Source organism: Sorex araneus, chromosome 3 (genome assembly GCF_027595985.1).
Source record: "Sorex araneus isolate mSorAra2 chromosome 3, mSorAra2.pri, whole genome shotgun sequence".
Lineage (NCBI taxonomy): Eukaryota > Metazoa > Chordata > Mammalia > Eulipotyphla > Soricidae > Sorex > Sorex araneus.
Genome location: NC_073304.1, coordinates 152,751,393 through 152,819,841, shown reverse-complemented (window position 1 = coordinate 152,819,841; position 68,449 = coordinate 152,751,393). Strand labels below are relative to the sequence as shown.

Below are 68,449 nucleotides of genomic sequence, written 5' to 3'. Positions count from 1 at the left end.
AAGGGGCTGCAGAAAGGGAATCGGGGCTGATTTCCATCCCTCATCTCCCAGTCTCCTGAGATGCCAACCCAAAGAAACGCCCCTAGAGAGGGCCAGAGACTGAGCCCGGAGCCAGGATGGAGAGGCCGGCGGGCGGCCCAGCTGGATCTTACCTGAAGTGAGGAAGTAGTAGGGCGAGTCTCCGTGGATCCCGACCACACCTGGGCCAAGTGCATCAGCCAAAATATTGATAACAGAGAAGACACCACTGATGATACCGAAGGAAAGACCAGACACTGGGGGGAAGGAGGGTCCCATCAATGCCACAGTTCTCACTGGCCTGACCACCAGGGAGCCCTGCCCATGCTCCCTACCCGCCCAGCCTGCTGCCCTCCGGGAGTCAGGTGCGAAGGAGGTGAGAAGCCCCTCAGACACCGCCCGGGAGAGGGGCGTCCAGACCTCCGGCGGCCTCCCTCGCTCACCATAGGCCATCTGGCGGATGGAGATGGGCGACCGGCCGTCCTCGCTCAGCGACGCTAAGCCCTCATCTGCCTTCCTGAGGGGCGTGGGGCGGGCGGTGAGGGCGGGCCGCAGCCCGAGGGTCCCCACTGCGCTCCAGCAGCGGCTCTCCCACCCCCCTGCACCCTTGCTCCTTACTTCAGCAGCTTATAGTAGGCAAAGCGGAACAGCTCCTGGAGCAGGACGGACACTGCAGCACCGAAGATCAGGAGGCCGTACTGGAGCCGCGCATCGGAGCGATCGGTCACGTGCACCAGGATGAACCAGACCACCGAGGCCAGCAGCAGGGACACCAGCCAGAAGAAGGCCCTGGGTGACATGGGCTGGACTGAGCAAGCAGGGGCGCCCACCGCGCGCAGACTGCAAAGTGCCAGTGCGATGGGGGCCCCGTCGGAGTCGCCCGAGCGGGCGGTGCCCGGAGTGGACGGACGCGGGGGTGGGGCGGGGGGGGGGCCGCGACGCAGGGGCCCGGGGTCACCGACAGCACCGACCGCTCCGGCCGGATCCGCGGCCTCCTCGGCCTGCTCAGGAGGAGGGCAGGAAGGGTCTGGGCGACCCTGGAGGGTGAAACCGGCCGCGGGTCCGTGGGTGGCCGGACCCTGAGGCGCCCCGGACCCGCCCTTGCCGACCACGGCCTGCGACGCGTCCCCCAACTCCGGCTACGGGCCCCTCCCGCGCCACCGGGCCCCCACTCACCCCGCGACCAGAATGATGACGCGAAGCGGATCCCCGGCCACCGTGATCAGGAAAAGCGCAAAGGCCGGGCCAAAGGCGACGAAAGTGCAGCCGAAAAACACCGCGGCGCCCATGGCGGGCAGGTGCGGTGAGGCGGCGAGGCGGGCGCGAGCGACGCGCTCAGAGTCGGCTGGGGCGGCGACGCGACCCCGCGAGGGGCGCGGTGCAATGTCACCCCCGGACCCCGGGAAGGGGAAGGGGGGGGCCGAAATCCCAGAAACAGGTCCGCGCGACTTCCTCTACGGGAGCCGAGGAGGGAGCAGGCCAGGACCGCAGCCCGGCGGCCACCTCCCCTCTAATTCCCGCCCCCGAGGTTCGGCCAATCAGGAGCCGGGGGCGGGGCTCCGCCTCAAGAGCTGCTGGGAAATGTAGTCTCCGGCCCTGTGTTCCTTTCACTTCGTCCCTGGAGTGGCTGCAGCGGGTTACAGAGGGTGCTTTGAGACAGGCCCAGAGCAGGGAACGGGTTCCGAGGTCCAGTCAGTCTCGGCCATGTTTCCATGTGTTGTCTGGCGGGGAAGAACAATAGTAGTCGTACTCCTTGAAAGGCTATTAGAAGCAGAGAAGATCATGTTGGAACCTAAGGGATAAATATAGAGCCACAGGATAGAGGGCGCAGGGAGGGGGGCCGGTATTGTTCTCACTTGAATGAGAGGAAGCAGGCTTGAGCTACTGTCTAAGAGATGAAAGTTAGACTTTAGTGTGGGCGCTCTTTGAACTGGCTGCAAGGATCCTGGTATACTGTGAATAACTCATAAAGCCTTCAGCTGTAGATAAGGCTAAAAGACTAGAGAGAAATAGGGGAGCCTGAAAAAGGAATATTAGGAAGAACTTCATAAGGGAAAGCCCCTATAAGAAATTTATAGGAGGACCGGAGCAGTAGTACAGCAGGTAAGGCGTTTGTCTTGCACGTGGCCGATCAGGGTTCAATCCCCGGCATCCCATATGGTTCCCCAAGCACTGCCAGGAATAATTCTTGAGTGCAGAGCCAGGAGTAATCCCTGAAAATTGCTGGATGTGACCCAAAAAAGAAAACAAAAAGAAAAGAAATTTATAGGGTAGGGCAGGAGCCATAGTAAGCCTGTAAGGCACTTACTTGCTTTGTACGGCCAACCTAGGTTCAATCCCCAGGACCCCATATGGTCTCCCAAACTCCGCCAGGTGCAAAGCCAGGAGTAAGCCCAGACCATCCCTGGGTGTGTCCAAAAAAGAAAAGTTTGAATGTATAGGGGAATCCTTAGGAAATTCAAGCCCTATAAAAAATGTATAGGGGAGTCACTGTAAAGAGTTAAAATTGTGTGTTAAAAGACAATAAAAAAAAAGACAATAAAAAGAATGATGGAATTGCAGGAAAATGAGAGCACAACCACTTTTTTTCTGCTCTGTCACTCGGTTCCTTTTATGTCACACATCCTCTGTTTACTCTCTGAAAATGGAAAAGTGTCTCTTCCTTAGGCTGTGGGTAGGAGTTGTACATTACTAGGGTAAAAGAAGATTAGAATGGGAGGGAGGTGTCTTGTCACCTCATCCAGACCTGGAGCGGGTGGGTTATGCTGGAGGAAGAGGTTTAGGCAAAAAGCCCCTGATGCAGATGGAGAGGTAGTACACTGGGTAAGGCACTTGAGTGTAATATGGCCAACCCAGATTTGACTCATCGGGGGAGCCAAAAGTAACCTCTGAGCATCACCAGGTGTGGCCCAACTACCCCCACCCTGCCCCCAAATAAGAGTTGCTGAGTGGGAAAGTGAGGGGAGCTGAAATAGATTTTTGAAAGTATTCAAAACCATCAAACACCTATAGAAATTAAAAAAAAAAAGGTTTTCTTTCCTTTCCGGAAGTGGTTCGATTTCACACATTTTTGTGCACCCAGGTTAAGTGTCATACATTTTTTCTATGAAATACAATTTTTCTATGAAATAATATAGATTTACAAAAAGAAAGTTACCAGTAAATCCTCCCCCAGTAAGGCTGAGAGACGCAAATGCCTGCCTTTCTTGCTTTCTTGCTGCTGAGCCTAGAGTGGGTCGGGGAGGAAATTAGAATGGAAAACTTCCCAGGCCCAGAGGGATAGTACAGCGGGAAGGGCATTTGCCTTGCACATGGCTGATCTGGGTTCCATTCCCAGCACCTCATATGGTCCCCCAAACACCACCAGGAGTAATTCCTAAGCACAGAGCTAGAACTAAGCCCTGGGCATTACCAGATACGGTTCAAAAATAAAACCAAAAAGAAAAGAAAAAAATTCTTCCTAGTTCCCCTTTGAGCTGTGGGCACAGCATCCTAGGGTGGAATGGGGCATGAAGCAAGCGCTGACTGATAAGCCACTTAATCTGATCAATGTGGCTCCACAGGACTTGCCTAGGGCGTGGATGATGCCTTGATACTTATTAACTTCTTTTCCTAGGGGACTGGGGCCGACACCCTGAGGTGTTCAAGATTTCTTCTTAGCTCTGCTCTCAAGAATAACTCCTGGCAGGCTCTAGGGACCATATGCAGTGCTGGGGATTAAAGCTGGGTCAGCTGTGTGCAAGGCAAATGCCCTCCCTGCTCTACTATCTGTTCAGATCTAACTCCTTAAAAAAAAATGTATTTGAGTCTTAAATATGTGAGGCTCTGGATTCTATTAACAAGACCCAAATCCAAACAAGCAAACTTTTGGGGCAAAGGCGAGATCTCAAAGGTCTGGAGCACATGCCTGGATGCTTGAAGCAGCAGGTTTGCTCCTCAGCACTGCCTGGATCCCCAAACTTGGTTGGGTGATACCCTGGTGACCTCCTAGCACCTCTGAGGATACCAAAATCAGCACCTGGGCTCAAGCATATAAAGCATACACACCAGCTCTTTGAGCTATTTCTCTGGCCCCCAAATCGTATATTATTTTGGGGAGGGGCCCACATCCGGAAGTGCTCAGTGTTCACTCCTGACTCTGCATTCAAGAATCACTTCTAGCGGTCCTCAAGAGACCATGTGATTCCAGGGATCAAAACCAGGTCATCCACATGCAAGGCAAGCACCTTACCCACTGTACCATGGCTCTGGCCCTAAATTCTGCATTATTTGTTTATTTATTTTGCTTTTTGGGCCACACCAGTGATACTCAGCAGCTACTCCTGACTCTGCACTCAGGAATCACTCCTGGCAGTCTTGGGGGAACAATATTCAATGCAAATGCCCTATCTGCTGTACTCTCACTCTGTCCCCACCAAATTCTATATTCTTTTTTTTTTCTTTTTGGGTCACATCCAGCGATTATCAGGTGTTACTCCTGGCTCTGCACTCAGGAATTACTCCTGGTGGTACTGGGAGAACCATATGGGATGCGGGGATTGAACCGAGTCTGCCACGTGCAAGGCAAACGCCCTACCTGCTGTACTATATCTCTGGCCCCAAATCCTATATTCTTAAGCCTAAATATGCAGCTATGTGTCACAGGCACAAGATCTGGGTTCTATTCCCTCATTACAAAAAATGTAATTACATTCTTTTTACCCTGGCCCATGAAGCCTGCATTGCACCACATTCTCCCTGGAACAGAGCTATAAGTGTTCTTGAATGGAATGAAAATGGATAAAAATAAAGGTAGAGAGAAAGGCAAGTGAACTTGACCCCCTAGGGCTGGAGTGAAGGACAGACATCCAGAGACTGAAGAAGTGGGCTAAGTGGGGGTAGCGTTCATAGCAGGGGGAGAAACTATTTCCTCTCTTCGTCCAGGCTGTGTCCAGAAAGCTGAGAGAGGGGTGAGGTAAGGTCAATATTTACCAGAGAGGAAGGAGGTTGGAGAGATCTTTATCACAGCAAGCAGCAGGTGCTTTGAAATCAGACAATGATGTTGATGTTGTTCCAGACTTCCGAGTCCAAGAGAACCAGTGTCAGGGACTATTTACAATCTGGGAAAATGTCCATCCCTTAGGACATTGCCTGTGAAGAAAGTCACGGTGGATAAGACTCAGAGAGAACCTTGGGCCTGCGATGGTGACCGTGAGTTGAGTGTGCGGCTTGGTAAGATGGAAGGAAACACGGCAAGGAAACCGAGGGACGTGTCCTCGGTAAGGGAAGTGGGTGTTTTTTGTGGAGAATGCTCACCCCTTCCCTGCCCCAGTGTCCACTCCTGGCCACACACATCTCTGCTGTGAGGGCCTGAGGGGTAATTTCTGGCCACAAGGCACAGCAGTGCACCCCGTGGAAGGCAATGGGGGAAGTTTTGGCTGAGTGCTCCCAGCCTTTGGTGTCCTCACCTTGACCCCAGAGTCCCGTTTTTTTGTTTGTTTGTGGAGAGTGGTAGCTTAAGTACTGCATGGACTTCTCCAGGCCTGGGGGCTCAGTGAGTCTGGGGGCTCCGGCCAGGACCTCCTGGCAAGTTACTGATGAGTAGTGAGTGGGCGGGGACTGCCGGGAGGAGGGCAGAGGCGGGGTAAGTTTGATGGGAAGCAGTAATTTCCTTTTCTAACATTCAATCGTGCACAATTCACAATGGATGTCTTCTTGGTAGCCATCCTTATTGTGCCGCTCATCCTGGGTAAGTTTCTCTTTTTTCCATTAAGTTCTTGGGCTAGATCTCCTCCCACGGAGGGGGTAGAAAAGAAGGAAATGAGGGGAGAGCGTGTGCGGGTCAGTGTGGTCACCGTCCTGGGTACCAGGGATCCTGTGCTGCAGGTCGCAGGGGTCTGGAGGGTGGGCCGGGAAAGTTCCGGCAAAGGAGAGGTTGGTGGAGGGGAGCCCCCAAACAGGGGCCGGCTCTAAGGAGACTGAACTCCATCACCACCAAGCTGAGGAGAGGAAGGAAGATCAGGAGAAGGGAGTTGCAGCATTAGGGTTTCCCGCTTCGTTCTGAGCGCACTGGACTGAAATCCTCTCATTTAGGACCCCCCACATTTGCGCTGTAGTGGGAGAGGCGCTCCTTGAAGCAACGCAGTCCGAGGCCTGCGGCAGCCAAGGAAGCATTCTGAGTGGGAGGAAGCCTTGTCTGGTAAGGCCAGAGAGAGGGGTAGCAGAGAATGCTGCCCCTCGGGACACCTCCCCCGAGGAGCGAGGTTCCTTCCCTTCTTTGTTCCGCAGCCAGGTGCACTATTGTTTTCCCTTTCCTCCAGACTCTTGGTCATCCTTCAGCCAGAGAGCACTGAGGGAGCCAGAGGGAGTATGCAGCAGGCGCCTGGAGTTCTTGATCTAACCTGGTCACAGCCAGGCTTTTTTGAGTCTTGGAAAGGAAGTGAATGTATGCAGGCAGGAGGTAGCTCAGTGGTCAGTGCTTGCCTTGCACATGTGAGGCACTGGGTTCAATTCCAGTCCTGCAAAAGAGGAGGGGGGGGCGAAATGAGCCTAATGCAGACAAATTATGTCATTCAACTATTCCTCTTTAATAAAGTGAATATTGGGGCTTGGAATTATAGTACTACAGGGAGGGCACTTGCCTTGAACTCGACTGACCTGGGTTTGATCTATCCCTGGCACCCCATATGGTTCCCTGAGGCCCCCCTCCCGTCCCCGGAATGATTCCTGGGCACAGCGACAGGAGTAAACCCTGAGCACTGCCAGGTGTGACCCCCCCAAAAGAAAAGTGATGAGTAAATTGCTCCTTCAGTGTTGTTTCCCTAGCTAGCATAAAACAGAAACTAAAACCTAAATCCAAAAACATAAGGGTGTATATGTGTTAGTTATATGTGCAAGCCAATAATATGGTAGAGTTTTCAAAAATAGAGTACAGGGGCCAGAGACAGGAAATAGCACAGAATAAAAAAGGACAGGCCAGAGCCATAGTATAGCAGGTAGGGCGTTTGCCTTACGTGAGGCCGACCTGAGTTCAATCATAAGGTCCCCCAAGCACCGCCAGGAGTAACCTCTGAGCATTGCTGGGTGTGACCCAAAAGCAAAAAAAAAAAAAAAGGGCAATGACCTTGCATATAACCAACCAAGGTCTGACCCCTGGCACCACATATCCTGAGAACCTCCAGGAGTGATCCTTGAGCACAGAGCTAGGAGTATTCCCTGAGCACCACCAGATGTGGCCCACCCCATCCCCCAAAAAATACTGTGTGAGATATGGTGTCTAGTAGATTTAAAGTTGTTTTTATTCCCCAGTTTTGGCTCATACCAGGCTTTGCTCAGGGATCATTTCTAGCAGTGCTTAGGGGGCCAAGTGAGGGATCAGGGATCAAACGTGGGCCAGCTGTGTGCCAAGCAAGCGCCTAACCTGCTGCTCAGTGTCTCTCCATCCCCAGCGCGGGAGGTCTTGATCTCTGCTCTCTCTGCTTCCCACTTGCTTTCAGTTTTCCTTTGACATGAGGGGAGAGGGTGCAGTGCCACCAGCAGGTCAACCTGTTCATACAGGGTGCATCAGCAGCCTGATGATGTCTTCAGACTTCCTGATACCCCAAAATTACTACTGTGCCTCTGACTGGACCCCAACAATTCGGGACCAAGTTTCCCAAGAAATTAAATGGCTAAAAGTTAGGTATGGAAAAGCCACGCCTACAAACCACCTCCCTGCTCAGTTTTACAAGCTTATTTATCAGCCTTGCTTCAGAGACCCATTAATAAATCTCAAAAGAGATTTTAAAAAAACCCTGTAGTTTAATCTTGGACTTGTGCAAGGCTGAACAGACCAGGGTAAATTGGAGTGGGGTAGGTCAGCCTGGTACCCACCCAAGCAAAGCCTCTCCCAGCCACTTGCTCCCATAACCCAAAGTCATCACCATGTCCCTGGTCAGAGTCCACTGTTTCAGGATAGACCTCACCGAGATATAATCTGCTGAAAATTCAGGTATGCAAGTTTTGTGACTGAAATCTCCAGGCTTTTCTAAAGTTGGGATGGGCTCCTTCCCCATACCTCCCTATTACTTCTAGAAGCCTCAGCAGTCACATCCACACCCCAAAGCTGCCAACCAGTTAAAAAATCTACTTCAGCCTTATATTCCCAATAAAAATACTGAACGCCCTGAAAAAACATGATGACTTCTTAGTACCTCTAATACACAGAAGAAGAGAGAAAGAGGGAGGAGGGGTGCCTGACATAGGGGCAGTCTGGGGGAAGAGGCAGTTTCAGGGATGGTGGGAGGGACATATCAGTGGTGGGGGAGGTGTGCCCTGGGGGAGGGGTGGGTGTTGGATCATTGTGTGACTGAAACCCAATCATGAGCAGCTTTTTTTTTTTTTTTTTTTTGGTTTTTGGGTCACACCTGGCGACGCACAGGGGTTACTCCTGGCTCATGAACTCAGGAATTACTCCTGGCGGTGCTCGGGGGACCATATGGGATGCTGGGAATCGAACCCGGGTCGGCTGCGTGCAAGGCAAACGCTTTACCAGCTGTGCTATCGTTCCGGCCCATCTCATAGATATTCAATTAAAAATTTTAAAATAAAATAAAATACAAAATCATTGCAAACCAATAGAAAAAAGAAAGAGTGAGGGGAATCAGTTTCCTATTCTGGGACTTGTAAAAGCATAGAGTCATAGGCCTCATTACCGTATGGAGCCCCGAAAACTGAGAAAGATTTAGAGGTACAGAGGCAGGGAGATAGTCTCACACTGACAGCCCAGGCCGAGAGAGAAAACTGACAAGGTGGATCAATTGGCTGTCTTTCTGCTGCTCAGGATTTTCCGGTGTCCCTGACTTTAGCTCTGGTCTCCACAGGACAAGAATACACGGATGAAGATGTGCTGGCCGAGGAGGAGTATTACCAGATCATTTACTACTATACCATCACCCCCGTCTATGGTGAGTGAGTATAAGGAAGCCAGTTCTCAGATAGGATTTTTTAATTTTTGCTTTTTTTTTTTTCTGGGTCACACCCAGTGATGCGCAGGGATTATTCCTGGCTCAAGCTCTCCGAAATTACTCCTGGCGGTGCTCAGGGGACCATATGGGATGCTGGGAATCGAACCCGGGTCGGCAGCGTGCAAGGCAAACGCCCTACCCTCTGTGCTATTGCTCCAGCCCCCTCAGGATTTTTCAAACTAGCAGTTTTCAGTTCTTTGGGAACTAGTTGAAACAATTTGAAACAGTTTCAAATTTGTGATTTAGAAACCACAGAGACAGGATATCAGGTAAAGTTCTTGCCCCCATACAGGAGACCTGGGTTTGATCCATGCACCACAGATGGTCCCCTGAGCACAAAGCCAGGAGCAATTCCTGAACATGGCTGGGTGTGGCCCCCCCCAGAATTTAATAAAAACAAGTAAGTAATAATTACCAGAGAGGGCTTGGGCCAGGATGATAGCACAGCGAGAAGGGCATTTGCACACAGTGCATCCCACATGATACCCTGAGCACCACGAGGAGTCATTCTAAGTGCAGACTCAGAAGTAAGCCCTGAGCACCACTAAGTGTGGCCCCCAAATGAACAAGACAGAGAAGCAGGGCTGAGTGCATGTTTTGCATGCAGAAGCGCCAGGTTTAATCAACCTCTGAGCACTGAGACAGGCGTAGGTCCTGAGCTCAGCTTGGTGTGGCTCCCAAACAAAAACTCACAGTTACCATTAGATTAGATCTCTATGTTTCACCTGCAGTCAGCTCAAGTGTTTTGGGAACTGTCTTCCTCATTTCATTTCCAGGCCTAAGTGCTACCTCTCTCCTTTCTCCTCTCCAGATGACTTTGGAAATTTCACTGTTGATTATTCCATGTTTGATTCAGAAGACAGGCAGGTGAGTGACCGTCTCCTGACATTTGGGAGGAGGAATCTGCAGTGCTGGAGCAAGTCAGGGAGAAGCTGGATGGGGAGGCTGGGGGATAACTCAAAGGGATAGAGTACATGCTTTGCAGAGGGACAACTTAGGTTGAACCCCTGAGCACCCCTAAGTGTGACTCCCCCACCTCCCAAAAAACCTGGGCATTTTAAAAAGTAACTAATAGACAGAAATAAAAATGAGGTAGATGAGGGAGGGAGGAAAGGTAGTATATCGAGGAGGGCGCTTCCCTTGCAGACCCAGATTCAATCCCCAGTATCCTCTGTGGCCCCCCAAGCCTGACAGAAGTGATTCCTGAATGCAGAGTCAGAGATTCCTGAGCATAGCCTGGTGTGGTCCCCAAACAAACAAACAAACAAAGGTAGTTGAAGAGAACGTAGGTGATGAACTTAAAAGATTTAAGAGATTATCAGCCAGCTGAGAAGGCGAATGAAACAAAAGCCAGGTTGGGGTGGGAATAAGAGACAGTGGGGGAGGGGGCAGAGGCAGATAGGGAGGGCGCTTGCCTTGCACATGGCTGACCTGAGTTCGGTTCCCAGCATTGCATGTGGTCTTCTCCGCACCGCCAAGAGTGATCACTGAGTGCGGAGCCAAGAGTATGAACCTCAGGGTATAGCCAGAAGAAAATAAGAAGCACGCAGGTTTGCTGAGATGCGGAGCCAGAGTGACAGTCCTTGGTTCAAGGGAAGCAATGAGGACAGGGCTGTGGCTCAGCAGTACAGCACTTACCTTGCATGTGTGAGACCTTGGGTTCAGTTCCATACAACACACACACCACACACACACACACACACACACACACACACACACACGAAGAATGGGTGAATAGGATGGGAATTTGATCCTTGCAAACATAAGGTAGGGACACTCACTGAGTTTGTCTGTAGGGGCAGGGATTGACAGAGGTGGAAAGGGTGAGAACTCTAGAGGATCTTGGAGGAACGTTAAGAAGAGATGGCAATAAGTCTGCTTTCTAATCATTCTCTGGAGGACAGAACCAGTTGGAGAAGGCAGTCACGGAAGCAGTGGAGACAACCATTAGTCACGGAACAGAACAAGGAGAACATCACAAGGCTGTAACAGTGAAGCCCATGACAGTGGGACCAGTGAGTTGATTTGGAATGAGTGGGAAGGGGTGGAAACACGTTTGACTCTTAATAGTGCCCAAGGCTGGTACGGAGTAGAGGGAAAGCCCCAGACCAGTGAATGGGGTACCACATAGTAGGCCCGAAATGCAATTGTTCATCTCAGTTTACCTATTCTCTCTTACATGGAGGCTTCATACCAACCCCATAGACAGAACTCGGGGAAGATTCTCTGCAGTTACTGTTCACTTTAGTACTTATCTATGCCTAAAGCTGCTAAGGAATCTAATGATGGGAAAATAAATGTATGATTTTTTTGTATTTATAAAACTCTAGACTGGGGCCAGAGCAACAGTACAGTGGGTCAGGCACTTGCCTTGCATGTGGCTGGCCAGGCTTTGATCCCCAATATTTCATGTAGTCCCCTAATGGAGTATATTCTTGAGAATAGAGTCAGGAGTAACCCCAAAGTGGCACCAAGTGTGGGACCAAAACAAATAAAAACAAATCAAACTCTATACTTACACTTATGAAACATCAAGAACAAAACAAAAAGGTTTAAAACAAAATTAAGTTATATATAAAAGATTGTGGAATTTTGAAGCCACAGACTGGCTCCTCAAGTTGGCCTGCAATTACTTAATTCTTTCTAAATAAAAGCTTTCTTAGCCTTCAAAAATTAAAAATATGTTTAAATATGAGAGCACTGGGAGAAGGAGGGTGAACATTTACTAGGCCCCTAATACATGTTCAGTAATTTCATATATGAAAAATAGGGCCAAAAGAGTCTGAACTGCCAGGCTGGAATTTGAACTTCAAGCAAAAAGGAGTAAGTTCTCCAGCATTGTTTTTTGAAGAAAAAAAATACAGAAGGCTGGAGAGATGGTACAGCAGGTAGGTGCTTGTCTTGCAAGTGGCTGACCCAGGATGGATCCCCAGTACCCCTAGGGCTCCCCAGGCCCACCAGGAGTGACTCCTGAGCGCAGAGCCAGGAGAAAGCCTGGAGTAACACGGGGTAGCCCCAGACAACAATAACAAACAGGGACCAAAGAGATAGTCCAGGACTTTGGGCACTTGCCTTGCCTCTGAACCCCCCAGGGAATGGCCTCCGAACACAGAGCCAGAGTAAGTGCTCAGGGCACCTGGCTTCAGCCAAGCACTTTCCTCTCCCCAAAAAATTAACAATATTTTTTTTTAAAAAAAAAGGGTTTGATTTTGAGGGGGTACACACTAGATGTGTTCAGGGATCACTCCTGGTGGGGCTTAGGGGACACTATGTGGTGCTAGGAATTGAACCTGGGTTAGCCTATCAAGGCAAACACCTTACCCTCTGTATTACTTGCTCTTCTGATCTCCCCTTAAAAGATTATTTTTATAGTTGTACACAGGATGTAATGGAATGAGGAGAACATCATGGCATTTTCTTTATTCTATTAATGATCTGGACTAGGGAAGTGGCAACTTGAATAAAGAGAAGGAAATATGATTTTTTTAAAATAAAATGCGTCATTTTATAACTGAAGAGAGAGCATAAAGGATTGGACACTTGCCTTGCACACGGCCAACCCGGGTTGGATCCCCAGCACCCCATATGGTCCCCTGAAACATCATCGGGAGTGATCCCTGAGTGCAGAGCCAGGATTAACCTCTGAGTATTGCCAGGTGTGTCCAAAAAAAATACCAAAAGAAAATGCCTTATTTTAGTGATAATCCCGCTAAATGCTCAATGACTGAGAATGCTACAATAACTTCAAAATTCAAAGTTGGATATCTCTGAGGAGATGGTGGGTCCATAATGATGAACTACAGGAGGTCAGGTGGGTTAAAAATGAAGCTGAACAGAGGTATTGACCAGGCTGGACCAATTGGGACCATCTGAAGGGTTTGAAGTAGGTCAAGGTAACAGTTAAAAAAGGAGCTTCATTCAAAAGAACCAGGGGACAAGTGGGCCAAAGTCCAAGGGCATACCTGCAGTAAGCAGGAGAGGGCGCGTCTAGCACAGATCTGATGGAGAGATGGGCCATCAAGTTTGTATCATGGGATGGGTCTAGGAAAGAAAGTTGAATGTGATCAGTCAAAAGCTACAGAAGCCAGTGAGTCATCGGCAACTCCAAAGAATGCCGTTTTAATTGTGTTGTTGAAGCAGAAGCTAGACTGTTGTGAAATAAGAGGAGTGAGAGGATCACTTGAGATTTCTCTATCATTTGAGAAACTGAGAGATAAGGTAATAGATAAAAGAGACAGAAACCTCTAGAAAGAGCAAGCACACCAAAGTCGAGGCTGGATGAACACAGCTGTATCTACAGGTAGAAGTCAGTAGATGGAAAACTGAAGGTTTACGATAGAGACAGACATATTTTAAACTCCACAGTAGTCTGCCTTTCCTGTGGCATCCAGGTCACTAGACAACAACAAACACACATTGCTGCATTGAATCAGAGTGATGGAGGAAGGCTAGAGCTTCCTCTACACCAGAGAGAAAAGAGTCAGAAGTTGGTGTAGTAGATGGCTCTTTCCAGGAAGGGGCAGTGGACATGGGACAGTAGGGAGGATGACACTGTCGCACAATGGGGCATATCTGTATTTCAGCAGAGTCCAGATCTGACGGATGCTGTATCGGGTCTTCAGAATCCGGTTCCTCTCCTCCTGTCCTGGGCCCTCGTGCAGGGGATGATGTATTTCACGTAGAAGGTGAGAGCAGCAGGGGCTGCTGAGAGCATCAGATACTGTCTCTGCTAGTGTTTCCCTCTTGGTCAATCTCCAGTGACTAAAGACAGAGGGCACTGCCTTTATTATTAGCTTCCAGAGAGAGTTCTGAGCTATGGAGGCCAGGCTAACAAGGTTTTGTAACCATGTTTTTGTAACAATTTCTATTTTTTCTAGATTGGGAGGTCTTGAGGAGTAGGTAGAATGGAAAGGTAACATGTCCAAGTTTCCAAGTTGGCCCATGGAATCAGAGTTGTTTCCAGCCTGGCTATGGCTGAGACATGGCAGGTGCCAGAGAGCAAAATGGGTGGTGGCATGAAAGCAAGCAGAGTCCAGAGACAAAGTTCAGGGGCAGGACAGGTTGTAGCTTCTAATGTCAGGGAGAAAGGGTGGGGAAAGAAGGGAGAGAAATCCTTCTGAGAGGAAAGGATTTTCATTGAGATCTCAAACTATGGAGCATGGAGGGATTTAGTGGGAGGAGGAGGGGAGAGGGCAGCTCTCTGAGAGGAGGAACGTGGTGACTCGTGTGGAACCCAGGGCCTTCTTCAGTCCTGACTCTCATTTTTGTTCATTTCCTTTCTTTGCTTCCCTCCCACCCTGCCCCTTTTTCAGGAGACAAGGCTGCTACCACTTTTTAGGTGGAAAGAAGAGATTGGAAGAGAAAATAATGTTTAGAATTTGGAGAAATAGGCGCTTACCTTGCAGGGGGCCAATCTGGGTTCAAATCCCCAAAACTACCTATGGTCCTTTGTGCATCACTAAGAGTGATCCCTGAGCACAAAGCCGAGAATAAGCCCTAATCACCACCAGATGTGCCCCCAGAACCCCAAAAGTAAATAAATGTTTACTCTCTACTCCTTCATTTGTGTCTGTTTTAAAGACATGACATCATCACTGTATGACATCACTGTCATCCCCTTGCTCATCGATTTGTTCGAGTGGGCACCAGTAACATCTCTCATTGATAGACTTCTTGTTACTGTTTTTGGCATATCCAATATGCATGGGTAGCTTGCCAGGCTCTGCCTCTCGGGCTCAATACTCTCCGTAGCTTGCCGGGCTCTCCGAGAGGGGTGGAGGAATCAAACTCGGGTCGGTCGCGTGAAAGGTGAAAGCCTAACCGCTGTGCTATTGCTCCAGCCCCGCTGTACTGTCGCTCCAGCCAATTTTCTTGGATTTTTTAAATCCAATTTCCTTGGATTTTTTAATCCAGTTTTCTTGGATATTTTCTTGGATGTTTTAAAGACATCCAAGAAAATACGAAAACTGTGGGAATGGGAAGGACAAATCAGAATAGGTACTAATGGTATCAGAGGGAATGAAAAAGATGCAAATCAATCCCTAAGCATCACCAGGTGTCCTAACGCCCCACTCACACACACACACAATACACACACACACACACAAAACCTAAGATGCAAATCAACAGAAACTTTGGAAAGCATAGCAAATACCCATCAAAACAAATTTATTCACAGTTTATGATTCCCTCTATTTCAATCTTTTTTGTTGTGGGTAGGGCACCCTCAGCAGCACCCAAGGCTCACTCCTAGGGCTGTGTGTGTATGTGTGTATAATTTGACAGCACATTTGGAGAGAGTTGAGGTTCATGTGTATTCTTTCTCTTTTCTTCTTTCTTTCTTTCTTTCTTTCTTTCTTTCTTTCTTTCTTTCTTTCTTTCTTTCTTTCTTTCTTTCTTTCTTTCTTTCTCTCTTTCTTTCTTTTTTTCTTTTTTCTTTTTTTCTTTCTTTTCTCTCTCTTTTTGTGAGGGAGAGGGGGTAGTCTATACCAGGTGGTGCTCAGGGCTTACTCCTGGCTCTGTGTTCAGGTAGGGCTATATGAGGTGCAGGGGATCTAACCAGTTGAATTCATGCAAATCAAGCACCCTCCCAGCTGTACTATGTCTCTGGCCCCACCCCTTTTTCTTTTTATAAAAATAGGCCCTCGCCCATCTGGATAGGTCAAAGGGCTGAGCTCATGGTTTACATTCTGGGAGCCAGGTGTTGATCCCTGGCAGCTTGGGGTGTAGAGCTCTAGCCCGCCGCCCCTGCTCTAGCAGCTCCTTAGCACCACCACCTAGTGTGGAAAAAATTTAAAAGTAGGGGACTGGAGTGAAAGCAAAGCGAGTAGGGCATTTGCCTGCTTGCAGCTGACCTGGGTTCGATTCCCAGCATCCCATATAGTCCCCCGAGCACCTCCAGGAGTAATTCTTGAGTGAAGAGCCAGGAGTAACCCCTGAACATCGCTTGGTGTGAGCAAAAAAAAGCAAAAAATAAAAAGTTAAAAATAAATAGCACTGCAGTTCTCGTTGTTCATTGATTTGTTCGAGTGGGCACCAGTAACGTCTCCACTCCAAAAAACAGACGTTGTTACTGTTTTTTTTCTTGTTGTTGTTACTGTTTTTGGCATATCGAATATGCCACGGTAGCTTGCCAGGCTCTGCCCTGTGGGTGGGATATTCTCGGTAGCTTGCCAGACTCTCCGAGAGGGACGGAAGAATCCAACCTGGGTCGCCCACGTGCAAGGCAAATGCCCTACCCGCTGTGCTATCGCTCCAGTCCAAATAAAAACAAAACTAAACATTTTTTTTGGGGGGACACACCTGGAAGTGCCAAGGAGTTACTTCTGGCTCTGTAATCAGGAATTACTTGGGGAGCCATATGGGACACCGGGGATCCAACCCAGTCTGCCACGTTCAAGGCCAGCGCCCTACTCGCTGGTACTATCGCTCTGGCCGGAAAATAAATACATTCTTAAATATCTGTAAAACATATTTTGGAAATTTAGGCTAGACTTTAAATTCTATACCCTCCTTTCCCCTCCCCCGCCCTAACAACGTCCTTTTTTCAATAGTAATTGAGACCCTATGACCAGGGCTGGGCCGCCCTCCGGCGGTCTCTAGATGCCAGCGCTTCAGTTGGCCGCAGTCCCCGTTCTCCTTCAGTTACTGCCCTGAGGCTGAATCTGCCACCCTACCTCCTTCAAAGTTTTGAATCTTTTCCAGTGAACATATTAATAAACTGAAGCTGGACCGAGGCTTCACCTCGGGAGATCAGGGCCCCGCCCGCATGTGCTCTCGCCGCCAGGGGCTCGCTGTAGTCCCGGCCCAGCGACGGGGACCTGTGCAGTGGGGGTGGGGGCCGGCTGGTTGTGGAAGTCAGGGCGGAGGAGCGCAGGCAGGACGCGGTGTTCCCGCGGCCGTCCCCACCCGTGGCACCCAGTACGGCAGGAGGCACGCAAGCAGTGGACGCTGGAGAGGGAAAAGTGAGAGGGCGCGGCGGCCGGCGGTGACAGGATACTCCCAGCGCTGCCCAGGGCGCTGGTAACCAAGCAGAGGGCAGCCTCGAGTTGTGACGCGTTTCAGGGTGCGGGCTCCGCGCCCTCCAGCTTTCCATGCTCCCCTTCCGGTGCTCCGGGCCAGGCGGCGTAGGGGCGGGAAGGTCGCGGCTCTACCAGGCCCGCTGTACCTGACTGCTTCTCTGTTGGCTGAGTCCTGTACGCCGTGGCCAATAGGATGCGCCCGTCGGTGACAAGCGTCACGTGCTGCAGACCCGACGGGCACCGAGGGTGCGTACGCGCGTGGGGCGCTGCACCTGTCGGAGCGGGGACAGCGTGGGCCGGCTGGAAGCGCGGCGCGGGCCCGCGGTTGCGGCCCCGGGAGTCCACGGTAGCAGAGGGCCGGACCCTACGCAGGTGGGTGACGCGGCGCGGGCGGCAGAGGGGGCTTGAGGCAACCGTACGCGGGCCTGGGCTCTGGCGGGATCGCACCCAGTGACTGCAGACCCCGAACTTGGGCTGCTGGTGGGCGTTGGTGACCCGGAGCTGCTGTGCCGGCGGGGCGCGGCGGGACTGGTCGGGGTCGGGGAGCCGCGAGGCGGCGGGGCCGGGGCCCGTACAGGCTTCACGGATCCCCTCGACGTGTGAGCGAGGACGCGGCTGGGAGCAGAGCTGGGGAAGGGGGGTCGCGGGTCCGAGCCGGGGTCCAGTTCAATGCAGTGGCAGGCGGGAACCGGCAGCGGTGGGCGGAGGGGGGAGATACCGCTACAACGACCCGGGTCCTAGGCCGCGCCCACCCTGCGGGGGCCAGATCACACCCTCGCCTGGCTCTGCAATTCCGGGGCCCGAGCTCGGACCCCGCTCCCGCCCTTGCCGCAGCCGGTGGATTATGTGCGCAGAGGGTGACCCCGCCCTCCCGCCCGCCGCCCCGCTGCCCACCTCCCGCGGGACCGCGGCCGGCGACCTACAGCCCTCCAGCGAGGACGATGCCTCAAGTGTCCAGGGCCACAGGGAGCCCCGCCCGGCCCGGGTGCCACCCGCTCCAGGAACCCCCTCGGAGGAGACACGAGTGGGAGCGCACCCCTGCAGCTGCACCCCGGGAGCACCCCGGGAGAGGTGCTCTTTGCTCGGAAGGTGAGAGGAAGGAAAAGGCAGCGCCCCACTGAGCCCTGGGCATTTCTCCAGTGTAGGGAGCTCCGGGTCACAAACCTTCTGAACCGGTTGAAGACAGGGGCTTCCAGAGAGGTGAGAGTATAGTGGGCTGCGTTCAGTGGGCTGCCGTGCTCTTTCCCATATTCTAAGTTCTAGATGTGTATTGCACTTAAGTCTTTGGATCTTAATTATTCCTTCTTTGCTTCTGTGACTTAATTTCTTCAGGTGAATCACTTGCAACGCTCTCCACCTTCCCCCCCTCCTGGTTACGTTTTGGGGTCTTAGTCTTGGCTCTTCTCTCGCTCGCATCCTCGGCTTGAGCAGTTTTCAGCAGAGTGTGGCAATGGACAGGATCCAGCGCATTGTAGATGTTTTGCAGAAGCCACGGATGGGGTAAATAACTTGGTTCTTTACTCAGTGCTTCATTAAAAAAAAAAAAAAAAAGTAGGGACTGGAGAGATAGCACAGCAGGTAGGGCGTTTGCCTTGCACTTGGCCGACTGGGGTTCGATTCCCAGCATCCCATATGGTCCCCTGAGCACCGCCAGGAGTAACTCCTGAGTGCAGAGCCAGGAGTAACCCCTGTGCATCGCTAGGTGTGACCCCCCCACAAAAAAAAAAAGTAGCTATCGCCAGTCCTGTTTTACTGCTTTCTGTACACTTCTGTACTTTTTTTGATTTCTTTAAAAGAAGTTATTGGGTGGTGGGGTGGAGCTGGAGAGATAGTACAGTAGGTAGGGTACTTGCTTTGCAGGTGGCCAACCCAGATTCAATCCCTGGCATCCCATATGGTCCTCTGTGAACCACCCAGACTAATTCCTGAGTAACCCCTGGGTGTGGCCCCTGCAAAATTATTAGGGACTAGAGATTAAAATCACAATTTAAAAATTATTACCTTCCCCTGTCACTGCCAGGAGTAATTCCTGCGTGCAGAGCCAGGAATAATGGCTGGTCACATCACCCGGATGTATCCCCAAAACTACAAACAAAATATTACTGGGGCTAGAGCGGTAGTACAGAGGGTAAGGCACTTGCCTTTCATCTGCGTTCCACTGACCCTGGTTTGAATCCATGGTACCACTTATCTCTTGAGCACCCCAGGGGTCACCCCTGAGCATAGAGTCAAGGAACAGCACCTGACCACCACTGAGTGTGGCCCCCCAAAAGACAATATTATCAGACCATAGACATAATACAACAGAGAGGGCACTGGTCTTGCTCAGTGCCCAGATTTGATTCCTGGCACCCCATGTAGTCCCCTGAGCCCACCAGGAGTGATTTCTTGAGTGCAGAGCCAGGAGTGAGCCCTGAGCACTGCCAGGTGTAGCCCAAAACAAAACAAAAATTATGATTTCTTGGGGGGCCTTGAGGGGCCATGCAGTGCCTGGCATACACATCACCCAACTTGCCCGCTGAGCTATCTTCCCAACCCTAAGTAGCCCTTTTTAAAAAATGTCTTTTTCCCCCCACAGGGAATGTTATCTAGGAACTCTGCTGCAGGTTGAAGGGATGTTAAAGATGTGTTTTCCTCAGAGAGCTGCCAAGAAGTCCCCATTGAGTAATGGAAGGCATCAAACTGGGGTTGGAGAGAGAGGAACGAGGTAATGTGTGTCAGAGAAGGTGAGATGGGCACTGTGCTGACATGGGCTTTCTCTTTCATTCACTCTGGCTTTTCTGACCAAGTCTCTTTTTTATCCTCTTTTTTCCTTTTACCACACCCAGCAGTGCTCAGGGCTTGCTCCTGGCTCTGTGGTCAGGGATTATTCCTGGTGGGCTCAGGGGACTGTATGGGGTGCTGGGGATCAACCTTGGGTCAGCTGCATGTAAGGCAAGCACCCTGCCTGTACTAGCACTCCAGCCCCTCGCCAACACTATCTGAGAATGGCTAAACTCCTCCTTTACTTTCTTGAGTCTGTATTATGGTTTTCTTTTAACTTAGATCACTGTGAAGAGTTGCATGAGGTTCAAACTTGTCTCACACATGGCAGTGGATCTGCTCTGTATCTGTGCAGATGGCTTTTACCTGGCTAGGTATTTTCTGCAGGAAGCAGCCTCAACTCTCTCTGCAAATCTTTGGCTCCTCTTTGGCTGCTCAGGACACTCTCCTTCCCGCTTTTTTCATTATGACTGAGCATTCCTTGTAGCAGCCCTGCTAGAAGTGTGTTTTAGGGGCTGGTTGGAAGTCCAGAGCTGGGAGAGAGAAGGCAGCCCGGAGACAGCCACATAAGCACTTCTGGGAGCGGGCAGATCCTTTCCTTTCCTTGGCAATGCCCAGAACTGAACCAGTGGCTCATGTATGCATGGCACATGCTTTACCAATGAGCCACATCCCCAGGCCTATATGTATGTTTTTTTATTTTGTTTCGGTTTGGGGGCCACACCTGACTATACTTAGGGATCACTCTTGGTGGGATTCAGCGGACCATAGAGGTTTCAGGAATCACCCTATGGTGACCACCCTATTCCTGCACTATCTGTCACACTCTAGACCCAAAATTGTTTTGATTTGTTTTAGTTTTTTAGTTTTTTTGGGTCACATCCGGCAATGCTTAGGGGTTACTCCTGGCTCTGCGCTCAGGAATTACTCCTAGAGGTGCTTGGGGGACCATATGGGGTGCCAAGTATCAAACCCAGGTCAGCTACATACAAGGCAAACACCCTACTTGCTGTACTATAGCTCAGGCCCGTAGGCACCCTAAACTCTTAGACCTTATGAGAAGTGGTCTATGTTTGTATTTTTGAGGGGGACACTAAAATGATTGGGAGGGTGAAAGCCTGCTGGAGATGTCTCCTCATTTTCTTCAACCACAATTATTTATTTGGGGACGGGCTGCGGGCGGGAGGGGGCACTCCAGGAACTTTTCAGGGGACCAAACAGTACTGGGAATTGAGCCTGTGGCACCTTCATGCAAAATTTGTGTTCTATTCTGTTGAGTGCTCTCCCAGGTCCACATCCAATTTTTATGGCTTTATGACTGGAGGAGTAATTGATAATTTTTGTTTTTTTGTTTTGGGGCCACACCTGGTGAAGCTCAGGCCTTTATTCTAGCTTTGTGCTCAGGGATCACTCCTGCTGGGACTTGGGGACCATATGGGGGTCAAACCTGGTCCAGCTGCATGCAAGGAAAGCGGCCGTACCCATTGTACTATTGCTCTAGCCCAGAAAGCAAAGGTTTAAGCAAACAGATGGAGATTTTTGGGGATTTTTCTTTGTTTTTGTTTTTGCTTTATGGGTCACACCCGGCAATGCACAGGGGTTACCTCCTGGCTTTGCACTCAGGAATTACTCCTGAGTAATTCCTGAGTGCAAAGCCAGGGGACCATATAGGATGCTGGGAATTGAACCCAGGTAGGCCTCGTGCAAGGCAAACGCCCTACCCGCTGTGCTATTGCTCCAGCCCCCAGATGGAGTTTTGCTGAAACTTTCCCATATCATGTTCTCCCTTTTCTCCCCATCTATTGCATTTTCCAAGTCCCCCCATTTACCCACTGCTTCTTCTCTCGCACCTCCCATGGATAAGACAGACTGACCCAGCTTGGAGGTGTAGTGTTGAAAGCAGAGCAGTCCTGCCACTTCCCAGAGTGGCCAGCTGTGACCCAGCCTTGGACCCATGATACTCCAGTTTGCAGTCCCTCTGTTGGTTCCCTAGGCATGATTCCCCTTAGTTCTGGATCCAGCATTGGCATCATTCTTTTCCTGCAGCCCAGAGTATGCCTCTTTACCCACTCTGCTCCAGCTACTCCCCTCCCCCATCTGGCAGCATCTGGAAATCCTGGGGATCAGCGGAACTGTCCTGAGAGGAGACTTGTTGCCAGAGTTTGCCAGGAACTCTGCCATTAGAATGGAACTGTCCCCTCTCTTCTCCTGAGCCCTCCTCCACAACCAGAGAAGTGACCATGGCACCCCTACAGCACAGGAGAAGTCTTCCTCCCGGAGCTCCTGATGGCCATCTTCTCAGGACTCTTGGTTGTGGATTTATGCAAATATATGTCTCTCTTGCCCTTTGCTTTTAATCCACACATTTGTGTTGAAGAACTAGAAATCCTTTCTTGATTAAAAAAAAAAAATGTTTCTAGGGGCCGGAGCTATAGAAGGTTTGTCTTGCACATGGCCAACCTGAGTTCAATCCTCGGCATCCCATATGGTCCCCTGAGACTTGCCAGGAGTGATCCCTGAGCACAGCTGGCCCTCAAAATGGACTCTGCTAGGTTGTTCAATGGGCTGAGCACATGTCTTGTTCTAAGGTAGCCTGGGCTTGATCCTGGCACTGACTGGTCCTCTGAGCATTGGTCCTGGGAGTGGCCCTCAGCATTAAGCCAGCAGTAGCCGCTGAGCATTGACAGTGGTGGGGAAAAAAAAGAGTCTTATGAACTCAGAGCAGCTAATGGGAATTGTGTTTTTTTTTTCTTTTTGGACCACACCCTGCGATGCTCAGGGGATGCTGGGAATCGAACCCGAGTCGTCCGCATGCAAGGCAAACGCCCTACCTGCTGTGCTATCGCTCCAGCCCCAGGGAATTGTTTTTGTATATCATTTCCACCAACTTGGTTGTCTGGATGGGGTGATATGTATCCTATGAAAGAAGAAAAGAGAGTCTCTATTTCTGAATTCCTGAGAAAGGTCATTGGAACAATATTGGGCTCTGAACTGGATTGTTTTGGTTTAGGTTTGGGGGACCACATGCAGTGCTGCTATGATTTGCCCTGGCAATATCCAGGATAAAAGTTGGGGCTATGGGACGAAAATGTGTTGCAGCCCTTTGAACCAATCCCCTGCTGGGTTGTTTTCTCATTCAGACTCTGTGTAATGTGTTTCACTGAGAATCTTTCAGATGACCCAGACTAGCAGCTTCTTCTTCTCTGGAATAGCTCTTGTTTGATGGGTGCTGTTGATACCTATGGAATATTATCTATTGCTACCAGAGACGGGGGACTGGAGTGATAGCACAGCGGGTTTGCCTTGCACGTGGCCAACCCAGGTTTGATTCCTCTATCCCTCTTGGAGAGCCCAGCAAGCTACTGAGAGTTTCCCTGCCCGCATGGCAGAGCCTGGCAAGCTACCCGTGGCATTCAATATGCCAAAAACAGTAACAACAAGTCTCACAATGGGGACGTTACTGGTGCCCGCTAGAGCAAATCAATGATAGTGCCACAGTGCTACCTGAGACGGGATGCAGACCAGACCAGTGTCTGTGACTGCCACTTTTGAAGAAGAATGGAAACTGCAGAACTGTAAGAACAGGGAGTCCCTGTCAACTCTGGGTCTTATCCTTACTCTAAAACGTTCACCTGCTGGGGTTGGAACAACAGTACAGTGGGAAGGGCGTTTGACTTGCATGGCTGTCCCCAGCATCCCATATGGTCCCCTGAGCCTGCAGAAGTGATTGAGTGGAGTCAGGAGTGAGCCCCAAGCACCACTAGGTACATTCAAAAACATAAATTACAACTACTAAAAATAATTCACGTGCTGAATGAATACTGGACTAATAAGGACTTCTCACTGTTATCAGGAGGCAAAAATCAGGTGTGGCTTTTTTTTTTTTACTTTTTGGGTCACACCCAGTGATGCACAGAGGTTACTCCTTAATCAGGTGTGGTTTTACCTCTCTGTGTTTCCTCCTCTTTTGATTTGTATCAAGATTGTGTCTTCTGCCCTCAGCCTTAGTAGTGCATGAGACTATACAGTCATTTCATGTATCACATGTTCATCTTCAATTTTTCCTGTTTGCTCCCAGTGAATAATTGTTTCCTTCTATTTCCAAGAACATGGCCTTCTGCCTACCGCTTCTTTATTTGTGCTTTTGATTCCTTTCCACCTCTGGAGTTCCACTGTCTCACTTAGCCCCCTTTGTCTGTAATTTCAATTTGTTGATAGGCTTTTTCTTTGCTTTTTTCCACCATGATCCCACAGTGGTCCTTGGATCATTTTTTGTATCTCCTCCTATAAGTAATATGTTACTATATATATATATATTTCTTTTAAAAAATTTTATTGGGGGGGGATTGGGCCACACTTCATCATGGTCCTGGCTCTGCACTAAGGGATCACTCCTAGCAGGACTGAGGAGACCATATGGGGTGTGAGGAATTGAGCCCAGATTGGCTGGTACAACTCAAGTGCTCTATGCCCTGTACTACCTACTCTCCAGCCCCCTCTTTTTTTTTTTCTGATTGCATTCTTTCACTCAAAGATTTTATCTTCTTCCAGAGAAAATGAAGTGAAATTCATCAGTTATACAGTTTGGGTGGGGGGCGAGGGGTATAACGGGGATTTTGGTGGTGGAATATGGGCACTGGTGAAGGGATGGTGTTTGAATATGGTATAACTGAGACATAAACCTGAGAACTCTGTAACTTTCCACATGGTGATAAAATAAAAAAAAATAAATTAATAAAAAAAAGAAAAAAAAAGATTTTATCTTCTTCCAGACTTGAATAATTTTATCAACTTAGGAGAGCTCGGCAAGCTACGGAGAGTATCCCGCCCACACAGCAGAGCCTGACAAGCTACCTGTGGTGTATTCAATATGCCAAAAACAGTAACAGCAAGTCTCACAATGGAGACGTAACTGGTGCCTGATCGAGCAAATCGATGAGCAATGGATGACAGTGACAGTGACAGAAAATTGCTGAAGCGGGGCTGGAGTGATAGCACAGTGGGTAGGGTGTTTGCCTTGCATGCGGCCGACCCAGGTTCGATTCCCAGCATCCTATATGGTCCCCTGAGCACCGCCAGGAGAGGTTCCTGAGTGCAGAGCCAGGAGTAACCCCTGTGCGTTGCCAGGTGTGACCCAAAAAGAAATAAATTAATTGCTGAAGCTTTGTTCCCAGTCCCAATCCTGCTGAGATAACTTATTCCACATAATTCTGCTTCATAATTCTATTCACATATTACTAACACAAAACTTACTAAAAGATTCAGCATTTCAAAGCCAAGAACGAACTTTGTGGGGAAGAGAAGTCCACACCTTAAAGTGCTCAAGGTTTACTTCTAGCTTTGTGCTCAGGGGTCACTCCTGAAGGTGCTCTGGACTGTGTGTGGTGTTGGGAATTGAACCTCAGTCAGCACCATGCAAATGTGTTAACCCTTGTACTATCTCTGGTTCCCAAAAAGGTAACTTTCATATCTAATTTGAACTCATTCATTTTTATTTCTTTTGGGGTCACACCAAGCAAAGCACAGGGTTACTTCTGGCTCTGCACTCAGGAACCTCTCCTGGCGATGCTGGGGGACCATATGGGATGCTGGGAATCGAACCCGAGTTGGCCATATGCAAGGTAAACACCCTACCCATTGTGCTATCGCTCCAGCCCCTGAACCCATTCATTTTATGGAAACTTGGATGAGGAAACTTGGTTGGTTTGTGGAAAAAAATTTGTGTAACACTTCTTATCAGTCTGCTTTATCCAGTCTCATTAATCAAAATACTGTCTTCTGTTCCTTTAAAGAAATCACATTCAGGGGCTGGAGCGATAGCACAGCGGGTAGGGCGTTTGCCTTGCACGCGGCCAACCCAGGTTCGAATCCCAGCATCCCATATGGTCCCCTGAGCACAGCCAGGGGTAATTCCTAAGTGCAGAGCCAGTAGTAACCCCTGTGCATTGCCGGGTGTGACCCAAAAAGAAAAAAAAATTACATTGGGGGGGTCAGAAAAATATAGGAAGTAAGGCAATCCCTGGCACCCCATATGGTCCCCTGAGCCTGCCAGGAGTAATTCCTGACATCACCGGGTGTGGCCCAAAACCAAAATTTCAATGAAATAAAGATAACCTGTTCTGAGTTTTCAGTCTTTTGTTCTCTTCTATCTGCAGTAACATTGTTCTAGAAAACTGGACTTAAGACTTGGTGATATGCATGTGTATGTACATACATCCACATTAAACTTTATATATTTGCATAAAGTTCTATTTACAAAAGCAAGATTGAAGCAGGACTTCACCTCTGGAGAGGAACTTGCAAGGTTATATGCCTTGTATGGTCAGAATTTGATAGAATCCACATCTCTTGACTTTGAATCCAGTGCATTGTCATTATACTGTTGTCTATGCAATTAATTTGAGTTTATCCTACTACTTTTTTTCTTTTATATCTTCCTACTGTCTTCTAGTGGTCCAAGAGGCATTAGAATAGTATCAACAGCCCATGAAGCACAGAATAGGCACTTAACAAAATAAATGTGTTGGGGTGGAAGAGATCAGGTAGGGTGTTTGCCTTGCAGTTCCATCACCAGCATCCAATATGTTTCCCCTGGGCATCACCAGAGGTGATGAGCCCAGAGCCAGGAGTAACCCCTGAGCATCGCCAGGTGTGGCCCCAAAACAAAACCAAAAGTGTGTTGAGGGGGCCGGAGTGATAGCACAGCAGGTAGGGCGTTTGCCTTGCATGTGGCTGGCCCGGGTTCGATCCCCGGCATCCCATATGGTCCCCCAAGCACCGCCAGGAGTAATTCCTGAGTGCAAAGCCAGGAGTAACCCCTGAGCATCGCTGGGTGTGACCCAAAAAGCAAAAAAAAAAAAAAGGTGTGTTGATACACATAATGATATCCCGGTCTAGCTCTGTCCTGGCTTCCTCAGACAGGACTTAGCTTTTGTGATGTACTTGTGTATTTTAAAGGAGGGACTCAAACTTACCATACAACTCTCTGCTTGGGACCTACTTTCTTCTTTTGGACGTCTACCTACTGTTTTTTCCCAGTAGCCATCAGACTTAAATGTATGTAAAAGACCTTAAATGGCTATGGAGAGGAAGAAATAAAAATCATTTATCTTGGGACTCATGAGGAGGTCCATGAGATATAAGCTAACATAAAAGCATCTTCTTGCCAGACTCCGGAGGTGAAGGCACTTGCCTTGCACTTGGCTGCTGCTGCGACAATGGCTGTACCCCCGAGTCCCGGAAGCAGAGCCCGGTGTGGCCCCCGAACCAACCTAAGAGGAACCTTCCACTCTAACCCCTAAAAGTTTCCCAGTTATTTCGTGACTTCACCGTATTCAGTAAATTGACCTGAAGACGACGTTAGAAAAAGCTCACGGACCGTTCATGTCTTCTTAGCTTTTTAATCAGGTAAGGGCTGTTAAGTTAATTTTTCCAATCTGGGGCGCAGACCTCAGAAAATCTGCATCCTTCCCCAGGAGAAAACACGAAGAAGGGCCAGGATTCCTCTGCTTTATCTTCCAGAAAAATAAATGGCTCACTTGCTGAGCCGTAACGGCCAAAGGCCGAAAGGCGACTACAGCAGGAGAGCGGCGAGCCGAGGGGCCAGCAACTAGCTCGCTCCGCCCCGCCGGGCTGCGGGACGCCGGGAGGCGGTGTCAGGCCCTTCTCTACTTCCGGCCCCTTCGGCGACACGGAGAACGTCACTTCCTGTTCCGGTCGGCCAGGCCGTGCGTCCGGTGGGTCCGGTGGTGCGCTGCGAGGGGCTGCGGTGGGAATTCTGGGCGAGCCTTGTGGTCCGCGTTCCCGGGAAACACCCGGTTGTCAACTCGCGGCAGGGTCGTGGGCGGTAGTGGGGGCGCGACTTCAGGCTGCGGAACGGGGGCGGGGGGACCGGTCACAGTCCGTCCCCGTTCTGGGCTCACCTGCAGGACGCAGGAGTCCCCCCAACCCTCGAGGAGCCTCCGTGGCCGGGCTCGTGCTCGGGTTCTCCGGAGCTGACCCCCGGTCCCGGCATCCCCAGGTCCCCGTCCGGTCATGGCGAAGCACCTGAAGTTCATTGCCCGAACCGTGATGGTGCAGGAGGGGAACGTGGAGGGCGCTTACAGGACCCTGAACAGGTAACTGGGGGCTCGGGAGACTGCTTCTCCCTTCCCGGGGCCTCGATGTTTCAAGCCTGGGAACGGTACGCAGGCCACCGAGATGTCGAGGAGCAGCGGGACTCCGTAGAAACCGTAATCAGTGCGGGGTCGCGCCCACAGAAAATGTGGCTTTTGGTTTGGGACTGTGAGAAGCAAACGAGAGCAGGAGTGCTCGGGCAGGGTGAGAGTGGGAGCAGAGACAAGCAGGTGGGGGCGGGGGTCCTGGGGAGGCAGCACAACACGGTGGGTGCCGGCCTTGCACGCAGCTCACGTGGATTCCAGCCCTGGAACTACAATTGGTCCCCAAGCCCCATCAGTAGTAGTTCCTGAGTGCAGAGCCAGGGATAAGCCCTAAGATGTGCCGGGTATGGCCCCCAAAAAAACAAGATCTGCAGTGGCCTTATTACAGGATCACTTAGCTGGTGCTTTTCTATCCTTTCCTTCTTAATAGTTCTAAGGATTTTGACTTTCTGGTGTACTTCATCGTTTTCTCTTACCATTGTGAAGTAGAATTTGGAGAAACAAGTGCTTGTTGAGTTTAATTATCAAAATTTTTATGAAAAAGAGGTGATCTTGGGGGCCGGAGTGATAGTACAGCGGGCAGGGTGTTTGCCTTGCATGCGGCCCACCCAGGTTCAATCCCCGGCATCCCATATGGTCTCCCCAACACCGCCAGGAGTAATTCCTGAGCACAGAGCCAGGAGTAACCCCTGAGCATCACTGGGTGTGACCCAAAAAGCAAAAAAAAAAAAGAGAGGTGATCTGAACTGGCCCTCTGCCTTAAAGCAGGAAGGTGGTAACTTAATTTCCTAAGTAAAGGAGACTTGGAGCAAACATCTAGGGTCACACAATTGAGTGATAAAAAGGAACATGAAACATGATTTCTTTGAGGCACAGGAGATAGATGAGCGGGCTGGAGCAGGCCTGTGGGGCCCCAAACCCTTCCAGGGCTGAGTAGCACTGCACCTGCCTCTCAGTGGACAGTCGAGCTGCTTAGCCAGACCTGCTGTGGCAGGGAGTAACCCATCCATGCCCCCTCACGAGTATCTTTTTTTTTTTCTTTTTGGGTCACACCCAGCAATGCACAGGGTTATTCCTGGCTCGTGCACTCATGAATTATTCCTGGCGGTGCTTGGAGGACCATATGGGATGCTGGGAACCGAACCCGGGTTGGCTGCGTGCAAGGCAAACACCCCAACCCACTGTGCTATCACACCAGCACCTCTTTTTTTGTTATTTTTTAAGGTACTTTTTAGTGCAGTATCTTTTTTGGGGGGAGAGGGGGTGTTGTATTTGGGGATTGTTGCCTGTGGTGCTCTAGGTACCATGTGGCGCCTGGGTTAAACTGGGCTTCAGTGCATGCAAAGTAAGCACCATGATCCTTCTACTTTCTGGCCCTCGGATGCACTATTATTTGCTTCTTTTGCAGGGGAGGGTATTACCACACACCCAGCTGTGCTCAGGGATCACTTTTGTTGGGCTCAGGGGATCATATGTACTGCTGGGTATCAAACCTGGCTTGGCTGCTTGCTATATAAGCACCCACCCCACTGTATTACCACTCTGATCCTAATATGAATTTGGTTAATGTTACTAGATAATTTAATCTCCCACTCTCCTGCTCCCCAAAAAGGAAGATTTGTTAGTTTTTTTGTTTTGTTTTGTTTTCCTGAAAATACCAAGACCTTTGGCAAAGGGCTTCTAGTTAAGAATCCTTTTTTAGGGCTGGATAGATATATATGGCAGGTGTGGGTTTGATCCCTGTCACTTTATGACTGGGGAGCAAGCCATAAATGCTGTTAGAGTTGGCCCTAAACCAATTAAAAAGAATATTTGAGAAGCCAAACAGCCATTTTGTGGAACCTTACACCTTGCAGGTTCAGTCCTTGGCACCTAAGGGGAAAAAAAGATTACTTGCATGGTTTTAAATTTTGGTGCAGTTCTTGGGGGTCTGAGGTCAAGAGAACCGTGTTCTTAGCAGAGAGTTGTAGGTTGGAGGGTTAGGTAGCAGAAAAAAACAGAGATGCTGCTTGTGAGCCTTGCTTGATTTGGTATCTTTACTATTTGGCGGTTATACCTGGCTGTGTTCAGAACTGACTTCCAGTTATCTGCTCAGAAATCACTCTCGGTGGGGCTCAGGGGACCCTCTGGGATGCCGGGAATCAAATCTGGGTTGGCCACATGCAAGGCAAATGTCCTACGTACTAGGCAAGTGCTGCCCTCTCTCTCCAAAATAGGAAAGGAATATTCTGCTGATTTATTTTAATTTTTTTTTCCCATTCTCTCTAAGTGTCCATTTATTTTAGTAGATTTAGATGGGTCTTCTGGTTAGCATAATTGAGATGCTTGTATTATTAAGGAATGTCAAGGGGCAGATACCTTATTTGGAAATTTGTTTGACAAGCTTCGTAACAACAAACTTTTAAAAAAATGTTTATTGGTTTGGGGCCATATCCGGTGATGCTCAGAGGTTACTCCTGTCCCTCCTCAGAGCTATCTCCTGGCAGGGCTTGGGGAGCCGGGGATCAAACCTGTGTTGGGCGCATGCAAGGCCAGCACCTTCTACACTGTGCTATCACTGTGGCCCCATGTCTTTGTGTGTAATGAAGACACAGGGAAACAGGTGTGTGATTGTGTCAGTGCTAGGCAGGGCCACAGCAGCGGGTGTCAGTGCCGGGCAGGGCCACACATCTCCTCAGGACCAGCTTCACATTGGTGGAGAAGAAGATGGAATTGGCAGAGTAAGAGCCAGAGCTCAGGATAGTTTGAGTTTGGCTTGCCAGAATCCAGCCTGGTAAGAAATTGGGCACGTGGGGAGAAAATACTTGGAGCACAGTTTATTGGACACCTGTAAAATTAAGATTAATGAAGTTTGATTTCTTTCTCAAGGAGTTTAAGATGAGGAAGGACTAGGGAGATGATTCTGGGCTCCAGCCAGGGGCTGGAGCGATAGATTAGTGGATAGGGTTCTTTGCACAGGCTGACTTAAGTTGATCCCTGGCACCCCCTAGGGTCCTGAGAACCATCAGGAATGATCCCTGAGTACAGAGCCAGGAGTAAGCTGGGTATGGCTAAAAACAAAGAGTTGCAGCCCAGCAGAGTCCTTGACATCACCAGGATCAACCGTAGAGCACTTTCTGGTGTGCCTAAGAAGGAAAAAAGAGAATTTCATTGATAAAGTTGATCACGTGGAGGTTAGGTGTGTTATTCAGGGCAGCCTGAATAAAAATTAGTTCTTCTGTGTGTTCAGGGAGTGTCAGCAAAGGAGTGTGGCAGGAATATCTGGTATACCTAGAAAAATGGTGAGGGTCTTTGCTAACCAGTTCCAGTCCCTTGTTCTCTGACACAAACTTCAGCTGAACAGTTCTGAATGCAGGACCAAAACAGTCCATGGGGATTTGTTCCCCAGTATGTGATCCTCTCTATTTGAAAAGTTCCTAAAGTGACTCCAAGATAAAGGGACTGTCCTATTGTACTGGAGATAGTTTGGGCCTGTCCCTGACTATAAACTCCACAGAGTCCTATGATGGAGTTACCCTTAAATTTCCCTGAGAGGCCTCTATGGTCCCTCCCCGACACCCTCCTGAACCTCTCACTGCCTTGCTGTCCCTACAGAATTCTCACCATGGATGGGCTCACTGAGGACATCAAGCGGCGGCGCTACTATGAGAAACCGTGCCGCCGCCGGCAGAGGGAGAGCTACGAAACCTGTCGGCGAGTGTACAACATGGAGATGGCGCGCAAGATCAACTTCCTAATGCGGAAGAATCGGGCAGATCCGTGGCAGGGCTGCTGAGGGCCCTCAGAACTCCAGATGCGACCCCACCTCTGTTTCCATTGACCTCCCACAATAAACTCAGGCACATATGCCAAGGCTGGTGTGTAAGAGTATCCCCAACTAGCAGGGGACCTTCTCTTTGATTCGGTTAGAGAACCAAACCGAAAAGTGTTTTAGGAGTAGTATAGGGGCTGCCTCAGCCTGGCTGACGCCTTCTGGATGTCTTCTGGCTGCTCCTGGAGGCCTTCACTCGAAGAGTAGCAGCTGCTCTGGGCGCCAAGGCAGCATTGAGAGCTGGTAGATGATGTAGAAATTCCTGAGAGCTGACAGCTAGGATTTCCTCCCCAAGTTTTATGAAATCCAAAACAAGATTATCAGAAAAGAATTGTTCCTTACTGCACTACCCCATATCCAGTAACTATTAGGGTGAAATGGAAGTAAATATGGATTTGGAATAAATTTTTCTAAAACACCATCCACTCTACTCTTGTGTGCAAATGTGCATTAACTCCTGTGTTCTGTCCTGTAAGAAGACGAGGGTGGGCCAAGAGCATAGGTGGAGCAGAAATAAAATGGTAGATTGAGGTAGAAGAGGGAATGGGAGTGTGGAACCACAAACTCTGATGCAGTTCTACTTTTATGACAACAGAAGGATGTATGGTTTTCACTATGGACCCCAAAATTTATTGTTATGCGGGAAAGCGTTCTGAAATGTGGGGTGGGTGGCAATGAGTTTTGGTTTTTTTAAATTTTACTTTTATAAAGTTGTTCATAATATTTGATTACATTTAATATTCGAATACCAGTCCCACCACCATTACACCTTCCCGCCACCATATTTCCATCCTGAACCCAAACCCTGCCCCCAAAGCAGAACCGAAATAATATATTTTGTATTGCTTATTATGAACAATCTGCTAAAAACAAGACAGAAAAGGTTTCTTAGAGGAAAGTATGTGAAGATTATTGTATTTCACCCAGGAGCCATTAAGCCGTTCTATAAGAGATTAATAACATGGTGTTAAAAGATTAAGCCTTGTGTGCTTATATCTGTACCTGTATACATAGATTTACCCCTAAGATTGGTTGCCTTCTACTTTGAACCCCATCAGATGTGGTGTGCTACTCTTGGAGTATTAGTGGTGTGAAGTATGAGATGCCACATTTGTCGCTACGTGCTCCAGGAGTCGGTTCACTCCTGAATGTGAGCATGACAGCAGTTGAGTTCTGGAGGTTTTTGGCTGCTGGGGCAGGGAGGGGCCTCACCCGTCCCGCTCTGGGTTGCCCCAAATGACAGTCTGGCGCAGGTTCTGGCAACATGTCTATGGCATATTCTGTGCTCTCCCAAGAAATTTATACTGAGTCTCTGGATCATGGCCGTCAGTGAGATTATATGGCGCCAGCAGCAGCTTGTGGGTGTGTTTGCCAAGCTACCTGAACCTGGGAGATGGGGGGAGGTCACCCATTCTGTAGTTCCATTGAACCTGGAGTTCTTAGTCACAAGTCCCGCATACCTGTTATTTTCTGCAGATTCACTCATGGGTATAGCTTTTTCAAGCGTGTGGAGAGTGGCCCTGTGCATGGCGGCAGTTGAGTTCTGGAAGTTTTCAGCTGCCAGGGATGACTCTGTTGGGGCTGGGAGGGGCCTCATCCACCCCTCTGGGTTGCCCCAAATGAAGCAGCCTGGCGCAGAGGCTGGCAGCATGTCTATGGCGTATCTGGCAATGAGTTCTTAGCAGATAAAAAAAACCAAGATAGGTTTGTCTTTGTTTTTGGGTAACACCTGGAGGCGCTTAAGGCCGTGCACTCAGAGATCATTCCTGGTGGGGCTTGGTGGACCATAGGGGTGCTGGAGACCAAACCAAACTCTGTAGTGTACAAGGCAAATGCCCTTCCTGCTGTACTAGTGCTCCAGTCTTCCAAGATGGGATTTAAAGGAACTCTGTCACTAGTCCTAAAGTAGCAAAAGACATTTTTGGACCTGGGTTGCAGACACAGGAACTGAGTTCTGATCAAACTGTTAATAGCACAGGTACAGAGAAGACGGGACTCCTTTGGAGAGAAGCTCCAACAGGAACAAAGGGTTGTGGTGTGGACAGAAGGTGGACACCGAAAGTTCCAGCTCTTCACCTTGACAACAACATAGCAATGGACTCTTCTACACAGAAACTACAGAAAGCTCCATGTGAGGGCATATCAGGAGAAAACCTATAAAGCCAGCTCTGCAAAGGCAAGCAGAGTCTTTCTGTTCTAGGATGTCTGCACCTCCACCAGAGTTGTGTGCTGAGTTCTCCTTAGATGCCTGCAGTCCCCTGGATTGTGTTATTCTCTGTTACTAATATCTGAAATAAAACTTATGAAATCCTTTTCTGAGGAAAGGTGGTGGAGCTATGAAAGCCTGGGTAAGATTGAGGACTTCATTTTCCTACAATGAGCAATTCCTTGCTCTAGCCTGAGTCTGAAGCGCCTCAGGAAATCAGGTGGTGGGGATTATCTCCATACCAGGCAGAACAAGTGGAACCAGTTTCAGTATCCTGGGGCTGGTGAGCTATGAGGTCTGTCCCGGGCAGAGGCTCAGCGCAGACTCTGAGCAGTCACTTCCCCAGGTGGGGAAAGGGAAACAGCAGATTCCATTCTTGAGGCTGTCACCCCTCCCCACTTCACATAAGCCACCAGCACCATTCTTTCCATTGATGACTGAATTCAGCAGTTGCTTCCCTAACTGCAAAGGCAGGCTCACTGACAGAGCGTACTGAGAGCAGCTTTGAATATCTGTGTGTGTGACCCCACAGAATAATTCTACACGAGGCTGTTGCAAGCAAATGTTCACTCCCTGAGTGAGCCTTAGCATGTGAAATGTAACACTGTATTGTAGCACTGTTGTCCTGTTGTTGATTTGCTCTGATGGGCACCAGTAAAGTCTCCACTGTGAGACCTGTTACTGTTTTGGGCATATTAAATACTCCACGGGTAGCTTGCCAGGCTCTGCCGTGTGGATGAGATACTCTCAGTAGCTTGCCGGGCTCTCCGAGAGGGACGAAAGAATTGAACCCGGGTCAGCAGCGTGCAAGGCAAACGCACTACCCGCTGTGCTATCGCTCTAGTCCATGTGAAATATACCCTCTAAAAATAAGCTTTAGGGGTGGAGAGAGAGTACTACCTTGCACACATCCCATCCAGATTCCATCTGGCACCCAATATAGTCCTTCCAGTCCAGGCTAGTGATCCCCTAGTTCAGGACTAAGCCCTGACCACTGCTGTATATGGCCCCAAACCATATACAGTCTAGTAATGACATAAGGTGGACTGGAGCAACTGGGTAGGGTGTTCTTCTTGCAGACAGCCGACCCAGGTTCAATTTCTCCGTCCCTCTTGGAGAGCCAAGCAAGCTACCGAGAGTATTCCACAGCATGGCAGAGCCTGGCAAGCTACCTGTGGCGTATTCGATACGCCAAAAACAGTAACAAGTCTCACGCTGGAGACGTTACTGGTCCCCGCTGGAGCAAATCGGGAGGACAGTGCTACAGACAGGACAATGCCAATGACATAAGGATAGTGGTGGTTGAAGAGTCCCAAGCACTTCAGAAGTGGCGACACTACAATAACGACATCAAAATCATCAACCTTGGGAACAGAGTATAGGGGTTAAGACACTTGCCTTGCACTCCACCGGAACTGATCCGTGGCTGGTACCACTTAGGTTCCCCCAGCACTGCCAGGGATCACGCTTGTGCACTAATATGTGTGGCCTCAACCTGTGCTTCTCTCCCCCAAGAAAAAACATTGAAAGACAGTTAACAAAACCAATCTTCAGTGTCTTAGCAGTTTTTTCCCCCTCTGGTGCCAGGAATCCCACACCCGTGCTGTGCCACGGTGTGGTCTTTTCCTCTGGGACCCATGGCACCTTTGTTCAGTGACAGACAGGTTATAGAGAAAGGTTGGGTGGAGGTTGGGTATGCATTCTCCCAAAGTCCCCGCTTTTAGTTCCAGCCTATCCTGAGCACTGCGCACTTGTTCTTCACTTTTGAATCCCTGGGACCCACCCAACCCCAGCTCCACGGGCGTTAAGGCCACGATAACCCAGTTAAACACATCCCATCAGCAACAGAAAATGGGAACTCGCACGGGAACCCGCGCGGCGCCTCCGCGCATGCGCTCCGGCGATGCGGCTGCGCGGACAGGCCCCGCCCCGTCACGTGTTGGGCCGCAGCGTGGCGGCGGCCGCGGCGGGAGCGACAGCGGGGCCGGAGGGCGCCCGGCGGTTTCCGGTTCCGGTGTAACGTTTGGGCTCCGTCTCCCGGGCTGAAGTTTGTCTGGTGAGTGGTGTCCCGGGGCCGCGGTGGGTCTGCGCGGGCCGGCGGCCGGCCCCGGGCTCCGCCGCGGAGAACGAGGCGGGAGGGCGCGGAGGACGCCGCGGCGGGCTTGGGAGCGGGTGGGCGGGCGGTGGTGGCGGGTGGTCGCGGGGCCGTGAGGGACGCCGGGCGGCGCGGCTGAGGCGGCGTGAGGCGGGGGCGCCCGGGCCGGCGCCGAGCACGTGCGGGTGACAGCCCGCCCGGCGCGGGGAGGGCCGCTGCGGAGTGCGGGGTCCGAGCTGTGGGAGCGGGCGCTGCAGCGTGCGAGTGTGGGGGGCAGCGTGCCCGGCGGCCGGGTGCGAGCCGAGATCCGGGGAGCCCGCGGAGCCTCGGGGACGGAGAGGCTGCTCTTGGGTGCGTGTTTGGAGGCCACACTCCTTGCTCTGTGCTCGGATGCACATAAGAGGTGCAGTGACCGAGCCGGGTCAGCAGCGGGCCCGGAAAGTGCCTTCCCTGTACACCGTCGCTGGGGCCCCAGGCACCTTTTAAGCCAGACCAGCTGTGGTCCTTTCTTGTTTGGGGACCCGACGGCCGGCACAGCTGCGTGGAGCCCCGGGATTGAGCCTGCCACCCTCTTTCCACCCCAAAATGCCCCTTTCTGTGCGATTCCTCCTCGAGACAGCGGCCAGAGAGACCTTTAAATCTTGAGGGAAAACAACTTAGTCCTGGGCCGGAACGATAAGTACAGCCGGTGAGTCGCTTGCCTTACACAAGACCCACTCGTGTTCAATCTCCGGCCCCGTGTGGACCACCCACCAAGAGTGGTCCCTGAGCACAGAGCCAGGAGCAATATTGAACACCGCCAGGTTTGGCCCCAAAACCAAAAAACAAAACCAAACAAAAAAAACCCAATCTAGTCCTCTGCTAAGTTCATCCCCACCTGGGTGTTTTCTTTCTCATCTACTCTTCAATAATCTTTATTTCTATAAAAACAGGAGAGAAAACATTGGTTATAGAATCGTATTGGGATGAAAGTGAATACAGAGACATGTGACCGAACATTTGGGATTGACGGTTTTATTTGGGCTGGACCCAACAGTGCTCAGGGCTTGCTCATGGCTCTGCACTCAGAGATCAGTCCTGGTGGGCTCAGGGGACCATATACGGGTGCTGTGGATGGAACTTGGGTTGGCTGCCATACAAGGCAAATGCTCTCCCCACGGAACTACAGCTCCAGCCCAAACTCTGCTTTTGATCTTAGGCTGTGCCCAGGGCTGTCCTCCTTAGCTCTGGTCCTTTCTGGTGATGGATACTGAGCCAGGGGCTCCTGCCTGCGAAGCTTGCATTTCAGCCCTCTGAGCCTTCTCCCTGGTCCCTGACAGTGTTCTTTCAGATTACAGTCTTTAATATAGAGTGATGGACATGAATAAACTCTACCTTTTCTCATCTTTGGAAAGAGATAGAATATCCCTAGTTTTAGTAGGGATTTAGTAAAGCAGGCATTACTAGAGGGAAAAGAAAAAAGTTCACTGCTGGGGTGCTTTTTTTCTGTTTTGGTACTATACCCAGCCATGTTGAGACCTTTTGAGATGACAGATCAGAGAAGAAGCTAGAGCTCATTTCTTAGTCTGGGTTCTTTTCTCTCTCTCTCTTTTTTTTTTTTCATTTTGGGTCACACCCAGCATTACTTAGGGGTTACTTCTGACTCTGCACTCAGGACTTACTCCTGGCGGGAGGTGCTTAGGGGACCATATGGGATGCTGGGGATCGAACCCAGGCTAGTCACATGCAAGGCAAATGCTCTATCCACTGTATATCGCTCCAGCCACTGGACTGCATTCTTGCCAGACTTGTTTATTCCTCAGATTTTATTGGTCCACTGATAACTCTGGGTTAGGTTAAAAATCAAATGGTGGGGCTGGAGCAATAGTAATAGCTGGGAGGATGTTTGCTTTGCTTGTGGCTGACCTGAGTTCAATTTCTGACTTCTCATATGTCCCCTGAACATCTCCAGTAGTAATTCCTAAGTGCAGAGCCAGGAGTAACTGTGGAGCATGACTGGTTGTGACCTAAAAAAAAAAGAAAGAAAGAAAATGGAATGTAGTTCTTTCTGCTTTGAAGCATAGTTTTGTTTTTTTTTTGTTTTTTTTTGCTTTTTGGGTCACACCCAGCGATGCTCAGGGGTTACTTCTGGCTCTGCACTCAGGAATTGCTCCTGGCAGTGCTTGGGGGACCATATGGGATGCCGGGGATCGAACCCGGGTTGGCCGTGTGCAAGGCAAATGCCCTACCCGCTGTGCTATCGCTCCGGCCCCAGAAGCATAGTTTTTAGGGAAGGTATCCGACTTGAAGTATAGGAACTTGGCCTGAGAGTTGAGTGGTTGGAAAGGCATTGCTGCTGCTTGCTTCACTTCAGTCTTTTTTGTCCTCTCTGATCTCATTCTCTTGGTTTCTTCCTCAAAGTTGAATTGATTCCCGTTTGCACTTTCCTATTTCCAGAGAATGGCTCTGTCTAAGCGGGAGCTGGATGAGCTGAAGCCATGGATAGAGAAGACAGTGAAGAGGGTGCTGGGCTTCTCAGAGCCCACGGTGGTCACAGCGGCACTGAACTGTGTGGGGAAGGGCATGGACAAGAAGAAGGCAGCTGGTATGTGCCATCCTCAGGCTGGGTTTGCTTGTTTGGCTATGTTCAGATCAGGTGGTGCCAGGCACCAAACTTGGGGCCCTGCACGCAAGCATTTGTCTTGCCCTCTCACCTACTTCCCTAACCCCTTTTGAGCCTTTCAGCAACACATAATAACTCAGCTCACTGGTTTGTTCTTGGTCAAATGTCTCTGGGAAACATCTTTAAAAGGTCAGTCCATATTTTATTTTCTCTTGTATTGCAGTGGGAATAGCTTAAATAATTTGACTTATTTTCTTCATTGTCACTATTTGTGGCATTTTCCAAGTCCTTTGGGCTTTGTACTGAGTTACCTAAGATAAATATTTCTAAAGTAGGCTTGCTAAAGTCCAGTGAGGGTATTTAAATTCAGATGCACATTTAGATAATATAAACATCTTTATAAGGTATGTGAAGAAAGTTGAGGGAGGTGGATTTTGTTCATGGTAGTCTACAACTTCTACAAATTGCTATTTGGGGAAAGGTGGGATATTCTTCACTTCAGTGCTCCAGCTAAAAGGTACTCTTGCTTTGCTAGTTTCTACTCCAGAAAAAGTACATCTATATTTACATAATACGGTAGACTGTACAGTGTCAGAAAACTTGTTCAAGCCCTACAGAGGGTTTTAAGGAAACATTTCTGTTCCTCTTGGGGATAGAATTCCAGAGTCAGGGCAAGGCAGGAAGCTCAGAGGGCTAACAAGCTTACCTGGCTGCACACAGGGCCCTCAGTTTCCTTGCTAACCCCAGTGAGCATAGCCCCTGTGATCCTAGCACCATTGGGGGTGTCCTGGTGTTGGTATCATTAATGCCCTGGGCTAGAATACATGCTCTTACTTTTTCAATCCTGCCATCTAGTTTTTCTTCCTGTCAGACCACCTGAAACCATTTCTTGATGATTCTACTCTCCGATTTGTGGACAAACTGTTTGAGGCCGTGGAGGAAGGCCGGAGCTCTCGGCATTCCAAGTCAAGCAGTGACAGGAGCAGGAAACGAGAGCTAAAGGTAAGGACTGTTCACTCTTTTGTGAGCTCCCGACACAGCTCTCAGCCCCACTGTTAGAATATCTCATCTTCAGAGGGGTTTAGCATGGAAGTAGAAGGGAGGAACCTGACCTTGTCTGATAATGAATCAGACGTGCATGGGCTTAAGTAGCACAAGGCTAGCAAGGGGTAGCTTTGTTCTTTTATATACACAGCTAGGAGTTTTGGTTGTCAGGTCTCCCGTTTTCTCCCTTCTCCTTTGCATTTACTCTTACCTATGACCTGATTCTTCTAAGTTTGTATGCTTCCATTTACTTGAGACCTGATAAATTGCTTCATAACGTTCCTTCATTGCCACCTGAGCTGTTACTGCTTTTTGGGAGTTGTTTTCTGCAATAGACTTGTAGCTGGGTGAGATAATATCCCAAGAGCACCATGCTCTGTAGCTTATTGCGGTCTACTGACCCCCAGGAGAGAGTTCTTAGAGGTACCATCACCACATCACCTCTCCCTTACCCACCGGCTTTTGATGTGTAGTAGGTGAACTGTCAGTCAGGGCTGCTTTCACTATGATCACTGTCTATTCTCTCATCAGTCTTTTTTTCTCTCTCCCTCCCTCATAAACATTTTCCTGTGACTTCCAACAAAACTTCCTTCCAAAGTGCTTTTGACACGTTGGCTCCTCCCTTGTTTTTTTTATGCTTAGTCCCTGACCTGGCTGTGGACCCAAGAGAATGAGAGGCACATGTGCTCTCTGTACAGGACATTGGGGTGACCAAAGCAATAAGACAGTCTGCCATAGAGGATTTGGCAGTTTGTGGGGGAGAGGACACCACCGAACAGCATCCCAGACTCTGAAACCTAAGTATTATCGTTTCATGTGAATGTTCTGTTTTGAGGTTTCACGGGTCTGGTGCTGTGTCAGGTCTGTGCCGTGACAGTGACCCAAGCATGCTGCCAAGTGCAGAGTGCATCCTGGGAATGAAGTGGCTGCATTGGGTGGGATTTTAAAAATGGTTCCCAAAGGAAGTGTCTAGATAGCCTGGGGGTATGGGTCCCGATTTGGTCCATTAAGGTCCCCACCCCACACAATATATTATGGGAGAGTCCTTTTTCTTGAACTGTAGGAGTTCCAGGAAGCGCTCGCCCCTGGCTGAGGATATGTCCTTGCAAAACACGAGCCCTCCTAGTGAAGAGGGGATGTCACCCAAAGCCTATCACCGGTGTGTACATTCACTTTTTCCCATTGTCCCTCCCAGTTGGCTGCTCTTAATCCAGTTAAATTCAGTTTGCAAATTAGAGTATTTGCTTTCCGCTTGTTACATGATACCGAAGTGTTATGGGGAATACTGAAGAAAAAGGAGAAAACCCCAGTCCTGGATGAGCTTAGAAACTAGTTGAAAGTACTAACATTGAAAGACAGCACAAGTATAGAATGTCAACAGTGTAATTGTACCTAGTCTGAACCAAGTATATAACTACTGAGGATGTGAAATTGAAGTTTGATAAGTGGGATGAGAATATTATAAATGAGAAAAACTTTCTGGAGGAGGTGAGTTTCAGGCAGGAGTTGGAATAGGAGTTGTAAGAAAGTTCAGGGAGATTACAAATACGGGCAGTATCACTTGCAAAGATCATGTTATGGAAACCTTTATAAGAAATGGGGGAGTGAAGTTTGCTTGACTGGGAGAATGATGAAATTGGTGGAGGTTGTCTGGTTGGTGGCAGGTCTAGAAGACATCTGGGCCCTGGCAAGTAGCCTTTTGCAAGGGTGTGTCATAATCCCCTGGGAAAAGTCACACGTTGCCGCTAGAGACTAGGATGATTCTTCCTTCTCCCACGGACAGGCATCCATCTCTTCTTTCATCTTGGATTCCCTTAGGAAGTGTTTGGTGATGACTCTGAGATTTCTAAGGAATCATCGGGTGTAAAGAAGCGGCGGATACCCCGTTTTGAGGAAGTGGAAGAGGAACCGGAAGTGATCCCTGGGCCTCCCTCTGAGAGTCCTGGCATGCTCACCAAGCTCCAGGTTAGTTTTCGGGCCCTGGAAGGCGATACTGTAGAGTTGTAGAAACAGTTGCATGGCCTTACATCTGCTTTCTGTCCATTGCATTGGGCTACTTTTATTTCCTGCTTCGAGTTTTATCATTCTTTGGTCTAATCAGGAGCATTTGGTTTAGAACTTGGGAGTTGACTTCTGGCTCACAGAACGCATCGCATCCCTCACTTGGTCACTGAGAGAATTAACTAATGGGGCTACTGCTCATCTCGACTGTAGAAGAGAAGTGCTTCAGTTCAGCGCAGAAAGTGGTGCTTTGTTTCATTTCAAGTTGACTTTGTATCTGGGGGCAGGGGTGTCCTTCCAGTGATGCCCATCAGTCCTGGGGACCCCTGCTGTTGCTCACCTAGCCAGGCCTGGTGGTCAGTGCTAAAACCTGAAGGTGGAGCCATACCCCAGTGCCCTGTGGTGGGCTCAGGAGATAGAGCGGGGCTGGGGTTGAGCTAAAGTTCCGGACATGTAAAGCATGCACCCCTGACCTGTACTGTGTCCTTTGCCCTAAATGCTGCTTTTGGTTGTTGGTTTTTCTTAAATTAGTTTTATTGAAAGGAATTTACTTAGAAAACTATGAAGGAGTGGGGAGAGAGAAAGATATATTTTCAAGCGAGAATACACCTCTCCAGAGGAGAGCTGCTGAGACGGTGTCTTGGTATTATCCTAGTGGGAGTGTTTATTTTTCAGATAGGCACAGTTTTGATATCATTAAGTAGTTATCACTGCTTGCTGCACTATTTACATTTTTTTGAGTGGGAAGGAAGTATAATGCATGTGCTTATGTGTTATTTCTACAAGTCACTGCCATCCCGTTGCTCATCGATTTGTAGTATTTTTGTTCTACCTGGAAATACGTAAAAAAGCACAGGGGGTGAGGTGGTTGCCTCCCTGATACCACATGAATTATCCCTGAACACTGCCAAGTGTTCCAGTCCTTTTTTTTTTTTTTTCTTTTTGGGTCACACCCGGCAATGCACAGGGATCACTCATGGCTGTGCACTCAGGAATCACTTCTGGCGGTGCTCAGGGGACCATTTGGAATGCTGGGAATCGAACCCTAGTCTGCCGCATGCAAGGCAGATGCCCTACCCTCTGTGCTATTGCTCCAGCCCCTCCAGTCCTTTCTGTCACTTCCCCAAAAATCACCTTAGGGACCAGAGAAAAGGCCACTTTGCAAATGCCTGACTTGGGTTTGATCCCCAGCACCCCACATAGTATCTCAAAGCCCAACAGAAGGGATCCCTAAGCACAGCGCCAAGAGTTAGCCCTGAGCACTGTGGATGTGGCACAAAAATAAAAATATTCCCTCAAAAAATGCTCATTTCCTTAAAAAGCCTTGAAAGTGATCTGTGTCAGAAAAAGTTATTTGACTAGATCCTTAAGTGTGATTTTTTGAACTGCTTTAGCCTAGAGAAAAAGGAGCTTATAGAGATGAAAGATTAGGTCTTTGTGCTGCCTCTCTAGTTACCAAAACAGGAATTAGGGACTGATGACTTAATTATTTCTGTAAAGAATATTTGGGGGCTGGAGAGATAGTACAGCAGGTGGGGCACTTACCTTTCATGTGCCTGACAGCTTTGATCCCGGTAGCTCATAAAGTCCCCCAAGCCCCTCCAGGAGTGATCCCTGAGCACAAATCAAGGAGTAAGCTCTGACTGTCAGATGTAGTCCCCTCCAAAAAGAAAAAATAATGTTTTGAGCTGGAGAGACAGTACAGGGGTTAAGGCGCTTGCTTTACATGTAGTTGACCCCAGTTTGATCCCCAGCATCACATATGGTCCCCTGAACACTACCAGGAGTAATCCCTGAGCACCACAAAGTGTGGTCCAATCTCCTCAACCCCCAAACAAAAAATATTTGGAGGTCTGACAGAGGTTTGTTGGGAACTGGCATTCAGTTTGCCTTGCCTGTGGCTAACCCCAGTCAGTCCTAGATACTGCATAGGAGTAGCTGTTGAGCACTGCTAGGAGTGGCCTGTAACACCACAGCCCCACTTAAAATACATACTTTGGAATTTTTTAGATACTTTGCATGCTTTTTTGGGGGGGGGTCACACCCAGTGATGCTCAGGGGTTACTCCTGGTGGTGCTTGGGGTACCATATGGGATGCCAGGGATTGAACCTGGGTCGGCTGTTACCTACTGTACTATTGCTCCGGCTCTGCGCATACATATTTTTTAAATGTACCCTACGGGGCCAGAACCATACTACAGAAGGTAGGTCATTTGCTTTGCACACAGGTGGCCTGGGTTCAATCCCTGACACTCGTAGGGTCCCTTGAGCACCACCATGTGTGTTCCCTGAGCACAGAGCTAGGAGTGAGCTCTGCGCACTGCCAGGTGTGGCCTAAAAACAAACAAGAAAAATTCACTTAGCAGCTTGTCAAGTATTTATGACTTTACTCCTTTAGCCACTTGGAAGTTTGAAGATTAAATGCTGTGTCGGGGCGGAGAGATAGTACAGTGAGTAGGGTGCTTCCCTTATACACAACTGATCTGGGTTTGAACCCCAGCATCCCAAACAGTCCCCAGAGAACTGCAGGAGTAATTTCTGAGCCCAGAGCAGGATTAACCCCTGAGTATTGCTGGGTGTGGCTCCAAAACAAAACCAAAAAAAGCCCAAAAAATAGATGCTATGTCAAAGGTGACATAGGCACTAGACTAAGTTGCGTAGCAGAATTAAATTCAAATCTCAGCTTTCTGCCTAGAATATTAGTAGTTTGTTACTACGCTGAAGATGGGGTGAATGGTGCCAGAGCTCAGCTGTGAAAGCTTAGCCTAGATCTCAGCTTATGCTGCAGGGAGCATAAAGTGGATCATGAAACACTTAAGAATACTCAACTTAAAAGCCCACTAGACAGGCCTGTGCAAGAAAAATAAAAGGGAGAAATTAACAGTCTTTAACTTTTTCCTCCACTGGAGAGCAGATCAAACAGATGATGGAAGCAGCCACACGGCAAATAGAGGAAAGAAAAAAGCAACTGAGCTTCATTAGCCCCCCTACACCTCAGGTACTGTGCCCAACTACTCTTAAATCTCAATACACGGTTGGAGTGGGTTGGGGGGCATTGTCCAGGGATGTGACTTAATGGCAGAGAGTGCTGTGCATGTGTAAGGTCTGGGTTCATTCTTTGGGGCCCACCCTGGAGTAAGGCAAACTTGAACACAAATTTCTTGAAGTCCCTCAGAGTCTAGGAGTGACAGTGTATTCCCCTTTATGGTCTCCCATGGGGCAGGTGTGTACACGTCTGCCTGTCTGATATTCCGGTTCTTCTTTCACAGCCAAAGACTCCCTCTTCCTCTCAACCAGAGCGACTTCCCATTGGCAACACTATCCAACCCTCCCAGGCTGCAACTTTCATGAATGATGCTATTGAGAAAGCCAGGAAGGCAGCTGAACTTCAAGCCCGTATCCAAGCCCAGCTGGCACTCAAACCGGGCCTCATTGGCAATGCCAACATGGTGGGCCTGGCCAATCTCCATGCCATGGGCATTGCCCCTCCGTGAGTATCAATTTCATGAAATTCCTTGTCATTTGAGAAGTATCAATTGAAGTTGATTTTTTTGAGACATAATTGATTATTTGGGTGCTTATGATCCATTTCTTTCAAAGAACCTCTATAATTTCTGTCAGTTTCCATTTTTCTTACATGTGACTGTAGGTACAATTTCAATTTATTCTCTTGGCTTCCTTCTTGCAAAGTTTATCTTATTGAGATTAAGATTATACATCTAATTTTGTAGTAAAGAATAGAATCAGGTCTCCTGCTTCTAATTCACCTGTGTATTCATTAAGTCTTGTTGAAACCACATCTGAGAATTCCTACAACTGGGTAAGAGGTTATTTTGTTTTTAGTGTTGGTTTTTCCCCCACTATGAGGATTAAACCTAGGACATTCTGTTACATACGAGAGGCATACATTCTACTACTGTGCCACATCCCCAAGCCAAATATGAGCCACTTTAGTTTTAGCACAGGTGGTTGAATTGGCATCTTTCTGATTCAAGAGAGGATGATTGGAGATTCTCACCAGTGGGATTTATTTCTTTTTAATGTTTGGGCCACATGTGGCAGCGCTCAGGAACGAGCCTCCTGCTGTAGAGCCTGTGCTTAGCCCATTGCACTCTGAGGCTCTCCAGCTCCTAAGGGCATTGAACAGAGATGACTCAGTTCAGCCGTCTAGTTTGAGGGTTTTAGGAAAGATACTACTTACTGGTGGATTTATGTCCCCTAGAATTGCAGGTCTAGTTGTCTGCCCATGGTTTTGATTTGCTCATTGTTCGACTCTCTGTTCTACTTGGGATTTATTTTTTTCTGGGCTGTATTTTAGGAAGGTGGAGTTAAAAGACCAAACTAAACCAACACCACTGATCCTTGATGAGCAAGGTCGAACTGTAGATGCAACAGGCAAGGAGATTGAGCTGACACACCGAATGCCTACTCTGAAGGCCAATATCCGTGCTGTGAAGAGGGAGCAGTTTAAGCAACAGTTGAAAGAAAAGCCATCAGAAGACATGGAGTCTAATACCTTTTTTGATCCTCGAGTGTCAATTGCCCCTTCCCAGCGCCAGAGACGTACTTTTAAGTTCCACGACAAGGGCAAATTTGAGAAGATTGCTCAGCGGTTACGGACGAAGGTATCTGAGTTAGAATGTAATCTAGAGCTTCAGAAACCTTACATAGCTAATCAAATGTAGTCCCAAAATACTATCAGTGTTATAGGGAGCCAGTTGAGCAAATAATATGGCAATGAGTAATCATTTCTGAAAAGCTGTATTATTCCTGGAATACTTGATTTTTAGCTGGTTTTGAGGGGTAGACATGCAGATGTGCCCAGGACTTACTCCTGTATCTGTGCCAGGGGACATAACTTGGTGCCAGGGATCACACTCAAGTGTAATATCTCTCACCCCAATTTGTTATTATTTTTTTTTTGTCTTGCATGTAGCCGACTCAGGTGTTTTGTTTTTTTTTTTTTGTTGTTGTTGTTGTTTTTAAATTTTATTTTATCACCATGTGGAAAGTTACAAAGTTCTCAGGTTTATGTCTCAGTTATACCGTATTCAAACACCATCCCTTCACCTGTGCCCATATTCCACCACCAAAATCCCCGGTATACCCCCCGCCTCCCACCCCAACTGTATACCTGATGAATTTCACTTCATTTTCTTTTCACGTTGATTACGTTCCATATTTCAACACAAAACTCACTATTGTTGTGGGAATTATACCCCCAAACAAGATAACCCTATTAAGGAAGCATTTGATAATTAGTTTTCCATTAAAAGATTGTATGTTTTCAGGTTTTAGAAAAGGTCGCGCGGCCGCAGTAGCGGCCGCACAGTTCGGATGTGTCCCAGTCCCGAATCCCGGAGCCGTGTTAGTTGCTGCTCAGTGTCACCAGGGCTCCATCTGGAGAAGGTGTGCTGGCTGCACCTCCTCCTTCCGGCTCCCCGGTGTTGTTGGCCCCAATTCAGGTCCGGAGCATTTTCCGGGCCGCGTTGCTCACCAGAATGCCTCCCAATTTGTTATTTTTGGGCTGGGGGGCGGGGCGCGAACTTCCCCATGGTCTGAGTGGGCTCCATAAGCATTGCTAGAGACCATCAGTGCTGGGGCTTGACCCCAGGCCTCTGTGACTCTGGGTTCAGCTCCAGACCTCAGTGATCTCCCAGTCCCTTTAGCTGATTTTGGGTTTCCCCCCAGTTTTGGTGCAGACTTGACTGTGCTCAGGACTTACTGCTGGTTCTTTGCTTAGGCTTCACTCCTGGTGGTACTCAGAGGACCGTAGGTGGTACTGGGATCAAACCCAGTTCAACTGTGTGCAGGACAAGGGCCACTTTATGTTCATTTCCTTATTTATAGTCAGCTTAAGTGAAATAATAGAAAATTGAGTTTGATCCTTCTCCACAGGGCTAACCTGATGTTAATTTTTTTAAATTTAATTTAATTTTTATAAAGTTGTTCACAATAATTCATTGTATTGATAGTTAAACACTAATCCCACCACTGTGCACCTTCCCACCACCATAAGAGCAAAGTGTGTGAAGATTGTTGTGTTTCATCTTGGAGCCATGTAAGCCCTGTTGTAAGAAATTACAAGCATGTATGTTAAACCCAAACAAATGTGTGCTACTTTTGGTACATCAGCAGGCTAGAGTATGAAAAATCGCACAGCCACAACTGAGGCCGCGCGCTCCAGGAATTCTGAAATTTACAATATGATTATATAGCAGATTCACTCATGGGTAAGACGTATGCTGCTCTCTTCCAGGACCTTTATTTCAGAGTCTCTGGATCTTGGCTGTTGATGAGATTATATGGCACTGGGGGCAGTTTGTGGGTGTGATTGTCAAGCTACTGGAAAACTAGAGGGCTGGGAGGAGGAAGCCCAGTCTCACTCCAAGCGAGCTTGAAGATCTCAGTCATGGGTCCCGCATACCTGGGTTTTTCTGTAGGTTCCCTCATGGGGGAGGTTTGGCTGAGCCTGTGGACAGCAGCCTTGAGCATGGCAGTGGTTGAGTTCTGGAGTTTTCGGCTCCTGGGTTGCTGCTGGTGTGGGGAGGGAAACTCAACCTGCCCCACTCCAAGTAGCCCCAGAGAAGACAGTCTGGCACAGGGTCGGGAGGTCCTGGTGTTAAATTTTCTGCACCTGACCCATGCATCGACTGTGTTGTAATAATAATTCAGTGCTTTGTACCTTCTCATGTTCACTTCAAAACACATTTTGTTTGAGGGCCCACACCCCACAGTTCTCAGGACACTCTCCTGGCTCTGCTCTCAGATATCACTCCTGGTGGGACTTGGGGACGTGTATGGTGTCTGGGGTTAAATATAGGTCACTTGGGGCTGGAGCGATAGCACAGCGGGTAGGGCACTTGCCTTGTACTCGGCCAACCCGGGTTCGATTCCCAGCATCCCATGTGGTCCCCTAAGCATCACCGGGAGTAATTCCTGAGTGCAGAGCCAGGAGTAACCCCTGTGCATCGCCAGGTGTGACCCAAAAAGCAAAAAAAAAAAAAAAAAATCTAGGTCACTTGCATGAAAGACAAGTACCCTACTCATTGCACTATCTCTGTCTCTGGCCCTCAGAACAGTTTTTTTTTTTTTTTTAATAGTGTTGACAAGTGAGTTGAGAGTAAATCATTAAGAATAAGGATAACTTTTCTAAACTTGCAGAAATTGTGACTTTCACACTGTAATGAGTATGATAAAGGAATATTAGAGTGGAATTATACCATCTCACTCTTTTGTGACCCTTGATCTTGTCTCCCTTTTGGTTTATTCTGTCTGTAGGCTCAGCTTGAGAAGCTGCAGGCAGAAATCTCCCAGGCAGCTCGGAAAACAGGCATCCACACTTCCACCAGACTGGCTCTGATCGCCCCAAAGAAGGAGCTGAGGGAAGGGGACATCCCCGAAATCGAATGGTGGGACTCTTACATCATCCCGAATGGCTTTGACCTGTAAGTCTATCTGGTTTGGGGTGGGGGCAGCACCCAGTTGTCTCTGAGCTTACTCCTGCCTCTGTGCTCAGGGATCACTCCTGATGGTGCTGGTGAACCATATGCAGTGCCAAGGATGGAGTCCAGGGCTGTCATATAAGAAAAGTCTATTGCCCACTATTCTATCTCTCCAGCCCAAACTTTGGCTTTTATTTTGATAGGGAGAATGGGGGGGACACACCTGGCAGCGTTCAGGGCTTCTGGTGCTGCACTCAGAGATCACTCCTGGCAGGTCAAGGGAAACGTGGGGTGCAGGAGACTGAACGCTCTGTGCCATTTGCTGTACTGTCGCTCCAGACCCTGACCTTTTAAAAAATTAGAGTTTTATTTTGAGGTCTTATCCCAGCAGTGTTCATGGGACCTTGTACTGGGAATTGAACCCAGGACTCCCCTCCCACACACCAAGCATGTGCTCTAACCCTACTTACTGTCTCCACAGCCCGAGGCACTGACCACCACCAGACTAACCCTTGGAATCTCCTTACTATAGTGCCTGTGCTGCAGTGGCCCGGGGATCTCTGTGAGGGCTTCTGGATCTCCTGAGCTTCTCTTGGGAGCCTACCCCTCCCCCACTTACCAAAAAAATATATGGCACCAGAGATCTCACTAGCTCAGCAGTGGAGTACTTACATCCATGTGTACTCAAAACTCTTGGGTTTGATCCCTCAATACCACAGGAAACACAAAGAAGAAAATAAGACATGGGTCACATTTTTGGTTTGGGGTTAATACAGGAGAAAGGGACGCTTCCTTAAAGCAATCTTATACATTTCCTGCTTCTACTGACATATTATTTTGAGCATTCTTTAAAAAAAAAAAACACCTTATTAGGTGTTCCCTCAAACAGCTGGAGCTAGGAGTAGAAGCCAGTGCCCCGTACATGCCAGGCCTGCACTCTGCCTCTCGGTCGCATTCCTGCTGTTGCGGTACCGGGGTCCTGCCCAGTGCTTTTAGTGGTATCGGGGATCAAGCCCAGGCCGCTCATGTGCTTTCACGTGTGTTCTTTCACTTGAACCACATCCTGATTTATTGAAGCCAGCACAGTACAGTACAGTACAGTACAGTGGGTGGGATGTTTGCCTTGTTCACACATGATCCGGCTCTGCACCAAAACAAAAAAAAAACAGGTCTTGAGGAGGGGGTTAGGGAGAAGGGAGAGGAAGAGAGAGGAGAGAGGGACCACTCCTGGGCTGTATACAGGGATCACTTAATGGCTCTGTACTCGGGATCATTTCTTTTTTTTTTTTTTTTTTTATACAGAGATATTTATTGCTGTTTAATTACAATAGTGAGAATGTGGAGCAGACTAAATATTTGCAATTCTAAGAATGATGACATAATTTATGTGATATCTATAACTTGAAATAATATGAGCAATTGAAAATGACAATCTCGGGCTGGAGCCATAGCAGAGTGGGTAGGGCATTTGCCTTGCATGTGGCCAACCCGGGTTCAATCCCCAGCACCTCGTATAGTCTCCTGAGCACCTCCAGGAGTAATTCTTTTTTTTTTAATTTTTTATTGTGGAAAGTTACAAAGTTACAAAGTTTTCAGGTTTAAATCTCAGTTATACAATGCTCGAATACCCATCCCTTCACCAGTGCTCATATTCCACCACCAAGAATCCCAGTATAGCTCCACCCCGCCCCCTCACACCCCAAACACCCCCACGCCCCTAGCCCCCCCCACCCTAAGCCCCCCCCCCCGCCTGTGTAACTAATAAATTTCACTTTACTTTCACTTTGATTGCATACAATATTTCAACAAAACTCACTATTATTGTTTGGAGAGTCTCTCCCCTAAAGTCAGACCTGCTGAAAAGGAAGCATTAGGTAATTTGTTTTCCATTGCTGAGGATGAAGAAGTGTGAGGTCGAGTGACCACACTTAGCGGCCTCTCAGTTTTGGGTTTCTGTAATTTAGTATTTTAGTAACTAAGTCCAGAGAGATATCTGCCAGAAGTTGCATCGTTGCCAACTTGTACTTCTCACGGGATCATTTCTGACAGTGCTCTGGGATTGAATCAAGTCAGCCATGTGCAAGGCTTTGTTACTGTCTAGCCTTGGTATTTTTATTTCTTAAAGATCCCGTCCTAAAATACAGCCAAGAATTCTTAAAAAGAACGAGACAGTGAATGATGGGCAGAGAGTGTTTGCCTCTCTGCATTATCCTTCTAACGCAGGATTTCAGGACATTTTTTTTTTTTTTTTTTTTTTTTTTTTTTGCTTTTTGGGTCACACCCAGCAATGCACAGGGGTCACTCCTGGCTCATGCACTCAGGAATCACCCCTGGCAGTTCTCAGGGGACCATATGGGATGCTGGGATTTGAACCCGGGTCGGCCGCGTGCAAGGCAAACGCCCTACCCGCTGTGCTATCACTCCAGCCCCTCAGGACATTATTTTTTAGCCTCTGCCTGCCCTTCTTTGGTCAACCACTATCTTAGAGTCTTTCTTATAATGCAGGACTATAATGTCCTTCGAGGGTGTTGGGGTAGGAAAAGCCTTGAGGACTTTTCCAACATTATCGGCACCCAGTTTTCTCATCTTGAGAAGTATGTAATATAATGCGATATTATAGATATGGAAATATTGAAAAGGGCTAGACTCCATCATGAAAAGTCCGTTTATTTTTTCATTTGCAGTTTGGGGAGCTCATGAGCAATCTAAGGTACTTGGCCTTACTTACAGTTACATTAGCCGACCCTGGTTCAATCATGGCACCATTTTAGGGTTCCTGAGCATGTAGCCCAAACTCCACTCCTTATACAAAAATATTTGTACTCAAACATTTGATAATTTGGCTTATTTAGCAGCATATTTTGGTCCAAGTCAGAGTATGGTATTGATAGGAGGAAAAAATTTTTTTCCTTTTTTTTTTTTTTTTTTTTTTTGCTTTTTGGGTCACACCTGGCGATGCACAAGGGTCACTCCTGGCTCTGCACTCAGGAATTACCCCTGGCGGTGCTCAGGGGACCATATGGGATGCTGGGAATCAAACCCGGGTCTGCCGCGTGCAAGGCAAACGCCCTACCCGCTGTGCTATCACTCCAGCCCCGGAAAAAATTTTTTTGATACTCCTTTTCTTGAAATGATTTCTACCTATGTATCTTTTTTCCTTTTCCCTCCAATTATAGTAGAGAGGAAAAGCCCAAGAGAGAAGATTATTTTGGAATTACAAATCTTGTTGAACATCCAGCTCAACTTAACCCTCCAGGTAAGACACTAGAGAAGTATTGTCTGATGAACTTCTGTGCTAGAGGGAATGTTCTGTGTTTGTGGTGTGCTGAAACAGTAGTCGATATCCACATGGAACTATTGAACATTCAGAAATGTCTTACCGGTTCACAGTTATGACTGAGGTATTGAACTTCCACGTTCATTTGGATTAAAGAGCACAGAGAGCTGCTAGCCGCAACGTTGATGCAGTGCTTGAAGCACTGCTGAGAAAGATATTTAAGAAAAGTAAGAGGAGGAGGGCTGTTGCATTGAACATAGCCAACCTGGGTTTGATCCCTGACACCCTGTATGGCCCCCCAGCCCCACAGGAGTGATCCCTGAGTGCAGAGCCAGGAGTAAGTCCTGAGCATCTTGGAGTGTGACCCAAACAGGAAAAATTGATGAGCAGAACCTGGGATGTAGCTCAGCAGTAGAGCACAAACGTTGTTCTATCTAGCATATCAGACCCTGGGTTCAATACCTGGCACCCCAGAAAACCATTAATTAAACCTGTTTTTGTCAGGGCTAGAGAGTAAGTAGCTCTGGACTTGTGTCTGTCTCACCATGCTTCAGTTGATTAAAAGGTTCAGCTGCTTAAAGAACTAGAGCTCTGAAGATAAGAATGCTATTTTAGGGCCTGAGCACATGCTCTGCATATAAGTTTAATCCCCAGCACTTCATGGTCTGGCAAGCATCCCTAGGAATGACCCCAGTTCTGCCTTGTGTGAGCACCCCTCCCCCCAAAAAGCTTTTGTAAAAAATGTGTGAGTCTTGCTTAAAAAGACCCTTCATTTGGGGCCAGATCAATAGTAGAGTGGGGGGAAGGCATTTGCTTTGTATGAGGCTAACCCGGGTTTGATCCCCAGCAATCCCACATGGTCCCCTGAATTACTCAGGAGTAATTCCTGAGTGTAGAGCCAGGAGTAACCCTGAGTACAGCCCAGTGTGACCCCCCCCCCAAAAAAAAGCAACAACATGAGATGGTCAGATTTCTTCGTCAAAACCCTGAATAAACAATTTGAGGCTCTTCCTGTTCCTGGAATAAGCAGACATCATTGAGCTACATGCGCACATGACAGGGACAAATAAAGATGTTACTGATGCCTGCCCGAGCTAATCGAAGATCAACGGGATGACAAGTGGCAAGTGATACAAGTCAAGGGGCCAGAGTGATAGTATAGCACTTTAGCACTGTCATCCTGTTGTTCATCAGTTTACTTGAGCGGGTACCGTAATGTCTCCATTTTGAGACTTGTTACTATTTTTGGCATATCAAATATGCCACAGGTAGCTTGCCAGGCTCTGCCATGCGGGCAGGATATTCTCGGTAGCTTTCCAGGCTCTCCCAGAGGGATGGAGGAATCAAACCCAGGTTAGCCGCATACAAGGCAAATGCCCTATCTGCTGTGCTATCACTCAGCCAGATTGATAGTATATAGCAAAAAATAGTATCAGGGTTGGAGAGATAGTACAGTGGGTAGGGCATTTGCCTTAATACGTAGCTGGGCCCTTTTCAATCCCCAGCATCCCATATGGTCCTCCCCCAGCACTGCCAGGAGTAATTCTTGAGTGCAGAGCCAGGAGTAAACCTGAGCATCCCCAGGTGTGACCAGAAAAGCCACCCCCCCTTTCCCCAAAAAAAGACCCTTTAAATAATCCAGGAGCTTTCCTGACCTTTTCTCTCTCTCTTTTTTTTTTTTTTTTGCTTTGGGTTATACCAGTCAATACTCAGGGCTTACTCTTGATTATATATAGCTAACCTGGGTACTGTACTCTGTCCACATTCCCTGTTTTCTTTTCCCCTCCCTTTTACTTTTCTTAAATATTTTCTGATTAAGCAACATGTTAATGAAAGAATATAACCTGTAGTCTAAAAGTAAAACAGCCAAAGATTTTTTGTTTTGGGACCTTACCCACCAATGTTGAAGGCTTACTCCTGGATCTGCACTCAGGGATCACTCCTGGCAGTACTCAGGGGACTATATGGGATGCCAGGACCAAACCCGGGTCATTTGTGTGCAAGGCAAACGCCCTACCTGCTGTACTGTCGCTCCAGCCCAAAAGCTGGATAGTCTTTCAAATGATTGATAGTCACCCAAGTTATTTAATAAAATTGTCAAAATTGCCGTTATTGAAATAATGCTTTGATTCATTCCTTTCTCTCCTTGACAAGTCGACAGTGACACACCAGTTACTCTGGGAGTCTATCTTACCAAGAAGGAACAAAAGAAACTTCGGAGACAAACAAGGAGGGAAGCTCAGAAGGAGCTACAAGAAAAAGTCAGGCTGGGCCTGATGCCCCCTCCAGAGCCCAAAGGTGTGTATATGCTGTGGCCAAGCAGTCCTGGGGACTCGGTGATGTCATGGCGATTTCACTCCTGGGGAAATTCAGCATCTCTAGATGGGGATTCTTTTCTGCTTCTGTGAATCATTCTTGGGTATTTGTGGATTTTGCTTTTCTTTCCTATATTTTGGGTTGATGTTCTGTTTTGGTGTGGTGGGGTAGGTGGGGTAAGGGCCACACCTAATATTGCTCAGGGCTTACTCCTGGATCTGTGCTCTGGGGTCACTCCTGATAGGGCTTAAGGGACTGTATGTGGTGCCAGGGATCAAACTCTGGTCAGATACATGCAAGACAAAGCACTGTACCTGCTGTGCTATATCACTCCAGCTCCTGATGTTCTTACTAAGTTCAACATGTAGGTCATAATGGTCATTTAGAGCTTTTGGGGCCAGGGACTGAGGGGAGGGCTAAAGTGCTTCCTCTGCATGCAGCTTACCCCAGTTTAGTTCCAACACTGTGTATGGACTCCTGAGTCCCACCAGGAGTGATCCCTGAGCACAGAGTAAGCATGCTGGGTACCCCAAAACAAACTAAAAGAGAAGGAAGCTTCTGCGGGGTTTGCAGTGAAGACTTAGCAGCAGAAGAGCAGCTTACATCTGGGGTAGCACATGATCTGCCGGATACTGCCAGGTGTGACCCAAAAACCAAGCATAAGGATTGGGGTGCTCGAGTCCACCCAGAAGATGTTTGGGGACTATGTCTTGCCAAAGATCAAATCTGGGTCTCCTGTATGTAAAACATGTAATTTAGCTCATTAAATATCTCTCTGGCCTTTAAAACTTACTTTCAGTTATTATTAACTACATAACACTGATGTTCCTTGAAGACTAATGGTCTTAAAATACATGAAGCTAGTAGTTATTTTGTTCAGATTTGTTATGTATGTAATTCTTAGCATTCAAAAAGTAAAACTAGTTTTTTAAAAAACTTAACTGCCACTTGGTATTATTATTATTTTTTTAATTTTTATTTTTATTTATTTATTTTTTGCTTTTTGGGTCACACCCAGCAATGCACAGGAATTACCCCTGGCAGTGCTTGGGGGACCATATGGGATGCCGGGGATCGAACCTGGGTCGGCCGCGTGCAAGGCAAACGCCCTACCCGCTGTGCTATCGCTCCGGCCCCAACCACTTGGTATTATTTTGAATCAGCACTGTTATATAAAGGATCTTTAAAGACTATGTTATAATCAATTGAAAACTACAAAGAAATGAAGTTCTGTTCATTTTTTTTTTTTTTTGCTTTTTGGGTCACACCTGGCGATGCACAGGGGTTACTCCTGGCTCTGCACTCAGGAATTACCCCTGGCCATGCTCAGGGGACCATATGGGATGCTGGGATTTGAACCTGGGTCGGCCGCGTGCAAGGCAAACGCCCTACCCGCTGTGCTATCTCTCCAGCCCCTCTGTTCATTTTTTTAAAAAAAAAAATGTAAGTCCATACTGTTTAAATTGTGGTCTTTTCTTTTGGTTTTGGTTTTTGGGTCACACCAGTGATTCTCAGGGGGTTTTCCTGGCTCTGTGCTTGGGGATCAGTCCTGGTGATGCTCAGGTGACCATCGGGGTTGCCAAGGATGGGCCCCAGGTCAGGCATAAGCAAGGCAAGTACCCTACCTGCTGTGCTGTCAATCTAGCTCCTAAATTGTGTAATTTTCTTTCTACAAAAATGCTAAAAGTTGATTGGTTAGCTTCCCCCCCACACACACCCAGCAGTCACAGGGGTTATTAACCTGGCTCTACACTCAGGAATTACTTCTAGTGGTGCTTGGGGACCATACGAAATGATGGGAATCGAACTTGGGTCGGCCGCATGCAAGGCAAATGCCCTACCCACTGTGCTATCGCTTCAGCCCCTGGATTAGCTTTTTGAGGTAGGAGTTCTTCCATGGAGGAAGTCAGTTTTAAACAAAGTTTTGAAATAGGTCAGCAATACAGGTTGGTAATAAAAGTGAGTAGTGTGGGGCTGGAGCTATAGTACAGCGGGTAGGGCATTTACCCTGCACGCGGCCAACTTGGGTTCGATTCCCAGCATCCCATATGGTCCCCCGAGCACCACCAGGAGTAATTCCTGAGTGCATAAGCTAGGAGAAACCCCTATGCATCACCACGTGTGACCCAAAAAGCAAAAAAAAAAAAGTGAGTAGTGTGCCATGTGGAACAATGTCTAAGACCAGTTTTCATCCTCTTCATTGCAGTAAGAATTTCGAATCTGATGAGAGTATTAGGAACAGAAGCTGTTCAAGACCCCACGAAGGTAGAAGCCCATGTCAGAGCACAGATGGCAAAAAGACAGAAGTAAGTGCTATGGGGCGGGATGGGTGGAACCAAGGGCAAGTACCTTCCCGACTCTGGTGGGGGCCCCATCATTGGCGCGAGGGGAGAGTCCTCTGTTGCTCTGTCTCTCCCTCAGCCCTGCCTCTGAGCTTCAATGCCTTTCTCACTTGTGGATGTCCTTCCTGTCACGACAGAGCGCATGAAGAGGCTAATGCTGCCCGGAAGCTTACAGCGGAACAGAGAAAGGTCAAGAAAATTAAAAAGCTTAAAGAAGACATTTCACAGGGGGTGCACATATCTGTGTATAGGTAGGTGTCCACCCTGGGCTGGCCTGTTCCAAGTGCTTGAGACAGACGTTACAGTCTTTCTAGAAGCACACCTGACGCTGGCCCTGCTCTCTGGCAGCAAGCCTCATAGGAACCAGAAGCCAGTAAATCTCTCTGCAGTGCTGTGGATTGCAGATCCATTCAGGGCCAGGGAGAGCACTTTATGGACTTAGCGCATTCTTTGCAGCAGGAGCCCCAGATTCGGTTGCCAGCACCACATATGTCCTCCAAATATATACAGTTGGGAGTGAACCCCCTCCAAAACTAAAGATTTACTTATTTATCTTTGGATGAGGATCAGACCCAAGGTCTCACACATGTGAAGTATATATGTGACCACTGAGCCATAGCACTTGCCCTGAAATTTATTTTCTTAGTGAACTAATACTGATGCTAAAGGGGGTGAAGAAAGAAACAGCTGTCCAGGCCAAGGTGTTGATTAGATTTCAGTCCTTTGTGAAGAGTAAAATAGCCTCTGCCAATCTAGGGAAGCATTAAAATTTTCTTAGCCGTAGTAATTAATATTTTGATATATTGGTAGTAATCCTTTAATACCACTCCAAAATGCACTTATATGGTACAAATATTTCTTACCTTTCTATTGATATCTTTCTCCTGCCCTTTTACATGAAGTATGTATCTTCTGTTTTTAAAATTCACTCATAATCAGTAATTTAACATAGTGGTAATTACAAAAGTAGTGCTGTTTTGGGGGCTGGAGCAATAGTACAGCGGGTAGGGCTGTTTGCCTTGCACGCGGCCGACCCGGGTTCAAATCCCAGCATCCCATATGGTCCTCTGAGCACCACCAGGGATGATTCCTTAGTGCAGAGGCAGGCGTAACCCCTGTGCATTGCCAGGTATGAACCAAAAAGAAAAAGAAAAAAAAAGTAGTGCTGTTTTTTGTTTGGGGGCCACACCGGGCAGTGCGCAGGGATCACTCCTGACAGGACTGGGGAATCATATGGGGTACCAGGCTTCAAGCCTGGGTCAGCCTCATGCAAGGCAAACCCCCTACCGCCGTACTCTCCCTGGGATCCCTAATTTGTTGTTGTTGTTGTTGTTGTTTAAATCTGATAATGCAGAAAGGCACTTACCCGAAAAGTCTCTTTTCTGGTCTTGATGTATTAGAACCACTTGTTAAAAACAGGCTGTTGCTGCTTACAATCCTTCATGTATCCTTCTGATATCCTAAATATAGAACATGACTGCATTATTAGCAACTCAAGGCAAAGAGTTGTTTGGTATTTATGTTGTCAAAAACAACTAGCTTATCAATGTTTCTGAGTGACTTTACCTCTTTCATTGTTAGAGTATCATTTTACATGGTACTTGTAGTAATAAGGTGTGTGGTGCTTTACTTTGGAGAAGTATTAGGTGCTGGAAATACTTCTAGAATCATCAACCCTCCCTTTTAAACATTAGTATATTTACTTCCATCAGCGGCCTTTGTTTTTAGAGAGAAAATCACTTTGGATCCTAAACTTTCCCTTCTCCAGAGTTCGAAATTTGAGCAACCCAGCCAAGAAGTTCAAGATTGAGGCCAATGCTGGGCAGCTGTACCTGACGGGGGTAGTGGTACTGCACAAGGATGTCAACGTGGTGGTAGTGGAAGGGGGTGAGTCCGGAAAACAGGGGCGACTATCCCGAGGCAGCGCTGGGCCTTGACGTGAAAGAGCAGCGTGGTGGGAAGAAGAACAAGATTCTGTTTCAGAGCCACACGGGCATGGTAGCTGGGGCTCTTTTTCTGTCTGTATTGGGGTAGAAGAACCTAAGATGTGGTTCCTGGGGTGGATTGCTTCAGTAACCACATTAATGTCTGAACATTCAGTGAGCTCAGAGGATCTTTATATCATCATCTTCCACAGCACTGGCAAAATTCTCCTTCTCTGTTTCTAGGCCCCAAAGCCCAGAAGAAATTTAAGCGTCTTATGCTGCATCGGATAAAGTGGGATGAACAGACCTCTAACACAAAGGGAGATGGTGAATGGGGCGAGAGGGAATATGGGGGCGGTGGGAATGCTGCTTTGCCTCTCTTCTCTCAGGCACTCTTGCCAGTCAATACTAGGTAATGTTTAGAGATTTGGAAAGATACAATCAAGACTACGAGCATGCTAGTCATTTATATAGAAATTATTGTAGTCCATATTCTGGACAGTAGTTACTCTGCTTAAGGCCTTTCAGCTGGTTCCATGTCTGTTCCAGAACCAGATACTAGATATATGAGTGTGGTTAATTTGGACATTCACTCAGCCAGCGATGCACTTAATGTGTGCATTGATTTGTTTAAAAGTTTCTTAGGTTAGAAATTCTGCTTTGGGGCTAGGGATATGGTTCATTTGCAGGATGCATGCATGTACACTAGAGCCTAGAAGTTTTTCAACACTATAGGAAAAACTGAAACTAACCAACTCTGGGGTTGGAGCAATAGTACAGCAGGGTGGCCAACCTGAATTCGATCCCAGGTACCACATATGGTCACTTGAGTACTGCTAGGAGTGATCCCTGAGGAAAGAGCCAAGAGTAATCCTGAGCAGTGTTAGGTGTTTCCGCCCCCTCTCCCTCCCCCCCCCCCAAAAAGGGGAAAAAACCCAATAACTCTTGATTTGTTACAAAAATGTGATTTTTAAAAATTATTTTACCCAACTTTACCCAGTAATGCTCATAGCTTACTCCTGACTGTGCTCAGAAATCACTCTTGGTGCCCCTGGCACTATACGCAGTATCAGGGACTGAACTAGGGCTGGCTAGCTATATGCACAGCAACCCCTGAACTATTTATTAGCCCCTACCCAGCTACCCAGTTTGTCTTATGTTGTCTATCTATCTATCTATATATATATTTTTTTTTTCCAAGTCACAGTCAAATACTGATTAAACCACCATCCCTTCACCAGTGCACCCGTTCCACCACCAAGAACCCTAATACACCCCCCTCCCACCCCACCCCCCATCTAAGTAGCTAATGATATTCCCATTATTCTCTATATATATTGAGTACATTTCATATTTCCATACAGAACTCACTATTATTGATTGGAAATTTTCCCCAACAATCAGGCCTGCCAAATAGGCATCATCTAATAATTTCTCTTCATTGGTAAGAGTGAAGACTTTGAGTCCTCGCGGCCGCTATCACGGCCGCGCGGTTTTGGGTTTCTAATATTTTAGCTCAGTTCACAGTCAAAATGGATGGTTGCAAGAATCCGCTCTGGTGCCAAAATGGGTTAGGAGACCTCAGGATCACAGTCAATAGGCGCGGGGCTCTGCTTCTCGTGCCGCGGCTCTCGGTTCATCTCTGGGCGGAAGGCGCGCCGGGAACACCCCCCCTCCCAGGATCACCTACAGGCTACGTCACTAAAGAAAGTCCTACCTCCTGGTGGAGGGGTCTTAAAGGGTGGCTCTCACCACGTGGCTGCTGCCGCTGCCGCCATTTTTGCTCAGAAAAATGGGGTGGAGAGGGGAAAAAAATCCCTCCCCGGGCTGCACAAGGTTGTAGCTCAGTTCACAGTCAAAATGCATGGCTCACGCATCCGCTCTGGTGCCAAAATGGGTTAGGAGACCTCAGGATCACAGTCAATAGGCGCGGGGGCTCTGCTTCTCGTGCCGCGGCTCTCGGTTCATCTCCTATATATATATTTTTAAGTTTTCCTGGCTGTGATTTTTTCCACCAATATTCTTTCCTCCTTTTTTTTTTTTTTTTTCTTTTTGGGTCACATCCAGCAATGCACAGGGATCACTCCTGGCTCTGCACTCAGGAATTACCCCTAGCGGTGCTCAGGGAACCATATGGGATGCTGGGAATCGAGCCCAGGTTGACCGAATGCAAGGCCAGCGCCCTACCCGCTGTACTATTGCTCCAGCCCCTAGTCTTTCCTCCTTTGAAGGACCTGAATCACTAGTGAACATCTGCAATGTCTATGTGTGTTTGTGATTTTTTTCTAATTTTGGCTTTTTATCCTTAAATAAAGCAATTTTTTTTCCTAAGTCCACTCTTGGTAGTGCTTAGGAGCTGCCGGGGGGTGCTGAGGTTGGGGAGGGTGGTGGTGTTAATAAATTTCCAGGGCTCAAACCTACAAGCCTACGATTCTACACATCCAGAGCACGTGCCCTACTACTTGAGCCTTATCCCCAGTCCCCAAGTACTTTTTGTATCTTCAAGACACTTTTTTTAATAATTGACCAGTATGATTCGGGGGGTGCTCAGTGCTATTCCCTGTCTCAGTGCTCAGGGATCACTCCTGTCATGCTCAGGGGACTATTTGGGATGCTAACTATTGAACTAAGATTGGCCACATGCAGAGCCAACACTCCTCACTGTGCTCTCTCCAGCCCCTGACCAGCACCTGATTTGCAAGTTTTTCTAAGATATCTTCATTTCCTCTGTTTACCACATTCATCCATGACTCTAGAGAAGTTTCTTGATTTGACATCAAAATACTGACTCTCAAAGGACATAGAGCAAATTTTTATTAGAGACTTCTTTTATTTAATTCCTGTTCTGTTTGGCACTATATGATGTATATGAGGTGCTAAAGGAATGTTTGGAATTATTTTCAGCTTTAGTCTAGTTTGGGAAAAAAGGAGAACCAGCTGCCATTGATCCTAGCACATGGGAAAGGGCGGCACTATCTTAAGGATCTGGGTAGCCGTGGCTGTCTTTACACCTAGATTTTATTCTGTACTCTTAAGTCTAGAGCAAGATTGAGCTATGTTTTCTTCTCCAGATGATGAAGAATCTGATGAGGAAGCTGTGAAGAAAACCAACAAATGTGTGCTAGTCTGGGAGGTAAGTGATCTTTTATAATTTTTTTGTTTGTTTTTGTTTGGGGCCATACCCAGCGATGCTCAGGGGTTGCTCCTGGCTCTGCATTCAGGAACTAGTCCTGGCCACCGCCAGAGGTGCTCAGAGGACCATATGGGATGCCCGGGATTGAACCCGGGTGAGCCGTGTGCAAGACAAATACCCTATCCTCTGTACTATATATCCAGTCCCTAGGAGGTAAGTGTTCTTGTGGGAGAAAACTGTCTGTTCTAGGTCTTAGTGGTGGTTTGTTTGGGCACCACAGCCAGATGTGCCATGGGACTGGGGCTGGAGAGATAGTACAGCTGGTAGGCACTTACCTTGCACATAGCTGACCTGGGTTCAATCCCAGCACCCCATATGAGTTCCCCGAGCCCAGCCAGCAGTAATTCTGGAGTGAGCCCTGAGCATCAGTGGGTGTGAGCCCCAGTTCCCTGCAAAAACTAAAATAGTGCTGTGTGTTTGTCGGTAATTTTGTGTCTGGGGGACCATGTGGTACCCAGAGATCAAAGCCACACCTTTAGCCTACAGAGCATTTCTCCAGTCATTTGGACATCTGGCACCGTGGTCCATTCCTAATCGTTTATAATAGCAAGTTTTGTCTGTTTGCTTTGGGGACATATCCACCTGAGCTCAGATTTATTCCTAACTCTGTTCTCAGGTATTACTCAGGGCGGCTCGGGGAACCATATGTTATGCTGGGGATTGAACCTGGGTCAGTTATGTGCAAGGCAAATGCCCTATCCGCTGTACTACCTCTCCAGCCCAGTTTTTAATCTTTTTTACACCTTCAGACCAGCATCAATTGAAAACCACTGGTTTATAGTATTCAAATGCAACAATGGAATGGTAAAACTATGATGAATTCCGTAAGTAGTTTGTATTTTCTTCTTGGAATTGTTAAATGTTTGCCAGCTGAGTCTTCTGATTACATTTTTAGTTACATCAGAATACATATATAATTATGCCATCTGGGAAGAGTATGTAAAGCTGGTCATAAGACTATAGATTCTCAAATGAATTTGAGAATCATGAATGTGAGACTTGCAAAGAGGGAAATGAATTGTGAGATTTTGGAGGGGAGTATAATGAAAGATATACCAGTTTTAGAAATAATATTTAGGGACCAGAGAGAGTACAGGAGGTAGCATTTGGCTGATTCTGGTTCAGTCTCCAACACCCACATATGGTCCTCTGAGACCTTCCAGGAGTGATCCCTGAGCACCCTCAGGTGTGGCCCCAAGATCAGAATAAAATAAAACATGGACTTTATTTTCCCATCACAGTGTCAATTTTTTAGGCTTTAGATTATTACATTAATAGTGCTTTGTTAAATGTGATTAAATCATTGGTTAAATAGGAGCATTTTGGAGAGGGGGTTGCATGGCATCTGGGAGTGCTCAGGGCCTACCTGTGACTGTGCTCTGGGTCGCTCCCAGAGTTTCAGAAGGGACCATAGAAGATGCTGGAATTGAAGAGATTGAGTCTTGGTTGGCTGCATGCAGGGAAAGGGAAAGCATCTGAACCTCTTTCCCTTTTCTCTGGCCTTTAAGTAGGATCTTTTTATTTAAAAAGTTAAAGTTGTGGGGCTAGAGCAATAGTACAGTGGGTAGGGTGTTTGCCTTGCACACGGCAGACTCGGGTTCAATCCCTGGCACCACATAATGTCATCAGACCCCAACAAGAGTGATCCCTAAGTACAGAGCCAGGAGTCAGCCCTGAGCATTGTTGGCTGTTCCCCAAAAACAAAAAGAAAAAAAAGTTAGAGGGTTATTGGTGTTTCCTGTTTGTTTGGTTGGGGGTTTGGGGGTCTTGGATTCGGGTCACACCCAGGAATACTCAGGGATCACTCCTGGCTCTGTATTCAGGGATCACTCTGGCAGAGTCTGATGACCATATGGGGAACCAGATGGGCTATATGCAAAAGCAAGTGTGTTCAAACCTTTACTATCTCTCCAGACTAATAGTCTTTTTTCTTTTTCTTTGTTTTTCTTTTTGGGTCACACCCGGCGATGCATAGGGGTTACTGCTGGCTCTGCACTCAGGAATTACTCCTGGCGGTGTTGGGGGACCATATGGGATTCTGGGAATCGAACCCGGGTCAGCCGCATGCAAGGCAAACGCCCTACCCACTGTGCTATCACTCCAGCCCCAACTAAAAGTCTTATAAGTAAATTTTTATTGAGGTTCATTGGTTTATAATCTGTAAATTTCAGGTATACAACGTTGTAATTCAACGTATTTTTATGCACTACTGCAGACTTCACTACCAAAAGTCTAGTTTTTATCCTCCATCAAATAATTGGGCCTCTCTATGTGTTTCACCTACATTGGTGGTCAATTCTGTCATCCTCGGCCCAGCACATTCCTCTAAAGTGTCTGAGAGTGAACCCCAACTACCCAGAACCTAGAAGCATTGTCAGGTACGGCCCAAACTCTCCCTCCCCGAAACCCCACAGGCTAGTCTAGGCTCTGTACACCAGATCCCTAGGTTTGATCTCTAGTCTGCATCACTCTTCTTCAAGCCTAAGACAGCCCAGGAGAGCTGCCAAGCACCGGGCATGGGTTCCCAAAAAATATACGAGAAATACACTATTACAAAGGAAATGAGGACTTTGTAATACCAATTCTTTGTTTAGAGTAGCATTTTCTGGGTAGGGTGCTTACCTTGCACTTGGCGACCTGGGTTTAATTCTTGGCACCCCATATGGTCCCTCGAGCAATTCCAGGGGTGATATAGAGCCAGGAATAAGCCCTGAGTACCACTGATGTGCCCCTTCCCCGTAAATTGCACTTTTGAAATTGTTTCCTGATTGCTTGATCCTTTGGAGCCCTAGTGGTAGGACAGCAAGGAAGGCACTTGCTTTTGACACAGCTGCCCCAGGTTCAGTCCCTGGCACTACATATGGTCCCCTGAGCACAGAGTCAGGAATAAACCCTCTACCGCTGGGTTTGGCCCAGGCCCCTACCCCCGTAAATAAAAAGACCCTTCTCTTCGTAATTGCTACTTTATCCCAAGCTCCTCCAATTTATGCATACAAAATACATCATACAACTTCTTTATCTCATAGGGTCCCCCGACATATTTGCTATCCTTCCACAGTACCTTTCATTCATATGAGAGGCCTTAGGAATTAATCTTGTATTAAGTTCCTACACAAACCAGGTTCTGCTCCAGTCTCCTCATTGGGATCTGACCCCTGAGCGCCACCTGCAGCAACACATGGCAATAAGAATCTGGTTCTGAGGCTGGAGTCATAGCACAGCGGGTAGGGTGTTTGCCTTGCATGCTGCTGACCCGGGTTCAATCCCCAGCATCCCATATGGTCCCCTGAGCACCGCCAGGAATAATTCCTGAGTGCAGAGCCAGGAGTAACCCCTGAGCATCGCCAGGTGTGACCCAAAAACAAACAAAAAAAACAATCTGGCTCTGTCCAGCCCCTTGGAGGATTAAGGCTTAGTAGTCCCCAGCTGGTATTCCAGGGGTCACTCCATATGGTGTTTGGGGAACCACTCTGGCAAAGCCAGAACTCCTGCATGCAAGTATGGGCTCCAGCCTGGCCAGTGCTTTCAGGTGCAGTATCCTTTTAACTACTTAAAACTTCAGGCTAAAATCTTTTTTTTTTCCTTGCTTTGTTTTGTTTTGGGGTCACACCTGGCTTTGCTTAGGGGTTACTCCTAGATCTGCATTCAGAAATCATTCCTGGGGGTGCTTAGAGACCATATAAGGATGCCAGGGATTGAACCCAGATCCGCCATCTGTAAAGTAAACTGTCTTTGAGCCTAGCCAGGACTATGGCTGAGACCTCCCCAGATTTATTCTTCAATCCAAGCCTCTCAGAGCTTAGATTTGCTCATCTTTCAGCCAAAAAAAAAAAAAGAGAGAGAGGCCGGAAACATTTATGTATCTGCATTTAGTAAAATACCAGAATATTCAAGGGAGGTGAAGAAGGCTAGAATTGATTTTGTCGTTACACATTATTACACAAGGTTTACCTATTTTTTTTTTTTTAATATGTTTGAGGGGCAATACTGGGCAGTGTTTAGGGTTTACACTTGGCCTTGAGCTCAGGGATTCCTCCTGATGGGGCTCTGGGGACCTCCATATCTGGTGCCAGGGATTAAACCAAGGTTGGCAGCATTTAAGGCACGTGCCTTACCCATTATACTATCACTCCAGCCCTATTTTGGGTTACACCCAGAGTGCTCGGTGGTTACTCCTGGCTCTGCACTAAGGAATCACTCCTGGTGGTGCACAGGGAACCATATGGGATGCCGGGGATTGAACCCAGGTCGGCAGCATGCAGGGCAAACACTCTACCCGCTGTGCTATGGCTCCAGCCGCAGAATCAGATTCTTATTGCCATGTGTTGCCAAGACTGGGGATCGAACCCAGGTCTTGCAAGTGCCCTCCCTGCTGTGTTCTTACTCTGGCCCTGCTAGCCTTATTTGTGTGGTGGTTTTTAGATCCATATTCAGTCCCCAGCATCACATACGGTCCTTTGAGCCTAGCCAGGAGTAAAGCTGATCATCACTGGATGTGACTCAGGAACTAAGAAAATAGTAGTATAGCTGGGCCAGGCAGGTGGCTCAAGGGACTTGTGTATATCCTCTGCATGTGGGGGAGACCTGGGCTGTTCCCCACACAATATGGTCCCCGAAGCACTGTCGGGAGAAAGCAGCTTCTGTTCTAGGAGCAGGCCCTAGCATCACTGGGTAGCAAAACAAAAATACAGCTGATATAAATGAGAAAGGTCAGTATTTTTTATTACAGTTTGTCTCCTTCCCAGGGTACAGCCAAAGACCGGAGCTTTGGGGAGATGAAATTCAAACAGTGCCCAACAGAGAACATGGCTCGGGAGCATTTCAAAAAGCACGGGGCAGAGCACTACTGGGACCTGGCTCTAAGCGAGTCCGTGCTGGAGTCCACCGACTGACACTGCTGCAGCCCTGCCTTCTTGCCCCCTGACTTTCTTTGTCTTCTTCCTCCTCTCTGCCCAGCCCCTCTCCATTGTGTCTGAGCTCAGAACTGTGCCGGCGATCCTGGGACTCAAGGGGACATCTGTTCCTCCCCCGGTCAGCCTGGTGCTACCCTTTCCCCATATGTGCATATGATTAAAGAGTTATTTTTAAATGTGGCATGGTCATTCACACATTCTGAGTGGTTGGAGCTGGGCCTTCAGGTGATCGTCATTACAGTAGTCCCTGAGAGGAAAATGCCATTGGTGTTTATATATAAATGGATGTATGGATGTGTGTTTTGACATGTAAGGGACACATATGACCTCAGCTTGGAGTGGAGTGAAAGACTTCTTGAAACAGATTAAGGAAAGTGTCAGTATAAGGATCCATCTCTCTTAACCTTAAGTAGACCCATGAGGTGGGCAGATTGTCTTTCCTCTGGACTGAAGTTGGAAAAAAATCAGTAGTGGGGAGGGTGCTTGCCTTTGCATGTAGCCAACCATGTTCAATCCCTGATAATCCATACAGCACTACCAGGAGTGATTCCTGTGAGAGAGCCAGGAGACCTGAGTACTGTTTGATGTGGCCCAATGCCCCTCACTCTCCCCGCACCCCCCAAAAAAATCAATTTCTCAAAACTGGTGTATACATGATAATATACTATCTGCTGAAGTAGGCACGGAGAGTCCAAGAAGATCACAGTCACTTGTTTTGTTGTTGTTGTTTTTGCTTTTTGGGTCACACCTGGCTCTGCACTCAGGAATTACCCCTGGTGGTACACAGGGGACCATATGGGATGCTGGGAATCGAACCTGGGTTGGCAAACGCCCTACCCACTGTGCTATTGCTCCAGCCCCTGTTATAGTCACTTGTAAGTGAAAAAGGATTTGGGAATTTAGTTCATTTTGTCTCACCCTTTATAGCAATAGGTTTTCCTCCACTTAAGAATGGTTAGATTTTAGTTTCAGCATTTATTGTTGCTAGCTTTGGGTCCACTGGAATCCCCAACTCCTAAGTACTTGGACCCTTCATTTCATATAGGCCATTAAAACTCACTTCCTGCGAATTGGAGCTTAGCAGTGTTGTGGAGAATGGGTACTTCACCAAAAGCTCCAATGTTTTTGTTAAATGAAGCCGCCTTTGGGGGCCAGAGAGTACAGCAGGTACAGCACTACCCTTGCAGGGAGGCAACCCAGGTTCAATACCTGGCTCCTCATGGCCCCTGAGGCCTCCCAGAAGTAACCCCTGAGCACAGCCAGGTAGTGCCCCCCAAACTAAAGTATCCTTATGGGTGGTAGAGACAATGCAGAGATGAAAGCACTTGTTGGAT

General features: G+C 48.1%; 5 protein-coding genes across 13 annotated transcripts in view; 4 read left to right on the top strand and 1 right to left on the bottom strand.

Moving 5' to 3' along the window:
• APH1A (aph-1 homolog A, gamma-secretase subunit) overlaps nt 1–1,497 on the bottom strand; it is a 3,448-nt gene extending 1,951 nt beyond the window's left edge. Inside the window, exons 1-4 of the mRNA XM_004618062.2 lie at nt 1,195–1,497; nt 637–807; nt 462–535; nt 153–275 (exon numbers count right to left, since the gene is read on the bottom strand). Of these exons, the coding sequence (XP_004618119.1) occupies nt 153–275; nt 462–535; nt 637–807; nt 1,195–1,307 (481 nt within the window). The 5' untranslated portion in view covers nt 1,308–1,497. The remainder of the gene's footprint in view (nt 1–152; nt 276–461; nt 536–636; nt 808–1,194) is intronic.
• A 4,203-nt stretch (nt 1,498–5,700) lies between these two features.
• C3H1orf54 (chromosome 3 C1orf54 homolog) lies at nt 5,701–14,526 on the top strand. Of its 4 annotated transcripts, none has more exons than XM_055132577.1 (6): nt 5,701–5,746; nt 8,859–8,942; nt 9,814–9,869; nt 10,907–11,017; nt 13,589–13,687; nt 14,315–14,526. In XM_055132577.1, exons 1-5 carry the CDS (start codon nt 5,701–5,703, stop codon nt 13,682–13,684), a joined length of 393 nt encoding a protein of 130 aa, XP_054988552.1. In that variant the 3' UTR covers nt 13,685–13,687; nt 14,315–14,526. The 4 variants fall into 4 exon arrangements, with proteins under 4 accessions (XP_054988552.1, XP_054988551.1, XP_054988555.1 ...); XM_055132576.1 differs by having other exon boundaries at nt 13,586–13,687; XM_055132580.1 differs by lacking the exon at nt 10,907–11,017 and having other exon boundaries at nt 13,586–13,687.
• A 2,690-nt stretch (nt 14,527–17,216) lies between these two features.
• CIART (circadian associated repressor of transcription) lies at nt 17,217–22,559 on the top strand. The gene is given in 9 exon segments (XM_055132160.1): nt 17,217–17,395; nt 18,025–18,112; nt 18,164–18,215; nt 18,430–18,523; nt 19,602–19,730; nt 20,405–20,423; nt 21,603–21,654; nt 21,657–21,872; nt 21,875–22,559. Coding segments are annotated over 9 exon segments (1,098 nt in total). The 3' UTR covers nt 22,144–22,559.
• Nucleotides 22,560–27,471: 4,912 nt separating this feature from the next.
• On the top strand, nt 27,472–32,177 carry MRPS21 (mitochondrial ribosomal protein S21). 2 transcript variants are annotated; one of them, XM_055132581.1, is made up of 3 exons: nt 27,472–27,522; nt 27,807–27,903; nt 31,540–32,177. In XM_055132581.1, the coding sequence occupies exons 2-3, from the start codon at nt 27,821–27,823 to the stop codon at nt 31,718–31,720; spliced, it is 264 nt and encodes an 87-aa protein (XP_054988556.1). In that variant the 5' UTR covers nt 27,472–27,522; nt 27,807–27,820; the 3' UTR covers nt 31,721–32,177. The 2 variants fall into 2 exon arrangements, with proteins under 2 accessions (XP_054988556.1, XP_004618121.1); XM_004618064.2 differs by lacking the exon at nt 27,472–27,522 and having other exon boundaries at nt 27,529–27,903.
• A 3,716-nt stretch (nt 32,178–35,893) lies between these two features.
• PRPF3 (pre-mRNA processing factor 3) lies at nt 35,894–67,295 on the top strand. Of its 5 annotated transcripts, XR_008629305.1 has the most exons (17): nt 35,894–36,018; nt 38,494–38,641; nt 39,531–39,661; nt 41,522–41,668; nt 44,619–44,702; nt 44,974–45,194; nt 46,023–46,329; nt 48,986–49,152; nt 52,326–52,405; nt 54,581–54,724; nt 56,949–57,048; nt 57,222–57,335; nt 58,853–58,971; nt 59,253–59,336; nt 62,081–62,142; nt 62,952–63,026; nt 66,948–67,087. XR_008629305.1 is itself a non-coding variant. In XM_055132565.1 (16 exons), exons 2-16 carry the CDS (start codon nt 38,497–38,499, stop codon nt 67,092–67,094), a joined length of 2,049 nt encoding a protein of 682 aa, XP_054988540.1. In that variant the 5' UTR covers nt 35,894–36,018; nt 38,494–38,496; the 3' UTR covers nt 67,095–67,295. The 5 variants fall into 5 exon arrangements, 4 of the variants coding, with proteins under 4 accessions (XP_054988540.1, XP_054988538.1, XP_054988539.1 ...); XM_055132565.1 differs by lacking the exon at nt 62,952–63,026 and having other exon boundaries at nt 52,329–52,405; nt 66,948–67,295; XM_055132563.1 differs by lacking the exon at nt 62,952–63,026 and having other exon boundaries at nt 66,948–67,295.
• Nucleotides 67,296–68,449: the final 1,154 nt, after the last annotated feature.

Excerpts from the sequence above, each read along its gene's own strand:
- C3H1orf54 (XM_055132576.1), top strand. The coding sequence starts at position 5,701 with ATGGATGTCTTCTTGGTAGCCATCCTTATTGTGCCGCTCATCCTGG. Across the intron at positions 9,870-10,906 it reads TTGATTCAGAAGACAGGCAG|AACCAGTTGGAGAAGGCAGT; the intron begins GTGAGTGACCGT and ends TCTGGAGGACAG. Across the intron at positions 11,018-13,585 it reads AGCCCATGACAGTGGGACCA|CAGAGTCCAGATCTGACGGA; the intron begins GTGAGTTGATTT and ends TCTGTATTTCAG.
- MRPS21 (XM_055132581.1), top strand. The coding sequence starts at position 27,821 with ATGGCGAAGCACCTGAAGTTCATTGCCCGAACCGTGATGGTGCAGGAG. Across the intron at positions 27,904-31,539 it reads GCTTACAGGACCCTGAACAG|AATTCTCACCATGGATGGGC; the intron begins GTAACTGGGGGC and ends CTGTCCCTACAG.
- PRPF3 (XM_055132563.1), top strand. The coding sequence starts at position 38,497 with ATGGCTCTGTCTAAGCGGGAGCTGGATGAGCTGAAGCCATGGATAGAG. Across the intron at positions 54,725-56,948 it reads GCCCCCTCCAGAGCCCAAAG|TAAGAATTTCGAATCTGATG; the intron begins GTGTGTATATGC and ends TCTTCATTGCAG. Across the intron at positions 57,049-57,221 it reads CAGATGGCAAAAAGACAGAA|AGCGCATGAAGAGGCTAATG; the intron begins GTAAGTGCTATG and ends CTGTCACGACAG.